Source organism: Neocloeon triangulifer, unplaced genomic scaffold (genome assembly GCF_031216515.1).
Source record: "Neocloeon triangulifer isolate White Clay Creek 2 clone unplaced genomic scaffold, ASM3121651v1 ptg000012l, whole genome shotgun sequence".
In the NCBI taxonomy this organism is placed as follows: domain Eukaryota; kingdom Metazoa; phylum Arthropoda; class Insecta; order Ephemeroptera; family Baetidae; genus Neocloeon; species Neocloeon triangulifer.
The window spans coordinates 16651235-16723323 of NW_026775554.1; the positions used below are offsets into that span (position 1 = coordinate 16651235).

Genomic DNA, 72089 nt, shown 5'->3' on the forward strand with positions numbered 1-72089 from the left:
TGTGTGCCAGCAGGGGTTTTCAAGGGGTGGGTGAGGTGTGTGTGTGTGTGCAAATGCTAGGAGGGTGCACGAGTGCGTGATATCGCAGATGAAAGCAGCAACGCGCCGAGAGAGAAAAGTTTTATCTTGATGGGGAAAAAGGACTCGCGCTAGTTTTTACTTCTCACTCGCACACTTAGAAACGCATTTATCATCGAATTGAATTTGCATTCGAGTGCACGGAGGTCAACGATCGCTGACATGAAATTCAATTTTTAAATTTCAACTACATACAAATCAAATAGCAAAATTGCTGCAACTGAATTAAAGTTAAATCCATAAAATCAAAAATTGGTTGATTGAAATAATTTTATGGAGTCCTAAAGTTAGAAAATTGTATGGAAATAAAGTTAAAAAAAAAAACTGTATTTTACAATTGAAGGCTTTCGTTATAATAATTTTTGCTCATTAGGCCATAATTTGATGAATTATCTCGAATCATCTAAGGTATGAAAATTGTTAGTAACTTTTTAATAAGTTTCCCTCAAATATTTTTTGTCTTGCATCTCGATGTTTGATAAAATTTAATTAATCTTCTGACATGCTTCTGACAAAGAAAGGAGCATCCAACATAATATGTGATTTCATTGGGAATTACAATATTGAAACCATGCATGGGTATTTATAAGAAATTTGTTTCATAACTAACTTTAATATTGTATAGCTAATCTGAATAACGAATATGAAAAAAAAACAATTTTATTGTTCTTTTTAATTAAAATATACCAGAAAAAATTAAAATACTAAACTACAAAGTAAAAATAAATATTTTTGTATTTAAAAAAAATGTTTTTATTTTCCAAATTAACTATTTTATTGTGACATCAATAGTTTAAAAATAAGAATACTTTATAACGAATTCATTTCAGCAAATAGGCGGTCTCTGGCGACAGCACTCAATGCACCCTTATCATAATGACGCCGCTCACCCACCATATGCGCGACATGGATTTTTGTTCCTGTTTGATGCACATGAATGCGCTTGTCGGTCGGTCGGCCGAGAGTACACAGCAAGCAGCGTACATACCAATTTTGCTGGCAGCAGCGGCTCCGGCACCGGCTGTTGCTAATTCTAAGGAATATTTTATGGCCGTGTGTGTTTTTTCGTGCTGCACCATGAAAAGGGTAGTGCGTGGTATTTGAATGAAAATGAAGGGCGGCGGCCGGCCGTCCATCGCCGGGGACCAAAAACAGCTGTTGCGAGCCGGGGGTTGCTGCTTTTCACAGCGCGAAGCAGCCGTGGCCATCGTAAATACTTGTTGGAGCCGTTCTTGCGAACAATGAGCGCAACTTGCCGCTGGGGTTTAATCAGCTGCCCTGCTAGCATCAAATGTCAAACCCGCTCTCTCCCGAAGCGGACCAGCGTGGAATTTAAATGTCACGCAGAAAAAGCTTTTATACTGTTTTAACGGTTTTGCCGTGATGCACACATGTGTGTGGTTCTCTGACCACGGACTAAAATTTCAGCTGAAGCCTTCAGTTAATTAACCAAAGCTATTTTTAATAAAAAAGATAGCTTTGAAATTTGTTGACTGCGGACTTTTTTGTACCAAAATGTTTGTAACAAAAACCTGAATCAATCGGCGCACATATTATGTATTCCTTTGACAATCTGATAAATTTTGCATGGAAACTAATTTAAAAGTTGCATTTTTCAGTACATTTCCTTTTAATTTTCCTTCTAAAAAAATATTTACAGTTCAGATCGGTAGCTTCCATTTATATATTTTGAAAATGGTAGGGAATGTCAAGAGGTTGTAAATTTTATATTTTTTTGTAATTTCTTCCTTTAATTTGAAAATTAAAAATTAAATTAAATTAAATCAGAATATGCGTCAAGTTAATATTAAAAAAAATGCACAAAAAGTTCAAAACTGCACACATTATTTGCAAACATGTACCGTATATTTTTTTCTGAAAAATTGCTGAGTTTCAGTGGAAATTGAGAGAGGGTGACTGTGCATGTATTGAGTAGAGTACCATTATCGATCCCAATTTTTCATCAAGTTTTATGGCACATTTCCATTTTCCATCTCGGCGAAATCATAACTCACGCTTTCTTGCCTCAGCGAAATATTAATCCATGGAAAAGCTGCAGGTACATAATAAGGTCCGTATTGATTATCACACAAAAGTTCCAGGCTTCATGTCTCGCGTTCTGCATTAACCAAGTGTGCTTTTGTAGTATTTGAATGCACCAAAGTTTCCTGATTAGAAAACTGGTCTTACAACGATTATTATTGCGATGGGAGGGAGAGGGAGGCACCCCTTTTACTGCATACAAAAAATGATTTGCTTTAATGAGGTAAAGCTTTAAGGGAAGGAGTTTGAATGAAATATGCGTATTTTACGAGAGAGACGGTGAAAGAGGAAGCTTCAGAAAATGGTCCTCGAAACTTTGGTAATTGTCTCCTCGCACTGTGTGAGGTTTGCTCAATGAATACTGTCTGCCTCAAACTTCTCAACAGGTTTTCGCGGAGGCGGCAGCCGGCGGTTTTCGCGACATTAAAAATTTTATTTCCCCCCTTTGTGCAGCGAGAGAACGTTGTAAAGTGAGAAGAGATGCGCCCTTTTATTTAGTGTTGGAATAAAATTTCTCTGGTCTCTGCTCCTGCATTTAAAATGTTTACGCTCAAAAATTCTTATTTACGCTCTGTTAAACTGGCAATAAAATCTTTTATGTATATGAAGAGAGAGAGGAGCACAAACTCTCTTGCCGTCTCCTCCTTCGCAGCCGCGACCTTTTCCCCGAGAGAGCAAAGAGCAGCTCGGCCGAATTAGCATAAAGAAATTTCTGATGCGTACGTCGAAATTGCTAATTTTTAGCATTCATTACGTCCCGCTCCCATGTATACATAAAAAGAAAGTTTCTTTTGCTACTACCATGTTTCTTCAACTCCCTCTCGTCCTGCATAAGGGCCAATAAGGAGTAGGAAGTTTTGCAAAGCAGCACAAATTTAATGTCTTAGCAGTAGGGCAATAAAATCCTTGAGTATACGAACCAAATAAGAAAAAAAGAGCAAGCAGGACCTCTTGCTCTTTGAAAGTTTATTTGCTGGTTTGTCTCCTTTATCCAGATAGCCTGGAATGCCAATAAACAGTTTAATTTTGGCAGTAATTTTTTAATTAGAAATCTATGAAATTATAATTGTTAAAACAAATAAATTCAATGTATCTGTGAATACCAAGCATTGCCATTTTCTATTTAGTAACGTTTTTTTTTAAAACTTAAATTTGGTTTTCATTTATTTTCCTATAACTTTAATATTTTATATTTACTTTTTAATTTTATATATTTCACAATAATTATTATTATCAGAATCCAGTAAAATCCTTGGTGGTTGTTGTTTTCCAACCCCTTTATCTTGGAAAACAGTTTGCAAGCTCAAAATGATTCACAGTTGGAATTGCGTCAGCACGTCTCAATTTTCATCAGCAAAGCCTCGCGCTGGATAAAAAAAGTCCTCACCGTGCCGATAGCGAGGGGTTGCTACACACTATAGCTGCTGCAATTGGCGGAAAAGTCTGCAAACTTGGCTAACAACGCCTATACAAATAATAACGGCCGTGTGCGTGAAGCGAGAGAGACCCGGCCGGTCCTCTATTTCACTTTTCCTCTCTTATTCGGTGTTGTTCGCAGAATGAAACCATTAATCAACGAGGTGTATTTGGTGGCGAGCTCCACCGAAGGGTTGTTTTGCGCGCGCCGGGTTGAGGACCACCGGCGGCGGCGTGTCGAGAAAGAAAGAGGGATTCTCGCCAGCCGCTCAACGCAGCGCGCGCCAAATTGCGGCCGAGAGAGCGAGAGTGGAAATAAAAATTGATTCCTGGTGAATTATTGGATTAAATCTCTCCATTTGCGCAATTTATGAAGGTGGGTCTGCCGAACGACCAATTAGTAAGAGGTGTGTTTCGCCCTCAAGCGCTGCAGTACTGCTGTTCATACTCGGCTTCATTGCACCCCGACAGTCGGAAAATCCAATATCTGATGGAATTATCGAAATTTCCCTTCCGCAAGCACGTTTTTCCGATTCGATTCATTTCATCATTTCGCCGTCCATCTATATATAGAAAACGTTGTGAAATTTTTATGCAAAATAGCACGTATAGTCGGCACGTGGAATTGCTTTTCACAATTGTCATAATCTACTGGGGTGGCTAAAATACATTTTTTTTTATAAAAATTCTGCGAAAAATTCAAGAGGAATCGGAAATAAAAGTAAAATTAATGTTTTTTAATGTAAACAATCGTACAAAATTAAAACATTTTTATTGAAATTTTTTTAAATTTATCATCATCATCAGAATTAAATTTGACTTTTGATTGCATTATTGCCAATAATTTTTGTTTAAAAATTGATTAAAGAAAAAGAAAACTAAAATATTAACACAATTTAATTTCTAAAACTAAAATAATTTATTTTAAGGAAATGTAAGAAAAGCCAGAAAAATAAAATTCCCAATTTACTTTTCATATAACAAATATTTCTAGGATTGATTTAATTGTGTCAGAAAAAGGAGACGTTAATTTAAAATATTCCTGCTAAATCTATAACTTGAGCTACGATATTAATTAATATATGTCCTAATTTTAGTCACTTCAAGCCACTAAAATATAAAAATTATGTTTTTTAATCACTTTTAAGACGTGATAATTCTTCTAAGGTATATCTAAATAAAGGGCATTTTTTTACAATGCCAGAAAAAAATGAGTATATAAAAAGAAAATGAAACTATTCTTTTAACGAGATATTTTACATTTATTTCAACCTACTTAAATTTGAAATCAAAATCGCCGTTAATCCCAATATACCCCAAATATTCATAAATATTGAATGCTATGATAACATAACCCGCCCTCATTTGAACCTGGTGCATTGTACGTTGGAAGTGTTGCGGAAATGGCAGCAGGTCGAACGCAATCGGGAGGCTTGTGCGAGGTCCAAATCAATAATTGATTGCAAGGGATATAAATGAGAGAGAGTGCGAGTAGTGGCGATTGGTGTGACTGAGTGAGATGATTGTCGGTCCCAACAATAAATCACACCGGGTGGACTCGGCCATGTGTGAAATGAATACGTGACGAGCGAATTAAATATCGCGCGCGAGCACTCCGCTGTGCTCATTCGATCCCTCGCGCTCCGTCTGCGCCAGCACTCTCTATGTTATTTGTCCCTGGGACGCGCTTTTTGTCACCGAGAGCGACTTGATTAAATTTTAATTAATTGCTTTTTTGTCTGCATCGCTCCCTGTAGGTGGTGCGCGAGCAAATTACACTCGCGACGAGCAAATGCACGGGATAGGTACAATTGTCAGGATCGAATTAGTAAAAATAAATTGTTTTTCAAGAAATATTTAAATTCACTTTGTCATTTACATGTCATTTAAAAATAAATCATTATATTGATTTTAAATTTTGTTTAGGATTTTGCTTGAGTTGAACTTGCACAGGCCATGCAATTTATACTGAAAAAAGTAGCTTAAAATGAGCTGACTTAAATCTTAGACCAAACAGAGGCGATTTTCCAAAAGGAGTTAAATATAATATACCTTCCATTCAAATTTATAAAATTTATTGATTACACGATGCCTGCAAGATGCTAACGTTTTGTCAAAAAATTATTTTAATAAAATGTTTTTATATATGAATTATTGTAATGTACTGTCAATTTAAAATTGTATTATATAATCTTAATTTTTTTATTGTATAACTATAAATATTTATTATTTACAATATTAACAATTATTTTGTAATTCAAATATTTTTTGTTAACATTTGTACATATTACAAATGTACCTACAAAACATGTTTATTAATGTATCACCGGGCATTCTCTGTCTAAATAAATAATTCATAAATTTAATATTATTAACACTAATTTATTGATTAATGAGCACTATGGAACTTCGTGGAAGCTGCTTTATTTAGCATTAAGTCGCTCTTTTTACATTATTCTTCCATGAAAAGCAAAGGTGCCGATCTTCAAAATTTGTCTCCTTTTCCAAATATTTTTGAACACTTCGGGAGAGCAAAAAATTGGGTATTGATATTGATTTATATTATGATAGTTTTTACATCTAAAAGGCATATTCATAAACTATGTAGCTTTTAAAATTGTGCATAGCATTTCATTTGAATTATTTATTACATTGGTGATCAAAAGCAATGACGTTTATCCAGGTAAACTATCGATCTAGGGTGCATAGTCAGGGAAAACAGCCCTTGGCGAATTTCACTGTGAGCTCCAATTAGCAAAAGCTCGTTTGGCCGGAGCACCTCTCGGCGGTAAGACAAGCACGCCGGTGCCAATCACGAGGGAGGACGCACTGATTGGTTTGTGTTGCATGCGCGGGTATTTGCATAATAATTGGGCGTTTGATCGTCGGCGAGCTGATTATTCGGCGGGAGATTTTGTTTGCTCGAGCCGGTGGTTGAGCCACGGCAAACAGGGCGGCAGAGTCAAAGCGCCACCTGCTCTCGCGGCGGCAGCCTTATTTGGCAGGCAGATATCCATCAGGTGCGTCCACCTGTTGTGACATTTAACCTGTTTGCCTCGATCCACGGCGACCTGCTCGCTCTGCCGCGCGCACGTCTGACCTGAGCCTTAATGAGTGCCGACGGCCAAATCCGCGCGTCACATTCGCACCCCGCACGTCACACACCCTCTCAAAGCAGTGGCACAACAAACTTCTTGCACCTCCGCTAATTAACCAGCCGGATTCGAAAATCCCCCTGCAGGGCTCTCGCCGAGAAAAAGTGGTGGTGCGTGCGAGAGTCCTTGTGACAGCGGCTCTGACGAGGGCCTACCCCCGACGAATGCAAATTCCAGGTCGGCCTATAACTCTCGGACTAAGGGTTCATTAGTGTGTTTCTACGTAGAGAGGAATTTTATTTTATTTTTCTAAGCAGCTTTATAATTGTTCTTATTTTTTCCCAAGTAAAAAGAATTACTATCTGGCAACTAATAATCAATTTTTTTTTGTGTATTTAATACCAATATTGTAATGACATAATATAGCGTGATAATTTCATTGTTAAGTGAAGTCTATAATAAAAAATAATATTAAATTAAATTTTATAACACTCTAGTTTAAATACAAATTTTCAATTTTTAAATAGTTTTTTACTGAATATATAAATAAAACCAATTGATACACATTTTTATTTTTGAAATAAATATAAATTTTTAATATTTATTTTATTTATTTTGCGTTGAAAACTGCTATTTTCATAGGTTACCTTTCACGTATAAGTTTATTTTGTTACCAAGGCAATCAATAAATTAAAATATATACCTCTATCAAGGTTAATTTAATTCATTGTGTGTTCTATATAGTGAAATTTCACTCTTCATTGTGTGTTTTTGTCATAAATTTATCTTTCATGATTAATTTATTTATTTTACCATATCAATACAAAATATAATTTAAATGAGGCATTTGAATGTAGAATTCTAATTATTGCAGAATAGCAGAACTAATAAAAATAATTTCAAGTTATAACAATTAGTCCATAAAAATGAAGAATTATTTGCTTAGGTAATTAATTAATGAAAGAAATATTATATAGAAAATTAAGTAGAAAAATCTCTTTTTACTAAATCTCTTTACATTATTATATCCCATAGATTTCGCTTCAAGTTTTACTTCTGTATCATGTTTCGAATTTTTTTTTCTATGTTTTAATTATAAATATTAAATATTCTCAATTAACCCAAAAGTTTGACATTTTGTACAAAAGAAAAAAATTTATTAATGTTGGAAAAAATGAAGGGGTAAACTCACAAATTCATCAGATAAAGTATATCGTTCTTTAAAAAAGAAATAAGTTCGTTCACCGCACTTTTAACTACCCGACGAAGCAGGAAAGTTAACACGCGACGTGACAATTTCCCTCGAAGTGAGCGGAAAAAACACTCGGCGCGAAAAGGTAGGTACGACATTCCTACAGCCGCCTTTTCTCTTTGCAAATTGCAAACTGGGATAAACAAGCACTTTTGTGTGCTATAATGCAATGCCGGCGCAGCACCACGTTAGCTGCACTTCACCTAGTAAATTTTTATACGAAAGAACCTTCTCTTTATTTTTTGTGCTCCGAGCAGCAGCACGAAATGCGCGTTTCTATACTCGTGCAATCAGGAAAATGCACTTGGCAGTTCGTAGAGCGCTAATGCACGCTTTTTATCATGCCTTGCCTCCGAGTGGAGCGAAGAAAAGACGCGTGTGTGTGCTGTGTTTTTATGGGCGCGCGCTGCATGCTGAAAATTGCGCACATAATATTTTATTTATTCACTCAAGTGCAAAAGCTAGAGTGAGTAAGTCGGTGGAGAGGCGCACAGATTTGAAATAGCAAGTCAGGTAGACTGCTTGCCATTTTTCAAAACGGCTCCTAGAACCCTCAGCCGTGTGAAAAAAACAAGTTTGTCTTTTTACAGAAAATCAGGATTATAAGCGGAGTTTTAAAAAGACAAATACTAGCATATTTTTTTTATTTTAAATTGCAATTTACAAATTTCTGTTAAGCGCGCATGCCCGCTTTAAAATTAGTTGCAAGCCAGTAATTTCAGCTCATATGTTTAAGAATTTATGTTTCAATGACCATATTTTAATATTATTTCCGAGCTAATAAGTACAAATTTTTTCTATTATTCATTTTGCTATTTGTAAATTATCTTTGAAGTAGCAAAAATTATGTATTTATTAGACATAGAAAGCCCGGTGATGGATAAAAAAAATTATTTCTTCTATTTATAATAATTTTTTAAGTAGTGATCTTTTGTTTGTTACAATTAAATAAACATAATAATGTAGACAAATTAAGAGGATACACGACATCAATTCAAATTATATTCCAACATTAAACATCTGAATCATAGAGATGATTTATAATAAATATTTATTATGAAAGTTTAATTTATATGGACAATTTTCTTTGTTCCTTATAAATATACTTGCAATCTTTAAAATTAAAAAATACTTATTATTAATTTTCCAATAAATAATTAAATTGCTTAAAATAACACCATAATTTAATCTTAAAATTTAATATTATTAGCTTTAAATTTTTTTGCTCTTAAATAAACAACATAATATAACAGCAATAAAATTTTGTAAATAGAATATAATTCAAAAGGCAAAAGCGCAGGAAGAAAAAAAATCAAACTGTCTTTAACTTTTTCAATTCCGTGGTGGAGCCAACTGAGGGCTCTAATGCTTTGCAAAGCACAACGCGCGCGCAGATAAATGAGCATTCCCTTCGCATAAATTGCGCACTCGGCATATGGAAAGCGCCGGGTGCTTACGACCTACATGTATTGTGTTTTAATTTTGCATTCACCTGGAGTATGAATTTTTAATGTTGCTGTCTCCCGCTCTCTCGCATGTCGGCAGAGATTTGCATTCACTATTGGATTACGTGTCGGCCAGAGTTACATTTATTTGCGGCTGTGTGCAAAAGTTTTAATTCCGAGAGCTGCTGCATATAAACTGCAGCACAAACCCAGACTCACTCAATACCAGTTGGGAGAGACACTCGACGTGGTGTTTACAATTGCAAAAATTTTATCTCCCGCTGCCAGCCGAATGCTTTATTTATTGTGTTGCGCAAACTCTCTCTGTGTGCCGTGCAGGCAAACTGCATTTCAAGTTGGCCGCCGCAACGAATACGCCTATAGCCTTTTTATTCGTCGAAAGCAGAGTGAAATATTGCATTTCTGCAATATAACTTTTGAAAGAGTGAAGAATTTCGCCATTCAGTTTTATAAATGGAAATATAAATTTATAGTTTATATATTTTATTGAGAGTCATTGGTGATATTGGTATGAAAGAAAAAAATTGACAGAGAGATTCACAAAAATTGCTAATTGGTAGATTCAACTAATTTTTATGAACAATAATTTTATGTGTCTTCTGTTTTTTAAATCCATTTAACAAATGAAGTTTAATATACTTTTACAGTTGAACGAAAAAAAAAATAACTGAATTAAACCAAATTTTTTAAGCATTTTTAAATTGTTTCGCTTATTGATATTTATAACAATCTATTATTCTTTCAACTTTGGCGTGTGATTCTGAAATGTGTTTTGTATAAAATTGCTCTCCATTTATACAGTGCAAAACGATGTATTGGCGTGTGCAGAGGCGCGCGTAATGAGAAGCAGGCGAAAATCGCAAATTTGCGATATAAATCTCTTAAGCCGGCCGCTCGCTCTCGTTCCTTTCATGTCACTTTTCGCCCAAACCCATCGCGCGCTCTCGCTAAATTTAAGCTCGAGAGAGGCCTGAGTGGGTGGTGAGCAAAATCAGGCGCACACCCGCAGCTTCCATCTTGGGCGGAGAGAAGAAGAAGAAGTGTGTGTGGCAGGCGTGCAGCGGCAGCATTCACAGGCAATTTGTTCATTCTCTCCCTTTGGTTTTTCTTGGGCTAACGACTCCGCCACCATGCACCATCATCGTGTCTTGGGGAAATGCCAAATAACAAACGCATCTTCGCTCTTTCTTCCGCGCGCGCTCAGCCGACAAAGATCTTCTTGAGTTTCCACCGCGCCGACCGAAATAGCGTGCGCCGCTGATAAAGTAAAGATGTATGATTGGTTGCCGGAAATTAGATACTTCTTTACAAATAGAGTGCGTACCAGGCAACGCTGAGAGAGAGAGAGAGCAGCGTGCCTCCGCTGTTCGTGGCACCCCAAATGATGGAAAATTCAGCGCCTTGTGTGTGCGAGTGGGCGCAGATTGTCGACACACAGAAACGCGAGCAAAAGTGGGAGAAATCAGGTGTGATAAAAAGGGCAAATTACATTTTTTTTGTTTTGATAAAATATTTAATAAACGTGGCAAGCTAAAAAATATTTAAAATTTTAAATAAATTATTTTTGTACTTAAAAGAATTTATAATATTTTTAAATCGTATCAAAACCTAGATAAAATTTAAAGTTCCTGATTGTATTTTAACATACTTAGCCATTTTTGATTATTTCTGTTCATTGTTCATCAAATAACATAAAATTTTTTTATGTATCTGCAACACTTACATATTATTTTTAAAAATCTCCATGCATTTTATTTATTTTTAAATTTATATCTTATATTAATAAATTTTAAAATTGTTATAATAATAATTTATTAATATACCGAGGGACATGGCAATGAACTAGTATTTATTTAATATCATACAAATACTTCTTTCAAATTATTAATAAATGTATGTTAATAATTTCATGAAAAAAGTGTAATAAAAGCGACAAATAATTTTATTTTAGATCATTATATAGCCACATTTAGATTGATTTAAATGCAAATTATTTGAAAAAAAAAATTTGTTTTTCATGTACAGTTAACTCCATTAATTAATTGACAGTCAAAAGTTCAATATTCAAAAGAAAAAGAATAGTAGTTAGTAGAAAATTTAACTTAATTGTAGCTAATTACCTCTGTGGATGAAATGTTTTTTTGGAACAACAGACGAAAAGAAAGAAATCAGATATAATCATCATTTCCGTTTTTGAGCTGTGATCGTGCAGGTCGTAATTCAAACTAATTAATTACTTTCAATCCCGGGAAAACCGAGCTATATTTAGATCCGATGGGTGTTGAATCGTTCAAAGAGAATGAATATAGCGCACAGCCGTTAATAAATCCCATTTCGCGTCGGCAACTCCCTTGAACCGCAACGGCGTGGAGGAGCTAATGTAGTGCATTTCACGTTCACTGTAAGAAATCTTGCCATGCTAATTAATTTCTTGAATAAGAATCCACTCGCAGCATAATACTCTAGAGGCGCATTAAAAGCAGCATAAACTCGGCTTATTTTTTTTTTACATACACAATCTCGAGGAAAGAAAATCTGCTTCTTTAAATTACACGTTTCGCTGCCCTTTAATTCGCCGCGATTGCATGCATGTAGTCTGAAAAATGATTGCAAGCCAAAGTGGCTCGAATGCACGTAGTATGTACACATAGGGCGCATACGGCATGTACCCCGTCGTCGGAGGGGAGGGTAAGTGGAAAATCGATGGGGAAGGCTCGCCGCGCCAGCCGACTGGTAACAGGTGTTGCCAACAGCTTTGCAGATCGATGTGCCGCGACGGGGCGAGTCTGAGGCCATGCGGCACCACGGCAAGGGTGGCAGCCACCCCTGCGGCGCACGCGCCCCGACCCCCACCCCCGAGAAACAACCCCTCCACGCCAACAATCCGACGCCGGCCTGGTGTGGCACGCAGACAGGCGAGTTGAGTTGCTTGCTGAAACAGGGGGTGCTTTTTCTTACAGGTTTGTATGGCCAGTGCTGATCCACCCACCCTTGGCCGCCGAAACCGCCGAATCGTGCCGAATTTTCAACGTCCGTGTTGTGCCGACGCCCGTTCGTCATTTTCGCCGCACCCGAACGGCGATTTCCACCCCCGCCGAGGGCAGATCGAAGTTGTTCCGATTTCTCCCTTCTTCTCACCCTCTTCTCTTCTCTGCTGTCGCCGGCGGTAGTAGTGGCAGTAGTTTCTCCCCCGAACTGTCCGTCGCGGTTTCAACCCCGGATCGAAAATTCGGCACTGATGTTCCCCTTCTTTTTCAACCCTGAAGAAATTTTGATTTTTAGATTTTTATTTTTATTAAAATTTTGGCCGCTTATTTGTCGACTTGGCTAATCCGACTGATTGCGTGTGTGCAGTGTGCCGATTGGTGAAGAGGATTTCGGTCGGGGCCGTGGACAACAGGTGGGCCACCCACTCAGACACATCCGCTCGCTGCACTTCGCACTCCGCCCGCCACTGCACTTGTTGCGCCCTTCATCATGCCTCGCTGTTACATGGTCAAGAAGCCCAAATACCAGGCGTCGGCCCGCGACTGTTGGACACCGCAAGAGCCCCAAGCGCCCGTCAGCCCCACCGAGGGCTGCATCGCGCCCCCAAGTCCCTCGGGGGAGAGCAGCACGCACCACTTCTACCGACCGCTCACCTCGGTCACCCCCTCGCAACACAGTGAGTACACTTTTTGATTTTATCTCGCGCGAAAATCGATACAAATAAATATACCTGCTTAACTGCGATCTTAGCAAAAGGGGAAAAAGTGTAGAATAAATCTAATAATTAAGTTATCCAAATATTTGAGCATACAAACTAAATTTTTCAAACTTGATTATAATTTTATATATTACATTCTAATTAAAAAGAAGGATGAGTACAGAAGATTAAGTTAATTAATAAATTTTATAACACTTGTAATTTATAATAAAAATTTAAAGCAACATTTTTTCATTTAATTAAATTTCATTGTTTTATTTTTTGTTTTAAGTAATTGCAATAAAATTATTAACGTTTTCTGATGATTTTCGTCTATTTTTGTTTTCTATATTATTTATAAAATTTGATTTTAGTTATCATGTTAATGAGCAAAAGTAAAATAAATATAATTCTCTCGTTTGTGATGTCACCATAAGTTTGAAGACCTTCAGATTATGTTTTTGAGCTAGGATGCTTTCCTACAGTTCTTTTTATATAGTTCATTTAATACGTTATATTAAAAAAAAATTACTGCATTCAGTTGGACACGTATTTTGGAACTCAAAACTTTCCTTATTTGCGTGCAAGCAAAGCGCGCCGTCGTTTATTGACACGAAGCTTTGGTGTGTGGGTTGATTATGAGAGAGGGGCGACAACATGCGATAAATTCACAAGACGAGAGCAGGGCCCTTTGATTTCGTGCTCTGGCAATTTGGACGTCATCGCGACGCTCGTCATTAGCGAGGGCTACACACACGGCTAAATATTATTTGAGTCGGCAAATGGGATTATAATTGCCGAGCATTAACATAAAATTTCAATCGAGCTGCGCCACTCGAGTTATGGATTGCTTTCGGCCGTTCTGAAAGAGATGCAGAGATAACGAAGCGAAAGAGCTCTTGAGGCTTTGCACCCTCGAGAGAGTGACAATAATATAAGCATATTGAAAAATGTGAGACACCTTTCATAAAATATCATTTTGGAATTCCTCTGAATTTTTTTCTTTTTGTGGCTTGAATATTAAGAAATTCTTAGGTAAGAGAACAAGAAGGCATACTATTTGAAATGCTAAAGAGCGTAGGCATTCAAGAATGCAGAGCATGTCTGCGAAACTCTGGGAGGGCCGCGCGCTGCTAAATAATTTTTTGTTCCCGGACTCGCTGCTGCCATGATGATGCATAGTTTTTGTGTGGCATGCTTAATGTATTCTCATCAGCGAGGCAGCCATAGTGTGAGCCAGCCAGCGACCCTCCACTTTGCATCAATATCTTTCACTGGCAGCGCCATACATTATAACAACCCACCGACCTTTTTATTATACATGCATGCATGCAGAGAGCGCGCGCTCGCTGCTCGAGGGCACACATCTCGTGCCGCCGTCGGCTTTTTACGGAGAGCATCGGTCGAACTTTACATCATTACCATAAAAGGTGGACATGACTCATTCAAACGGCACTGCACACTTTTGACCCGTCGCTCCACTCGCACACCTTGATCATAAATTCGCCCGTAAAACGGGCAACCCGCCCCATTCGACATACTTGTAAATTATGCAAAATCACTGAGGCGCCGCCACCAATTATTCGCTTTCAATATTTTTTTGGAATTTCCGTAGGCTTTTTGCCGCGCGTCCGTGCCCAGCAGGTTGCATACTTGATGATTCCTAAGGGCTTAGCAAAGAGTTTGGCGCCTTATAATGAGCCGTCGCGCACAACTTCTTGTCCCTCACCCTAATGGAAAAGCATTGCGAGCGCGGTTGTGTATCGGTCGAGATTCGCTTCGGGAGGGTGAAACTTTTAATTGGGGGTTAAGTACTTCAAATCTGATTATGTTCGGCGGATACTTAATGAGCAGTGCCAAAACGTGCTTTGAATCATGAACTTATGATTCATTCATGTAATACCATTTTGAATCAAACGATAATATTAATATTTTACAAATTTTAATATACATTGCCTCATAAGCATACAAAATGAAATTTATTTTACCTTTTTAATGAGATAATCAGAACATGTACGATTTAATATTTTTTTTTTTTTTTGCAATAAGATAATTTTTTTTAAATAATTTATAAAGGCGGTAGCAAAATTATTTTTAGGCACGTGGTTTTGTTTAAATGCAATACAAATAAATTGCAAACTTTGCACTAATTTTATAAATAACTTGAATTATAAATTAAATTTTTTTTTTAAAATGATTTATAATTCGAAAATATTAATAACCAAGCCGTAATAATGGTAATTTTATCTAATAAATTATTTCATTTTTTTCATTTTTGATTATTGTTCTCTTCAAACTAATTAGCACAGCTTTTGCAAGCTTTCACTGTTTAGTGAATATATATGAATCACTATTACACTACAACACATTATTTGAAAACGCTTTTATAACTCGCAGCTCACACATTCACCAAAGATCAAAGTTATCAGTTTTCATAATATTGAAAAAGCCCACACGTAACTCCGCGCATCGGCAGTCAGCTTCATGGCAACACATTAACAATAAAAACGTCAGGCGCCTGTAAACGCGAGCGGCCGATTAAAAAGCGTCAAATGACAAACAATCGAACGCAATCGCGGCGCTCCGTGCGAAACTCGTTATGCCTCCGTATCCACCCGGTGCACACTCTCATTAAAGTGTTATTTCATGCGGAGAGAGAAATCATACAGGTGTGATTAAATTTCTGTTTGCGCTGCCGCCACCAACGCTTTGCCGCTGCAGTTTTGTTTCACGAGTGTGTTTCCCCGGCGCTAATGATACACACACGAAAAACTGCCGAGCCATTCGTGCTGGAAAAGCTGCACGGAATCCGCAAGTGGTCGCATGTTGGGCCGGTATATAAATGGCTTTTTTGTCATAACTTGAGTGATCATCGCACCTAGATATGGCAGACCTGCCCAGTATAATGTTCGTAATTGCACCCGCTGCTGGCCAATGGTTAAAGAACTTGCTGTAATTGCAAAAAAAAATTACAATTGTTTTAATTCAAGGACTTTATCTCATCTGCTATAATATAAAACGTTCATAGTGATTTCAACGACGATTTCTTTTGTTATTTTGATATGAATTCCGTTGAATAAGGGTGCCATTCATTAAATTTAGTTCAAATTTTTATTATTTTTTTTTTCAACAATTTACTTAAATTGATTTGGGAAATAAATACTTCAATATTAAGACCTAGAAAAATTATAAAATCATATAAACTAAAATTTGATCAATTTCTCGGAATGGGAAAATGTTTTTAATCATTAAGTTTATTTGAATTTATTTATAAAAAAAAGTTTTCCGCCCTTACATTTCTTTGAAGTTGTGAGGTGTTGACAAAAACAGAAACCTGTTGACCTATGTAAAAGTTTGCGATTGCTTATGGAAAACTGTTCGGTTTTCATTCTTCTCAGAAGGAAACGGATCCGCGCGGTTAGTGTCGTAGGAATCCACTGCGGAGTGTTTGCCAGACGGAGAAATTCGCATTTTCCGGGCACACCTGTTAACCAAGCGTATTTTTCTCAAGCGCTTCTCTCTCTCTCTTGAGTTCGGATATATCCAGGGTCTAATCTGGTGAAAGCAGCTATCTGCATTCGAGGAGGCCGCATTCCGAGAGGGTGATTTACTACGGCCGGAAAAGCAAGCGAGCGAGCTAGTATGTGTGTGTGTGTGTTTTGCAGGCGCCATTTTGTATTAAATAGAACATGCAAGCAAGCAAGGAAAAGAGGAGCAGGGAATATATTTACTGCCGAGCAGCCAACCAACACATCTCGTCGTCTTCTTTTTTCGGCCTTCTTGTGAAATATTTAGACCATGTCACATATCAGCCTCAACTGCATGCTGTGCCGCCGCCGCTCTATAAAACATGTGAGAAAAAAGAAAGAGAGGGTCGCGCATTCGAGAAAGCGAACGGCTGAAAAAACATTTCATATATATTAAACTCGGCTGTTCTAGGTCTGCGCCGATATTTTGTTTTCGCGCACCCGAATTGCCGGCGACGCTGCGGCGGCGGCGCAACTCCATTAACACTTGATTTGATTATTAATTGATTTCCACCCTCCCACGCGCAAACGAAAGAGCGCGCCGCGTTTTTCAGGCTTAGCTTTGTTTGCCGGCGTGGAAAGTTTGGAGGGTTCCGTTTTGGGTTTATTTGTGGAGGTGTCATATAAACGGTGGCGGAGAATATCGACCCGCGCCTTTTTTCGCAGCTATAATTTTCATTCGAAGGGCTATTTCCTGCGGGTTCCAGCAAGAGGAAAACAATATAAAAATAAATCTGTAAAGTTTATTCCAAACACAACAGTTTTGATGTATATTAACGTGTCACAATTTGATTGCCTTGCCTCATTTCATATGAAATAACTTTTTTGTTTAACTTTTTGCTACTGGAGATTTGAAGAATGAAGATTGTTTAAAAACTATTTAAGATATTGAAAAAATTTCACTTGTTTTCAGTTATAAAATAAACGTTGTTTACTTCTCCAAGAAACATGAAACAAACAGCCTGTTTTTTTATTTTATAAATAAAAAATATTATTTAGCAGGTTTATTTTATTAATATATCTTTTTCTTTAAAAAGTAAATTGTTTTATTATTGCGCTTTTGATTTTTAAAATTTATTATTTTATATCATTTGTATAATTTTTTTAACCAGTTCTTTCTTTTCTTAGTATACATATAACAACATTTTTATAATTATATTGCATGGTTAATTATAAATAAATCTATATTCCGATTATCTTGGTTCTGAACGTTATTGTAAAATAAATAATTTTCCTCTAATATCACCCAAGATCAATTGACAATTACAAATCTAATTTCTCTTGTTATAAAAGTGTTCAAATAAATTGAACGCTTAAAGTGAATTATTTTTAAATTTGTTTCGCTGCCTTTGGATGAAAAATCATCAAAACTTTTTCTCTCCAGTTTTGTTTTTTGATGATTAGGTATTAGAAAAAAAATATTATTCTCTGCTTTCATATTAAAGAGATTATTTTATACCTACTTGATAATTTGAGACAACTAGAGCTAAAGTGGAGGTAAGGAAATAATTATTGCCAGTTGGTGGAGGGCAGAAAAAGCTCAGAGCGCGTACCAGGAAAAGGGCGCACCGCAATTACATAAAACAATTTCCAGAAAGACTAATCAGACGAGAGTGGAGCCTTTTGCGCACGTCCGTCCGTCCGTCCAGCGTGCAATTTACTTAATTATGGAATTATGTTGTTGGCCCTCTCGACGTGCGTGCGCTGCAGTGTGTGACGCTCGAGCCAAGATTTCACAGTGCGTGTAATAATCGCAGGCACACAATGCCTGCCCTGATGAAGACGGGTGTGAGTGTGTGCTGAATATTTGCGCTAAACATCCAGCGCCAGCCAGCACTAATGAGAATGTGCCGGATATTCAGCGCGGCACTAGTTGACTTTCCTTTTTAAATAAAAAATAATGAGCTCGGGCCGTATGCTACATTGTGTGCCGCTCCACAGTCATGGCTGGCGCCCTTTCTCTTTGTTATTCCCCATGCAAAAAGCGATGAGATAAAAATTGTAATGCAAAATAAGGCAGCCCGAATTCGCGTCACGTGACACTCGCAAATCCGCACTGGGACTAATTTGAGCGCTGCTTTCCAAGCCACACTCGCGCCTGTCTCGAGCCAATTTGAAAATTTTTTGTATATGAAAAAAACGCACACTTCTTCTTTGATAATAACGGACGGGATTCGTCAAGGGCCGCTTGCTTCAATTCTATGCATTTCTTATTCAGATTTGGAAGTGCGCTCGTAATTGGTGATGAGAGCACCGAGTTGCCCCGTTCAAAGACGAGAATCTTTTCGAGTGGCCCTTCACGATTGTGCCGCACGAGAGAAATATTTCACCCTCCTTATGCAAAGTTTGACAAGATGACTGCCGCGTATCATATTGGAGGGCCCCGAGGCGTGTTTTATTGCGTCCGCAAACAAATTAAATCGCCCTCTTCAATCATGAGAGCGACGAGCCTTCCACTATTACTCGAAGCGGAAAGAAAAAATGGGAAAAGTTTTTATCATAATTTCTATGGATGTTATTAATTTTTTGATCATAATACACAATATAATGCGCATATTTAATTAAAAACAAACAATCAAATTACAAAAGTTAGCAAATTTAAACAATGAATGAAAACAATTATTTAATTGTAATTTCTGATTTTTTTTTAACAAAACAAATACTATAATATATTTAATAAAACAATAACTTTATCTACCAAATTCATTTTGTTTGGTAGCAAATAAATAATTTTTGATTTTATAATTCTTTTTAAAAAAAAAATTCATTCAAAATTTGTGCTGGAAAGTTTCTGTCATTAGTTTAACTTTAAAACATTCTATTCAAGACAAGCAAAATTTTCAGAAAATTTAAACAAAAAATGCTTTTTTCATTAATATAATAGGAAAGTATTCAGATGCCCATTTGAACTAAAATTAAATCAAATCTGGGCAAAGAATTTTATTAGAAAAAAATCAAGCACCCCAGTGTGATATCTTGAGAGAAAAACAAGGGGAGAGAGACGTACGCACAAATTCCAAAGTTTCCAGCCGAGTTATTAAATTATTTCCGAGGCATTAAGAAAACGGCAAAAAGATACGCGCGAGCTGCTCTTCTCTTTTTCATTCTCTTTCCGTCTCGTGCTCTCTGATGATGAAATTGATGCAAAAATATTACCACTGCTGGCAAGCAGATAGGAGGATGGAAGGGAGGCTTAAATTTTTTCGCCAGATCAATAACGTATCAAGCTCTCTTCGCGGGCGGCACGTTCGCATTTTTATTTGGCGAGGGCTTTCGAAAGTTTAATCTAAAAGTTGAGCGCGCCCGAGAGAGCGAGCGTGGGCGAGAGATGGATTTCTATATATATTTTCTGCATGACTGATTGTATATTTATGATCAACAGGTTTCTTTGTGCGTCGCGCACACAAAAGTTGGGAAATCGTGGGCAAAAAACAGTGGCAGAGCCAGGGCGAAACGGACAAAGAGAGAAACCGTTTAAAATACAATCGCAGCACCACCGCCTCTCTCTTTGCTTGCTCGGAAAACAAAACGTTTTCTCTCTTTCTGCCTGACAACTAATGCACAATTTCCTCTTTCGTTCTTTTTCCAGCAATCTGTAATATCAAAAGATTGCTTTCAATAGCTCTAGGCGCCGGCACAAAAAGAGGAGGAAAGTTCAGCTCTGCGTGAAATTATTTTCAAAAGTTGCGTCTCAAAGGGCGTATCATGAAATGAATGTGTTGAAATGTACAAACAAAACCAGACTTTATTGAAATGTATCTGTTCTTGTTTTGCAACAAGTGGCTTTTATAATGAGGATTTCCAATAAATCAAAAGTTTTCATTTGAGATTATAGCAAAAAAATATCAATTAAAAAAGTATTTACAGGCATTAACAAGGACCAATAGAGAATTTTTTTCATGTTTCCAAATTGATTTTTAAAATTCAACAGTTTGCAAATTTTGATCAATAAATTTCAATAAACATTTTAATTTTCCGGCAAAATTACATAAAATAATTCCCAAGATATTATGTAAATTTTCAAAAAATTAACATAAAAAAAACTTGACCTCTCTCAGGGCTTTTTATTAAATCAGGGAAAAGGAAAACTTGTGAATTTTGTATTCATATCTAACTTTCTACGCAGGCTAATTTCTTGATGAATAATCGAATATATATTTTATTTTTGTAGGAAATATTGTTGAATATTTCTGGATAAAAATATAATGCTCGTGGAATTTTATAAAAAAAAAAAAAGTGATAAATCTTTTTTTAATAAATGAGTCCACATTGCCATCATTGTTGAGAACAGGCATATTTGAAAAGGAATTTCCTTCTTTCTTCAAACACCAATTTTGAGCAATCAGGTTATCAATTTCCGGTGGCACGAAATTAAAAATCGGAACAGCGAGGGCTTTCATTAAGCACCCACTCCGTCGCATCAATTGCGTGCACAGGAGAGCAAACAAAGAGACGGCGGGCGCGTCGGTGAGAGGGAAATTAATTGGAATTGAAATCGGGGCCCATTATGTTGAAAGAGAGAGGAGATGATATCGAACAATCAACTCTGCTGCATTTACCGGAACCATAATAAATAATGGAATGCCTTTTGGCATTCAAAATCTGACCGGTGGGGCCACGAAATTCCAATTTGGAGCTCGTTGAAAATTTATCGGCCCCTCCTGACTGACTCAGATTTTCGCGAATAAATCCTCTTTCTTTTATGAGAGCAGCCCTCTTCTTTCAGCACCGATGATAATACCTCTCGGCTGTTATTTTTTTTCACGTGCCCTCCAAGCGCATGCAATGTTAGTTTTTTTACGGCCGTGCGCGTTTCTTTGTTGCAGTATAAAAAGATCAATAAATTTTGCTCTTTTGTTTGCGCTGGTGACTGCCACTTGTCTATTATATCGAGTTCTTTTCATCTGGCAGTCGGTGCCTTCCTCGGCGCGCCATTGTTCGCGCCGGGTGCGTGTAAATACGAACACCTGACATTCGCACAGGAAGCAAAATAAAGCGTCATTTATTTATTATTCACGCTGCCCTAGCTCTGTCTCTCTCTCGCGCGCTCACGTGGAGAAAAGCGAGCGCTGCGAATTTCACTTTCGTCGGTCCTTTATTGCGCGCTGCAGGCACTCAATGCCGCCGAGGATAATTCCGCCGTTGCCGTGAAAATTCCCAAATGTTTTGCCACCTGTTTGCGGCCGAAAATTCCTTTCCGCGTGCCTGATTCTGAATCGGAACTGCCAATCACTTTGAAAAATGTTCCCTTAACAATGCACGAGGAAAGTCGATTTGAGAATTAATTTGTGTTTTCAAAAGGAACGTCCCTCAATTGAATGCTCTTGCTTCAAACCAAAATACAGGTTGGTAGAAGCAAAAGCTTTTTTAATTTTGAAAGGATGTAATTTATAATTTTAATCATTGATATTTGTTTCTTAAAATAACTCGCAACAGAGACCCATGGAATAGTAATTTCTTTGGATAATTAAGGAGCTACATCGTTTTTATTTATTTTATTGTCTCTATTTAATGCATACAGATTATATAATCCTCTGTAAGTTCTTGGTGCATTCTTCAATAATGTATCTAAATTAAGGGAAAAAAAATAAAAAAATTTAATAATACATTGAACTCATTAAAAAAAAATTAAAAGACATCAAAGTAAATAACATTATTGTACTAAAAGTTTTATTGAATAATATTAAAAATACATTTTGTCTTATTGTTTTAAAAATGTTTTTTTTTTTATTCTTTAAATATCTTAATTCTTGCTTGCACCAAAAAAAGCTGTAGTTATGTTTTATTATCAGAACTGAAACACCTTTGTCATTTGCAATGTCACATAATATTTTTAAATCAAGTGCAAAAAATTATCCTAATTTTCATCGGATCGCAGACAAGGTGTCAGTTGTTGAGCAACTAATTTAAATAAAAAACAGAATTTTATTGCATACTGAAAACACTCCTATTTATCTGAATTAAAATCATCGTTAAAAGTTCCTAGTAATTATTAACTTTTCTTGCGAAGAAAAGCTTTGCTGACGGTTCATAAAAGCAAACAGTAAAACCAAATCTCTTTTGAATAAACATTCCCCTTTTTACAAGCAAATGTATACCTTTTTGATATAATCTGTTCGCCGCATTTTACAATCCTGAAGTGGACGAACAAGGAAAATAATGAAATGTGTACGCCTGCAAGCGAAGAGGAAGAGGGAGATTAACATCAAACGGAAAAGAATATCCAGGTGGGCCGCAGCAGCCGAAATATTGACCGGTGGAATTTTTCCGCAAGACTGCGGCGGCAATTTTTTGCCGATCAAAGGGCGGCTGGCATTCAGTCAAAGACCGACAAAGCCACTTTTCCGTCGGCGTGCAAGAAGCCATGCATGCAAAATCTCCATGGTAACAATCAAAAATACGAAAATACGCCACCGGGAAGTTTTATCTGGGGGCTAATTTCATTGCTCATGCGAACCATTTTGAACGAAAACGCACAGAGCCGCGTTGATAAATGCCGTGCACGGAAAACGGATGAGAACGCAAACACGTGTCTTCTTTTGTGCGCCAGAGATACGGGAGAAAAAAATCAGCCGCTCTCATCAATAACTGCTCTCCAGAGTTAAACAAACTTAAGTTCTTCCTTTTTGCGCTGAGAAATAGGAAAAAAGTGCGAAACTGCCGCCATTGTTGCCGCTTTTCCCATCTCTGTTTGATGTTGGCGGATTTTGCTTTGAAGTCGATCTAGTTTAGTTAGTGCTTTGCAATAAAAAATTCACCTCTCTAGCGAGCGACAAGGTGGATTAATTAAACGCACACGTACATCTGCACGCTTAATTAATTCGTCAAGCAAGCTCGCGTCGCTTTCTCAGATTGATTTTGCTTACACATCTTATATACCGTGCGCGTCTGTAATCAGGAGTGAAATTCAGTCTCATATACGTGCCTTTAATTTGAAATCGCCCTCTAAATGATGCATCCTATTTCCTTTGACGTCACGAGAGAGGAGAGACGCGTTCAGCCAGATCAGATTTACGGCTTTTGCGTTATGATTTCACACATGAAGAACGCCGTTGACAAGCCAAAATAGATGAAAAAAAGTCCTTACCTTGCTACTCCAGTTGCTTGGGAGTGCTCAAGAGGCGTCGAAATGCACTTTGAAAAGAAAAAAAATGCAAATAAAAATATTATATATTGGCAAAATAATTTGAAATAAAAAAATTAAACTAAAAAAGTGAAAATTTTGTATTTTTTTGGTAGCATAATATGTACTTAGTTAAATTAAGATACTGTGTTTAAACACTAAACAATGAGGGAAATTTATAAATAAATATGTATAAGATCCTTTCACGCATTTTTTTGAACAGAGGTGGTAGGAATAGCTGAGGATAATTTTCCTATAAACTCTGAGATGCTGGTAAAACGTATTCAAAAGTTGACTAACTATAGAAGGTACGTTATTGATGCCATATTTCGTGTATCTCAAAATTTTATTTAGCAAACTTTGCAAATTTTTAAAATAATTTTTTTTAAGTATATGATTACGTTCTGCACATTTGAATGATATAAAACAAGTCCTCAAATTATTCATTACACCAAAGTTTCTATAATAGTTTCTATAAATTTAGTCCTTGTCAGCAATGCTCTATGTGGCCTTAGCAGTTTTAGTCATTAACTTTTAACGCTATGTATGACTCTCTGGCAGCGGATCCTCTAACACGACCGCACACAGCCATTTATCTGGGCGCATTAGTGTGTAGTGTTGCCAAATTTAATTAAACACAGAGGCCTCGACATCTTGCACCGGATCTCGGCGAGGTGATCAAATTTAGTGCGGACACAAACGTATTTTAATGCCTGCGCGTGGATTTGATATTATTAAGGCTGGTGGCTGCAGAATAACGACACGGCACGCGATATACAACTTTCATAAAGAGCAGCACATGGAAGTACTAACGTATACAATAATGGCAACCGCACGATAAAAAAAAATTGCACACATCTCACTGTGCGTTTCTTTGTTCATATTTTTACGACACCCGTTGGTAATTGATCCGGCCCACGTTTTTCTCCCCCGCTGCATTATTTTATTTCACACACACAACAGTGTGTTGTTCCGGTTTTACAATCTCTTTCATATCTGCGGATTCTCTCTCATGATGCGTGCGTAAAAATATAGATTTACGGACGGACGATATAATTTTTATTGCGGCAATAAATCTTAATCTCAACTTTAGTCGCTATTACGCGGCACGCGCTTTATCAAATTTAATCAATCTCCGCGCCCACCACACATCGACGGGAAGACTTGCGACGGAGATTCGCTCTCATTCATTGGCCGCCGCCGTTGTTTCCGCCTCGGCCCAATTTTCCAATGATCGTAAAACGCGCGCCACCGCCGAGCAATTTTATTATTCTAAACAGGCGTCGCGCGATATTTGTTAAGTGTATGTGCCCGGAATTCGGGATGAAAACTGTCACGTGAATTTCTGCGCCGAGCTCTTTTTCGTGTGCCGTTAAAGTTGTGCGGGGGCTTCGTTTTGCCATGCTTACATGCACGAGAATTCAACGCAAAAGAGTTTTACATGGAAAATTGGAGGCAATTTGCAAATTCGCAGAAGCTCTTTTGGAAATTAAATTGGAGTTTGCCTTTTAAAGGGCAAACTTTGTTAATATTTATAGCTTTTAATTATTCGTTTAAAAATTCATCACTTTAATTGCATGTAAATTTTAATATTTGAATTTTAAATAACACACATAAAAATAAATCTTTTTTATTTGGAGATCTTTTTAGATTAAAATGGAAAAAATGAGAATTTAGAAATAATATTATTATATTTAGTACATAACATAATTATCGATAATTTTATCACTCTAAATCTTGGAGATGAATGCTATATGAAATATAATATTGGATTGCCAAAAATATTTTCAAGACCAATCATCGATTTGCCAATTTTTTGCTAGAAATCAGAAAGCATTGTTTTTAAAACATTCTCAGCAAAATTAAAAAGAAAGAGTAAAATATATCATATATATTTCAATTGAATTGCCAATTTATAAAATTTTTGCAAACTTTCCTTTTCAAAACTTTTTTAAATTCAATTCAATCTGGGGCAAAAGTGTATTTTGAGTTCTTAATTTTGCTTGTACATTTCTAATTGTGGTGCAGTCTAGAATAAAAATTACTCTATGATGAATTTAGATTCTAAGGAAAATAGATCATTTATGTTAGAGCTTCCCATTTTAGTGAAAATAAATCGACAGCAAGGACATTATTTCCATTCCGGGCAGCTCTCCGCTGTCAGACGAAAGCATCTCTCGCGCCGAAATAGCGCCAGCAGCAGTGGCGGGGATGAGCATAATAGCCTGTAAAAGTATCGAGCGAACTGCAGCAGGCAACAACTCACATCGGCGCGCAAATCCAGAGCATACACAGAGTATACCTCAAGGCCTGCAGTTTCAAAGTCACTGCAGATGAGCGCCAGACGTGCATGCAATGTCGTTATGCTCGCAAATATTATGCACATGGCGTGCACAATACGTCTGGCCCAGATAGCAGCGAAACAAACAATGCTCGTTACGCGAGTAACGGACGAAAAAGTAGCTAGTTGGTATGCACCACTCGTCTTGCCGCGCGGATGAATCATTTGGCCGGATCGGGGCCAATGGCGTTTGGTCCCGCACCAAATTACGCCATTATCGCCGCCATAAAAGTGGACCAATTCCAAGCCGGCCGTAAATCGTCGGCTTGATTTCCAGCCAAAAGGGTCAATGCAATTATATTCTGTATATATACCTCCATGTTCCGCTCTGCAAATATAAAATAATAATAATAATAATAATAATATTCGTTATATGAAATTAATCTCAGAAGCGGAACTGTAATAAAGTTTGCAAGAGAGAGAGAGCGCAACTTGAGAGATAAGAAAGGAAGAGTAGCAACATCAAAGGAAGCGCGGCCAACGAGTGGATGGATATTATATCAGCTAATAATACAGCGCAGCTCCTTTTTGTAATAAAAGTGTATTATTTGCTCCTTTCTGGCTTATACTCTTTCGCGAGTACGACGCATTACTATGGATATGTATTTTATATGTGAACGTCCTCAAGCAAGTAAGCCTACTGAGAGGAAATTTAATAATCATGGATTGCTTTCATATTGAGTTCTTGACAATTCTAAGACGAAATTATATTAATATATCTTGTTTTGAAATAATACGAAACCCGCTCAGTACAACAAAAAATTAAATAAGTCAGGATTTACGTTTTAACCTTGTTTAAAATCTAGAACGGCTGTATTCAGGTTTAATTTAACTTCCATTTTACTTTAATTAGATAAAAAAACGATAGTTTTTTTTTTGTACTCTGGAGTGGAAATCTTATTTAAATCCATCCTGTTTTTAGAAGTAAAAAATTATTAGGGAAGAAGTTAAAATTTGTTAAAAAAAAAGATTTTTATATAACAATTTATAAACATAAATAAGTAATAAATTAATATTTTATTAACCACGCTATTTTTTTTTGTATTTTAACTATTTAAGAAAATATTGACATAATTTTACGGTTATTATAATTAATTGAATTTAAAATATGTAATTTGTATATAAACTTTATTATATTTTTATAACATTAAAATTTTATATCCATTCTTCATACCATTAGGTTATCTTCACATTGTGAAAACAGCTTTTAAGGCTCCAAAACGTCTCTGATTAAGTTGACCAGAAAAATGATTAAGTATTATATGTCAATCAAAATGAAATAAATATATTCAAAGTGTTCAAACACAAAAAAAAAGATAAATTACACGCAACCAATTGTGGTAAAAATAAAAATATGAATGATTTAGCAAGATAAGTTAACTGAAATTTTACACATAGGAAAATAACGGACTAAAAATTTTGTCTTTGAAGTATGGTCAACGCTGATAATCAAAGGGTTGCAATAAACGCGTCAATGGAGAAACCAGAGGTGGCGGTAAAAAATTAAATAGGAAGAAACAAAACCTGGCTTGCCGCTTACGTTTTTGCTTGCACGTGTATATTCAAAAGGGGCGCATCTTTCTCACTCAGTAAGCTACTTGGGTCACCGCTGGTGCTGCTGGGAGCTTATTTCAACATCGCCAGGTTAATTTAGCACGGAACTGCGCGCGGTGGCAACGGCGGCAGTATAAGTTGAAAGGGTGGAAGTAAGCAGCTAGATAGCGGGCGGCAATAAAAATGTTGACGTGGCCGCTTTTTCCAGCAGAGGGTGACGTTGGAGGCGCGACGGGCAAGGGCGTTAGCTGCCGAGAGCCAACGAGAAGCCGCAGGGCCGGCGGTGCTTCTCGCACCAGGGTGGTCGCCCCACAAAGGGACCAAGACCCAAATGAGCTTTGTTTGCCTACCTGTTTAATTAGTAGTGTCCTCTTCTCCGCAAGCCGGCCCCCCGAGGCGCCAGATTCGTGCTCATTAGTGCGGGATTTGCAAAGGGATTACTTGATTTTATCGTCGGATATTGCGCGCACATAAAAATTGCCAGGCATGAAATCTTTATCGTTTGTCAAGTCGTTATCACCAATAAACTTCAATCTTCAAGGAAAAATAAACAAAAGGTTGGGAGATATAATACTTTAAATTTTGAATTATTTGAAGTGCTTCCTGTTGATATAAAAGATCAATAAACTTATTTATTTAGGGAATAGATTCTTTTATTAATTGCAGGCACGTTCAATTTTATTAATAAAACTATTGGTATTAAACTAATAATATTCTTTACAGATATCTAAATTAGTAAATTAAAATCTAATTTATAATTTATTTAGGAAAATTACATTTCAGATCATTATTTATATTTATTTAAATTTTTTATTTCTGCGTAAGTCAAATTTTATTTAATGAAAATATTTTAACTTATTACAGTTAATAATAACAGTTTTTTTTTATTTCGCACTTGTAACAAATAAATATAAACAGTTGATGTACTCGTTTAACCATACTTTCCTTAAATAAGATATTTTCAAGAAGCTTGGCTTTTTATTTGAAAGAATAAAACAATTTTGATTCTTCTTGATATATTGATTATCAAAATATCAATGCGCTTTATGTATTAACCAAAAATAATTATTTTACTCCTTTTTATAAAAAGAAGCTAATTTACTGTTAGTATTGGAGTCAATAATTATTAAGAGTGAATTCAGAAGAACTAGCATTTCGATCAGCTTCTTTTTGCATCCCTTCACTTATTAATTTAATATTGATTGATTTGGTTCCTTTTTTCTTTTATAGAAACCTCGACCGTGCTTTTTTCAAACATCTTCATGGTCAATTTTTTACTCTCCACCTCCACATTTCACTGCGCGCACTCGGCGGGCGCGAAGAATGAATGCTATCCGGTGAAAAATGTCCTCTCACGGACCTCTGCCTTCCCTTCTTAATTTAAAAACTCGCGTGCGTGTGACGGCGATTAGTTTCTCGCACGCCGCTGACAAGCGTGGCCGAAAGAGAGAGAGGACGAAATGGCCGCTCTGTGCGTACAGACGATTCTCGCCAATTTTTTTTCTTGCACCAGGGCCAGCCGGTGCCGCTCTCTAACCGAGAGTGCGAGAGAGAAAACGTGTGTCCATTAATATTCGCAACAGTCAGAATTTGTCACTCTTGAGAGTGTGTCAGGCGGCCATTAAATAAATCATCTGCTAATGAAAGGGTGCTTGCTTTTTGTTCGTGCGTCAAAAGCAAAACAGTTTCCGCCGGGGCGGGAGCTGAAATCTAAAGTGCCGGGGCTCTTATTCAGCGTCTCTAACTGCGGCCATTACAGCAATCTGCGGGCACGTCTCTCTCCAACTTTTGCAATTCTTCCTCGGAATCGAATAAAGCATATAAGAAACCCAGCCTGGAGCTGTGTAATGATATTATTTAGTTTTTTTCCTCCTTCTCGCACGTGAGGTACCAACTTTTGAAGAAAGTAGTCGTATATAATTAGGACGCACTTTTGCCTGAGTGTTTTTGCCCTAATTAACCTCGATCCTGACGCTCATTACCGCCGCCGACTCGCGTGCTGCTCTTTTGTGGAGAGCCCAACTTTTTAGCACCCGCCGTTTTTCACACCCTCTCCTCTTTTTCCACGCAAAAACTTTAATATTTTATAATAAAGCGTGCCACTTTTATAGTACGTCATAATGTAGTAATTATCTCTCGCGCGTCACAACGGACTAACTTCCTCGCGCACGGAACAAATAAAAGGCTCGACTCACATGAGCATAGTTTCCCGTCAGCGTTGTTCAACTTTTTATCAAGCAATTAAATCAACGTTTTCAAAGCGAGCTCGGGGAACGCGTTCATCAGCGCGTAGTTATTAATTTTCTACAATGACGAATATTCGTTGATTATTTTTGCACCTACATTGGGAACATGAAGGGTCTAAAATTAAATTAATTTAATTTTTATATATGACAAAAAAAAGAAAGAAAAAAATGGCACTAACATTTAGTTCCTTTACAATCTCATAAAAATTAAAAGATAATTGCTTTACAAATTATGTTGTATTCTTCTTAAATCTTAAATCAAATGTATTTCTTTAGTCTTTATGTTATTTAATATATGTAATAAACATTATAATGCAATACAGTATTAATTTACATCTGACCGGAAACCAATCAAAGTTTCATGTTCAATTTTTAAAAATGTAATCTCAGGTACCGTGCTGCTTGCAGGCAATTTAAAAATTGTATTTAATTATAATTTTTTATTTGTAATATTAAAATTAAACATTTTATTAAAATAAAAAAAAATAACATTTAATTTAACTTTTTTTTATTAATCGTATAAAATAAATAAACTCCTTAAAAATATATAATGCTAAGCACATTTTATTTCGCATTATAAATTTTTAATAGTATTAATATATAATAAACTATTTCCTTTTTTTAAATCATTAGATAAATTAAATATCGCGGTTCTATCCCATCCAGTAAATTATTTATCAAGACGTCAATGACGAGAAAAGTACCGTGTATAATATTCCATACAAGATTAAAGCATTGCACTTTTTCTCGTGAGAAAAGATATAACGACGTCACCTCCATGCACACACTGAGGCGAATTGAAAACCGCATAATATTGTTAACCGGAGGGTTTAAAGTGAGATGCACGAGGTGCATGATGCGCTGAGTCTGCAACCCGCCGGTTACATCTCACGGGCAGGTTGCATAATTTAAAGAAATAAGGCGCTCTCCCAAGACACTACAAAGGCCCCAAGATGCTCGTTACACAACACGGCTGCTTCTCTCTTTCTTTTTTCTTGCACACACAACTTACAGCTTGTGCAAATTTCTCTCTCGTTGCCATTCCTCTCACTCAGGGGGCGAAAAAAAAGGAAATAAATCCATACATACAAATCATTATGGCGCATTCATAAATTCCCCAAGATCTCTGTAAAGTTTGAAAGATCTTTTGTGCGGCGCGTGTATTGGGAATAACAATTTTGCCAAGTTTGAAGGAAGAAGAAGAAGAAGAAGAAAAGTTGGAGGAGAAATTGGCAGAGTTGCTGCATGCAGGACGGCGGCGGCGGAGAGAAAGATCTCGCTTGAAAAACAGCGTGCCGATCGTCTCCCGCCGCTTTCTCTGCCGAGTTTGGAAATTTTGCGCAGTACAGTACTAAAATGCGGAAGAGGCGGCAGCAGTGCCAATACGACGAGGGTTAAAGTTTGGTGGTGTATATTCCAAGGTGGGTCGCAACAGGACTGCTCTCGGGGGTAGCACCTGTGGAGTGGGGGCGAAAATAAAAACAGGTTGGACCCAAATGAACTTCTGCACGACAGCGAACAAAATTCATGGTCTTTTTAAGACGGAATTTATGTTGATAGAGAAGACGGAGATGTAATTTGTGTAAAATTTACGTCACTCTCCGGAGGGGTCTTGTGTAATTGTTTTAAAGCATTTGTGCGCGTCTCTCTTTTCTAATTTTGAGCATAATTACGGCGTGTAGTCGGACTAGTAATGGCGGAGATAAAACTCAGAAATGGGCCTTTCGAAGTTCTGCGGAAAATCGCCGGCAGTACGCGGAATATATATACGGGCTGTAAAAAGTTTGGCTGCGTGTCTTGCCGGCAAAAGAAGGGGAAAATCCCACTCTTATCCATAAAACTTGAGCGCTATCAGAATGGCTGCGAGATCAAGCCTTGGGCCAAAGTATCCGCACGAGAGCCCCCTGTCCGAGGAGAGAAACGTCGCATTGAAGCAGCAGTAGTTGTAAAGGGGGTGCCACCACCGCTTCTTCTTCGCTTCCCCAACGCAAGGGGGATTTATACACGCCGCGATGTTTCCCGCGTGACGTCATGCATAGTTTGCTGACTTGGCGTGTGTTGTTTCTAGACCCGCGCCGTTTTTAATTAAAATTAACCAATTAAAACTTCGAAAAATTAATTAAATGCGCCGCGAGCCTGAAAATTGAATTTAACATAGTGGAACGGTTGTCGCTTCTCGAAGTGACACGCAGCTTTTCGCAACGTCGGTTTCACCCACCAAATCTCATTAAACGCGGCATCATACCCGAATAATTCGCACAGTACATACGCAACCATTAGTCGTCGTGATAATTGCCAGCTGAAAAAAAATTAGTTGACTGACACGCCGGCGTCAAAGAGTTTGTTATAAATGTTAAAGGTCGACCGTTTGCGCGAGCGTAAATTATTTACCAGACGCAAATTAAAAAAAATAATCAGAGTGTGGGAGGACTGTGATCTTTTCGCCCGACAAAGAGCTCGTTACAGAATCTGCTCCGTTTTAGGCTTTTAATTAGCAATTTTAATTACATCTCCGCCACACGGCGCTAATAAAAAAGATCAAAGGCGGGTGCAATTATATTTTTCCGATCCGGAAAGTTGAGCGCGGAAATAATTTGAAAGAGTAGTGCGATGACATGTGAATAACGTGGTGTGCTGCGTTTGTTTGCCTTTGAACTGCGACAGGTTGTGCCATTCCACGTGTTAGAACACACCACCACCAGCAGTGTCAAGGGGGGTGGAATTCGCAGCAAAGCGGGGGGTACGTCTCTGGCTGCTGAAAACGCTTTGGCTGCGCCGCTTTTATACTTCTCTACGGCTTCCTTTTGGCTCGCAACGTTTTCCTCTCTTTTCATTTATTCCTTTTTTGCGTCGACTCTACTCTCGTCATAAAGAAAAAAAGGAAGTTAAGTTCCACAAGAGAAATTTTAATGTATGCAAGCGCACCTTTTTCTACAGAATTTTTTTTTTAGTGAGAGAGCTACTGTAATTGAATTCTCCGTATAAGAGTTAAGAGCACTCTGACATTGACAATTTCCTTTTTTACAAATCACGTTTCTGTCGAGATTATTTTCAGATTTTCACAAAGGCTTTCCTTTAAAACGTTGAGATTAATGAGGAGGAAGCTTTTGAGGCTCTTGTTTGTCAGTTTGGAAAAAAATTATTAGGTTAAAGCACTCCATTATTGAAAAGTTTCCCTTCATTTTGTTTCTTTGACATTTTAGAAAATTATTCAGACATTAATTTTATAACCTTGATTTGAAGAACTCACAATACACCGTAATATACACAATATTAGGAAAAATGTATAATCTAAATTTGAAAAGTATAATTTAAAATTAATTATAATTCATTAATTTTTTTTTTTTTTTATTAATAAAAAAGTGAAGGTTTCAAGTGTGTCATGTGTAGAAAACATTGTCGCTGTAATTTTCAACCGAATTCGTCAGAGTTTGGCTGAATTTTGGCCCCAATCCGTCCTTAATCCTAGTGCTTACAGCGCGCGCCTACACACACGCCGAGTTATTATTACACACGCGGATGAATTTGCATTGCGGGGCTTCAAAACGTCTCTCACTCAAATATGACACTTTGCGAAACTCGACTACTACGGCAGCGACGCGTCGCGGCTGCTTGCTACCTCGGCTGTCATTCCTCAGGTGTTTCCACCAAATCCGCTTAAATTCTTAAGGATTTTGTTACGTAACTTTGAAACGCTTAATATATGGCAGCTATAGAGGCGGAGGAAGGCGTTGGATTTCAAAAAAGCAACGTGCAAGTTGAGAAGTCTGCACGTGAGACGACAACGCTCTGATTCGACAGTTGTCAGAGTGAAAATTATTTTTAAAAGTAAGAGGGGCATGCCTTTAAATCATAAACTGTATTCGCGTTGTAACATAAATAAATGAATAAATTTTTTTAATTTTTAATTTGATTGAATTAGACAAATTCAGAGCATAAAAGTGTAATTTTAGTTAAATATTGATTTTCATACCAAGTTCACATCAGTGGGGGCCCAATGCAACAATGAAATCAATTTTCATTGTTTGAGGGCCAATCAGAAGCGGTACTTTAAAACTGGTACCGCTTCTGATTGGCTAATAACACGTTTCATTGTTGCATCGAGCCCCCGTTGGTTCACATTACGGCTTCGGGATTCAGAAGAATAAATTTTCATACATACACTAAACAACAAAAATAAATGCAGTAATTTTTTATTTTTTAAATTATTTAGTTAAACAACAAAAACAAAAGGGTGAAATAATCTGGCGTAATAATTGATTTGTTTGCGCAATATTACAATTTTGTCAACGGTATTATTTAATAATAAAATTACGCGTTTAAGACAAATAAAATTCAATAAATTTTGAATTGACAAAATGTTGTTTATTTTTTAGCATTATTATACACAATTAAATAATTTTTAATTTATTAAACCTATTTAATTTTAAAAAAACTAAAATTTTTATAGCATTGTTGAAATATCAACCCAGGCTCACTAATATCGTAATGTCATTCTAGTGCCCAAACCATGTCGAGCAACTCTCATATTTGTGCAAACTCAACAAGTTATGCGGCAGTGCCGAAGTATATTTGAAATTCCGCTTCAGGAGGGTGGACTGACACGAGTTAATTGCGGATGGGGTGGCTGCGAAGATGAGCAGAGGGGAGCTCCTTGTCTGTTTTTGCAGACACTGCTGTTTGCCGCCACCGCTCTGCATCGTGTGCGCTAGTTTTGTTGCCCGTCTCGGGAGATTTGACAGCGGCAACCAATGCACTGCATATACTATACGTGGCAGCCATCTTTTGAGGCTTCCCTCAACCCCCGCGGCGGACGGCGTTGCATAATGCCATTATTTTATTATACGACGAGATCGTTGCTCTGCTGACGTCTCGACATTATGCGGAGTTTTAAAGTTGTCGTCAGATATGCACATATTAAAGTTTTTACTGCTTTATTTTCTATCTGCACTCTTTCTCTAAAGCGACAAAAATTGAGCTTTTTGTCAGAACAAAACCTAATTTAAATAAATTGTCTAACGAAGATCAATCCGATTTCTTTGAGAAGATTGGAATAATATAAATTTAAAAGATTTGTGTCGATTAAAAAAAAAATTCACAGTGGGATGTATCGTGTGAAATAATTTAAATAAATACCAATTTTCTTTTTCAAATTATAAAAATGCAACTTTGACGTTTCTATAAACATATGCCTTTTTAAAGTTATGCAATTCGGAGGATAATTTTTTCTTTATCATTATATTCTTAAAAAATTTATAAGCAATCTTAATTTGATATTTTTTGATTTAAAAAATAATGTCCCTCAAAATTAAGATATTTAGAGACCCTGGAAACTTGCCTACCCAACTCATATCCCTGTTTATCGCTCGGGTAATTTGCTACGCTCCTGCCTTTTGGCTGGAATGATATGAGTTACGATTATTCACCAAGTTTTGCACTAATTTATGGCTTTGTGGCCCACGCAGTTGCCTCTCGCGCTTCTTTTGTTATAATTTACAATAAAATTGTCGCCGGGAATAATAATTCAGCAGATTCGCGTCGCCCAGGGAAAAAATTAATTAAAACACGGAGTGTGCCGGCGCAGCAACTTGGGTGTGTGCGACGTTTCTCTCGCTTCTTTTGTGCCAATGCAAATTCAGTGCCGGCTGAAATTTTGTTTTAATGAGTTCTTTTTGTCTCGTGGATTTATTATTCGCGGGCGAAAAATTCGGCATTCTTATACGCGGATGTTTTAATTACGAAATAATGAGCAAACAGTGGAAATAATTAAGGCGCATTTTGTTGTCGCTGCTAATCTAATTTTCATGTCGTCGTGGATGAAATTTTCTCTTTGGAAATGGGGGAAGCCGATATTGCCCACTTGACGAGCTGAAATTACGCGTTGACTCTCTCGAGAAACTGCTGACTGGATTTTAAGCTCAAGTGCTGAATGCATGGCGTGATCGGGTCGCGCCGCATTTCACTTTTGGAGCCGAATCGATAATTATCCGGCAAGCAGGCCTCGTTCCTATAAACGCGCGCGTGGTTGTTATTTTAGGCTCAATATTTCATGCTCGAACAACATTCAAGTGTTTGCACTACAAACTTTTATTGCACGGCCGAATACGCGTCCCCATCCCGTGCCTGCCCGTCCAACTTTTGATTACTCCCGACAACTTTTTCCCAACCGAATGTAATTAGTGAAACTTGTTAAATATTTACCTTATCCATACTAACACGCACATTCCGCCGCCCAACGACGTCGCTCCGACGCAAAAAGCCGCCGCTGTATCGAACTCCTACAGGTTGCCCCGTGGCCCTCGCCAAAGCCACTTCCAAATTTTCCTTCGGCTGCGTCCTCATTAATTTATTGGACGTTAAATTTGCCTTGATTTTACCGTGCAATTAAATATTTTTAACTCCTGTGCCTCAATCTCTGGAAATATCTCTAAATACTATATTAGCAATAAACATTGTCTAAAAATATTAACAAATTTATGTATCAGAACCCATGTGTACAAATTTAATGTAATATACCATACCAACACATAAATTGTGATTTTATTGACAAAAAAATTAAGCCATAGATTATTTATAATATTTAATTCTCCTTTAAAAAAAAGTGATCAAATAGATTTGACTGTATCCATTTATGTATTGTTATAATAATCTTATAGCTCATTATATTATGAAATAATTTTCAGGGCATCTTAAAAAATTCTTATTTTTTGCACAAAGTTTTAATAACTTCATATGTGAGTTGAAATATTGTATGCAAGATATATCAAAATTTTAAAAACAGATTTAATTGAACAGGGAAAAGCCTCTTATTTTTGCTACTAATATGAGGCCGTACCAATTTTGCAAAGTTTGAAAGCAGATCGATGTCGGGCTTATTATTCTCTTCGCTGATTACCAAGAACGGGAAAGCGGTGGAGCCGCTGGAATGCAAACAGCAAAAACAAGCAATTTTCCGAGTCGAAATTAATGCTGCTCGCAAGACCGGAACGGCGAAATGAGAGTTCTTCTTTTCTCTTCTCCGATTCTCCCTTTTTTAATATCACCCAGTCAATATCGCGCGCGAGGGCGCCGCTCCTTCATTACGCCAAAAGCTGATATCGTCTTTATTCTTTTGTACTTTTGGCTGAAACAACCCTCTTTCAGGCGCAACAAGTCCCAAACTTCTGCCGTCGGGGGTCGGGCGGTTTGACTCTAAAGCTGTTGCGGATGATGATTCTTGATGCTTTTGTTGCGAATTTATATATGCCGGCCGGCCGCGCCACTTGGCGAATTCAAGCTGCTCTCGAGAAAAGCTCAAATATGGAATGAAAAAATATACGAGTATGAAACTTTCGCAAAATTTATTTCTTTTGTTTACCCTTTTCTCTCTTCCTTTTGAAGAAAAAAAAGGAAAAGTTCCTTTATGCCTCGGTGCCATTCTTCAACATCCAGTGTTTTAATGAAAGAAGCCGCGCGCCTCTGAAAAAGCCGCCTTAATTATGTAAAAGGCGCGTCCTTGTAGCGCAGCAGGTTAATTAGTTAATTAACACGCGGGCGTTTTTACGCACCAACTATGATAATAATAGAGCCAAGTTGCTCGGAGAAGTTTCTTGTGTTATTGTTTCATCACCTGCCCTCCTCTCGCAATAATGATAATACACACCTTGCGTGAAATTAACAGGCACACTATGTACTCTTGCATTCGACTCGGCTGGAATAAGGAGCTGTTGACTTTAGTGACTGTTCCTGCGCCCTCTCTCACTCGCTCTGCAATAGTGCAAACACAATTATAAACGAAACTGGAAACCCAATTCAGCCGGTGTAATTAAGTGCTGCATAATTTATTGAGCCTCGCGAGTGCCGTGTGTGTGTCTCAGAAGCTTTTCTCTCAAATTGTTGCACGTGTAGTGCATTTTAATTGGGGACACATTCATCAAAAGCTTATTAAATAATTTGAAAACCTCTGCTGTCGACATTAATTAAAGAGGATAAAAAGCGTTTTCCGCTTTTCGAGACTGATGCGGTTTCGCTCCCCCTGAAAACCACCTGGAGCGTGGATTTGCCTGAATTAGGGTCGTGGTCTCGCCCCCGGAGAGAACGCGAGCACGTCAAATTTCATTTTAAAATTTATTTCCTTTGCGACGACGCGGCGCCACCGCGCGCGCCACAGATTTATTGCAACCTGTTTGAATAATTCATCAGGCAGAAACACACACGCGCGAGCGTAAGATCGAAATTGCCGAGTGAGCGTAATTAAACATTAAGTTTGATATTTCCCATTCATCAAGATTAAACTTTAATTTCAGTGAGGTTTGGCTTAATTTAGTTGCAAATAATAATTTTTTTAAATTTTCAATAGTTAATAGAACCTGATACTGACTGAATAGAAGACAATTAAAAAAGATTTTTTCCATTTTACGCATTTTATAAGTAAAATAAAATTCGTGATAGTAAAACTCTGTTGTTATCATATTTTCATATTATCTTAAATTTGAATTCTTACTCTACCAAGGTATACAAGAATAAGGAGACAAAAAAATGCATTAAAAATTTTTTTTTGCGAAAATTATATTATTGCTAAAACGTAACTAAAGAAAGCTAAATTATGAATAATTTTAAATTATGACAAAAAGCTTGTAATTTTCAAACTTGCTATTATTTTAAACTAGCAATTTTATTGTTTTGCACTTTTGAAAATTAATTAAATTACCTCACCTTGAACTCCGGGCTCCGGCGATAGCATATAAATTTCTAGCCTCATTTGCAAGGTGATTTATTTCTACGTGTTTTTCCTCCATAAACTTGGCATTTGAGTCACTTTATCTGATGAGTGTCTGGATCATTTAGCAAGTCGCTTTTTATCTCTATTTTGCACGGCGGTGTTTCTCTGCGCAAATTACTTTGTTTGACGGCACGAAACATGCTATTGCAGAGGCAAATTGATGCTGATGTGAAATATTGCTGCGTGGATGGGGCCGTGACTCGAGATTAATTTGCTATTTTTCATGTAAATGCGCAGACAAGGTGCGGCTGCCGACTAGATAAAGCCGTCGACGCCGCGAGCGAAAATGCAAATTTCGCCTTCAGCCCGCATTACTCGGGCCATTAATCAAAATTTGTCAATCACAATTTGCGCACTATTCAATATCGCCGCGTGCAAGCGAGCTCTAATCAAATCCTCTCTCTCACCTGCGTGCTCGAATTACACCCCCCGCACAGAACACGTACGCATTTTAAAGCGTCAAGTGGAAGATCCGCGGTTTTGGTGTGTAATTTATCGAGCACCTCCAACCGCGCGCCTCACTGCATGCGAGTTGACGCGCCCGCCATTCGCTCCAATGAATTTCATTGATCAGATCGCACGCATATTAATAGGGATGGTGCTCGACTCGCGCCTGTAGCGTGTAAATTCATGTGGCGTGTGACAATTTTGGCCGTTTTGCATACATTGCTTGATTAATGCTTGACGTCAGCACTTCAGAGAGAAAAAGGAATTTCGAGTTTTATCAAATATCACATTTACTAAATAACTGGGTTATTTTGAAGGAATATCTTTACCTAACGTGAAAACTTCAAAATATATCCAAGTTATAAAACAGCCATTACAAATTTGGAAAAAAAACATGTGACATAGTTTAATGAGTTGTATCACAAATATAGCAATTGTATTTTTTTTTCATTTTCATCACTTTTGCAGCAAAACCATATTCATGTAAGCTTCATTAATATAATTAACTTCATCTTAACGATTAAAAATTTAAAGTGCTCAGAAAACAATTGCAATTTTTTATAATACAATTTAGTCATTTATAATATAAAAAATATTCATAAGGTTTGAAAATATTTGAAGGTATTTTTACAAAAAAATTGTATTTGTAAATTAATTTATTGATTTATAATTTTTTTTTTAAATTTAGAGTAGTTAAATTGTAATTATACTTTTAATTTGACATTAATTTTCAAATTTATGAACTATAATATAAAATAATTAAAACAAACATATTTATATAAAAAATTGTATGACACATCAAAATTATTTCAATGTATTGGTTAAGCAACAAATGAAAGATAGTGACCAATGGATAATAGACGTTAATGAATTTAATTCTAAGAGATATAAGATTGGAATAAATGAGTACACACAATAATGTTCAATTGGAGGATATTAAGCGTAACTACACTGTTTCATTTTCATTGCAAACTAAGAAAAGAAAAAAGGAACGAAATTTATCATCTCTGCAATGCCCTCATTCAATCTGGTCCAATTTGCCACAACGTGTGTATGTTTTATGGTACACTTCCATAAACCAGCAACTCTCATCAGTTATTCAGCGTGCACGTTGTCCGACTCGCTAGAATTTAAGAAGCTTAACGAAATTAATTGCCCATCTAATGGAGATTAAAGGCGGAGCGCGGCCCTAAATCCAAATTAATTTTGTATTATCTTTTATCGCCCGCCAAAGCCAATAGCGTTTGACATAAACCGATTTTTAGTGCGCAAGGAAGGCCTTGGCGGCGGCGGTGGCGCGCACCACCACTTTAATCTAGTCATCTATTACGGGGTGTAATGTCCGAAGCGTGGTTGGTGTGTTGCAGCGCAGCGCCTGCATCATTTACAAAGGCCATTGGGGCGGCAGTTAGTAGGTAAAGTGAGGGCCATTTGTTACTGTAATTACCGCGCCGGTGACCCCACCGTCATACGCCGCCTGATGAACTGCAACACCCAAACCAATATGGCGCCTCACGAAAATTGGCCTGAATTGTCTCAAATGTAGTCCATCATTCTCTCTATACACTGGAGCTATCAAGCGGCTACTGGGATTTCGACTTTAGATTTAACGATAGTCTCTGCGCCACACGGAATGGCCGTTTCTCGTTTGCTCTCTGGTGCTGATTCGTTTAACGACACATGAGACCCTGCCTTTGTTGGCCTCAGGAAAGCCGAAAATAATTGCTTTTATTTGATGTAGGCGCAGAAATGAAGACAAGTTATTTAATTTACCAAATTTTCTTAGAACATTAAACTTAATTTAAATTATTAATAATAATTTCCTGACTTTTCAAATATTTTAGCAAAATGAATATTACTGCCATTGAGAGTAAAGAAAGCCAAGATGTTATGCTTTTGAATTGCTCTCACTCAGTTTTTATTGCATAAAAAATATTTCAATTATGAAAAAAGTCAATAGGGTAAATTAAAATATATTTTAATAAAAAGCTTTTTTTCACCAACAATTAAAAAAAGCAGTGTCCAGCGTATAAATTGCTTTAAACTTTTTTTCTCATATTTCTATCTGTTTAAGTTTTGCAGTGAATCTTAAAGTTTATATTAATATGTATTTGGTTGATAATCCAAACTTTCATTTATTTTTATAAACGTGTAAATTTCTAATTAATCCCACTGGCAAATTTCCCAGGCCGACCATTTGAGATACGATGCAAGTATGAAATTGTCCCATAAAAAGAGCAAACTTTTCGCTTGCAAAGACCAAAATAACTCAGAGAGAGCATGTGTTATTCACCAATACATGCAAACACGAGAGGGTGTGTAATTTTTCCGTGCTGCATCCCGCCCGTGTATTAGAAAACATATACCCTAGAGTTATTAAAGTATGTATTAGCTTTTTGCGCTGCATTAAAGGGTAAATAAATTCCGCGCAATCTGACGGTTTATTTTGCCGCTGTGTATAATAAACAAGTGTCTGGCATTGTGTGTGTCCTGCTTTTTTGTTGCCTGGTTATTTAATGCTGAAGATATGCGAGCGCTCTGTGGAAATGGCTCTCCGGAGCTGGGCTTGTTTGGGCACACGAGAGGACGCCGCCGGCCGGCTTTATTTATGAATGCGCCTGCGGAAACTTAATAATAACACAACCGAAAAAAAATAAAGGAAAAAAGCCAGTGCAAAATCTCATTTCGAGTGTGAAAACGTGTCCAGGCGAATTCGCCAAATGTAATTTGCCGCGGGAGTTTTTACCACCGCTTTTTAATAAATTTATTCTCAAAGGGGCGGCGAGTAATAAAATATTATATACGAACATACAAATTCATCTCCACCGCTTTTTATTGCTATCACTCTCTGCAAAACATATTTCGCTTTGAAACTCGAAGATATTAATCAAATGTAATAGCAATTTCATGTCGGCGCTTTGATTGCAGTGCATTAATTAAGCTTCAATCAATGGGCTAGTTGGACACAAAGCAATAAAGCCAACTACACACATACATACATGTCGAATACAATTTGTATTAATCGATCCTTGGCGTGCTCATTAATGAGTAAACGTGTTTTGTTCAAACGCGTCGAGCTCTCTCTGGAAGGCCCAATTATCCTCGAAGAGAAAGAGGCTGATGGATGAAAATCGTGCATGCAGAGAGAGGAATTAGAATTAAAGAGTCAAACGTATGCGCGCGTGTCATAATCGAAAAACGGTGCCGCCTCTCTTGTTGTGAATTATAAATTGGCTGCAGGCGAATGAGTGCTAATGAGGAAACCGGGCGGGCATATCGATTAGATGTGAATGGAAACAAGCTTGTTTCTGACTGAGGGTGTTGCTGCCATGTTTTAAATTTGCAAAGAGGAGCTAGAGAATGAAAGTGAAATGCTGCCGATTTTATAAATTATTAAAAAGTAATAAATAATAATATTGAAAGTATAATATGCATCTGTATTTTATAATTTATATAATATTATTTTTTTAAATTATTTACAACTTTTAATAACAATACATTATGGACTTAAATTCAAGCGAAATATACACACATCTGATAACCTCATGTCAAGTAATTACTCTGATCGTAGAATGGCCTCTATTGAAATTATAAATTTAATTTATCATTACCTTAGTTGAATTTTTCTCAACACTACATTATTATTAAAACTCTAATTACTATCAATAAATATTTTTTTTATCAACATTATTTTTATATTGAAAATATTTAATTAAAATATATTAAAACTAATTGGAAAAAAAATATATATAAATGCATACAAATAAATTATTTTTCTATAATTATTACTTTATTATTTTATTACTAAACAATTTAATTTTCGTTTTCTTAAATAGAATTTTTTGTACGTATATTTTTCCTATCATTCTCTGGAAAAAAAACTATAGAAATAAAATGACTTGTTTTTGTATACATTTCATTTTTTGGAATACTAATTAATAATTTAAGTCCACATGATTGATAATTATTTATTTGCAATTCATTTTATAGTGACCAATTACTTATTTTTTATCAATACAGATCCGTCTGGTCCTTGCAAGAGAAACTTGTTGCCTGCCGTATATATTTGCAATCACAAAAGCATAATTCAAATTTTCCGAACAATTCCGATTCGCTTCTGGCAATTTTCCCGCCACAATCCCCGACACGCACAATAATATTTCATTTCGCTCTCGCACTCGACAATGGCGCGTCGGTGCAAGTTTTGTCTATTCAAATGCAGACATTAATCAAAACGGAGAGAGCGGCGGCGGGTCTAGGCGCGCTTAAAAGCCAATTTGGAAAACCATCTTGGAGAATTTGCGAGCGCGCGGCCTATTCATCAGACGCGTTTCATTTCAGCAGGGCACACGAGTGTCGGTTGATTAATTAGAGTGCTCGACGCCGCTCGTGCGTACTTTACCGGCAGAGAGAATTCCTCTCCCCGCCAGATATTATTTACACTGAACGCGCGTGTAATCCTTTTATAGATGTGATAATTTATCACTTATATTTCAAGTCGGGCTTAAGAGAAGCCAGTCGCGCATCAAGATTAATTTCCCCGGCTGGCGAAGACATAGGGATGATATTCTTCGGGGGTGCACGCACCATTGTAAGCCGCTTTCGCCACTTCTGCCCGAGTTGGAAAAGGCGGCAAAATCCACTTGGTACACACCCGGACTCATATTAAAAATCGCGATTCTATGAGAGAGAAGCGGCGTCCATTGTGGAAGAAACGGAAATTTGACCGCTCGGATAATCTCCAGCTGAGAAATGGTTTCGCCCGAGATATTGTTGCAGCCTTTTTTCATATAATCATTCCTCTCTTGCCCTGATCCCACGTGTCACATTCGTTTCGCATTTTTCTGGCCCCTTATTTCAACCCGGGATTACCGGGCTGCTGAAATTCACTCTAATCCTGCGGATCTTCTAATTTAATTTGCGGCCGGCTAACAAGCTTTCTTTTTTCGACTCGGCGTTTGTTTCAACTTTTTCCTCTGAATTGGTATGAAAAGCAGCTGGCTTTAGCGAAAAAATTATTCAAAAGCGGAAGAGTGTGTAATTATTTTTGGTCCGCTCTGTAAATGAGAAAATAACCATATTATAAAGGATCCCTGACTCAAAGAACTCATCCGTTTTAAAATTTAGTAAAAAAGGAAAGGATAATTGAGATGGTTAAAATAATACCGCAGAGTGAAAAAATAGATTTTTGTCCAGAATTTTTTCATGTAATTAATTTCATAATTCAGGAAAGCGCCGTGTTTTTGTGCTGCTGCTTGTTTTAATACACTTTTTCATAACTTTCTCACTTTGCAGAAGTTCCAACTTTCATCAACTTTTTGCTCCTGTGTGCCGTCATTAGAGTGGGGTGCGTTTTTCGCTCTCTCTCGGCACAGAAATTAAAAGCGCATTAGGAGATAATTTGCATTCTTCCTGCATTCGCAAACTTTATTACGTTATAATTAGCGCTGGCCCGAGCAGAGAAGATAACATATATATACGTCAGCGGGAAATGAACACCACGCAGAAGCCAGCCAACTTGTGATTGGAATTATTATAAAATGCCGTCGTTGCGCAAGCAGCGATATATTCCTCAAGGCACTTGTGAAACTTCTCATTCCGCGAAAGTGCACAAAACTGATTAAGCAGCCAGCTTCCCTGCCGGCTATCTTTCTCTCTGCCAAGAAAAATTATTATGTTCAGTTGCCTCTCAGGGTTTCCCGGTGAGTTTCAATTCAATCAAGTAGTACCACTCAACAAAATACTTCTTCGTTTCTTAACAAGAAAAATAATAAAAAATAAAATATTTTTTATTTAGTGTTGGAGAATAGCATAAATTATTTGAGCTTTACTTTTGCTTCAATTTCTACTTAAAATTTTACTTATCAAAAAGTTTTGCCATTTTAATACCAGTTAATTTTTCATTTGCATTATATAATTTGATTTTTTTGCTGATTTTTTTACGGACAGTGTCAGATGAGTCTTGGGAAGGGATTTTCTTATGGTGTAAATTCTGAATCTTCAATGTTCGATTTTGCCATTTTAATCGAAGTCACTAGATAATATAACTTAAATTAAATCATCTAATAAGGCAATTTCATTATGAAAATTTTCCATACATCTAATTGTAGGCTACAAGCTACAGTAACAAATAAAATTCTTGTTTTTATAATTCAAATTATTCAAATGCTGTCCAGATTAATATAATTATTAACGTTTTACACTCTAGCCGATAATCTAATAGACGGAAATTAATCTGATCAGGAAAATATCGTTAAATGTAATTGTGAATTATAATACCACAGAGCGTTATGAAATATTTTTCACATATTTTTATCTTACATTTATTGCTTAAATTTGCACAGTATTTTTTTTAATGGAACATAATTATATTAAGAGCATTTAAATAGCATAAAAAAATTAAAAATATTGAAGCTCGTAAATATTATAAAACACGGGACTAAACTATGTTTTTAATATTGATTAAGCAATAACTCCTTTATAATAATTTTTAACATGTTCAAAATATTCACAAACACTATTGACAATTCTATATTATGTTCTTAGTTAGTGGCTTGTTTAAAATTAAAAGTTTAGTGAAATTAATTATCGACGATAGAACAACTTGACGTTTGACTAACTGCCTCTGGCGATCGATATCGCCGTTTTGATCGTGCAAATTGGCGAAGATTGGCCGTCAGGTAATTATGCAGGAGTGCCTGCATGGAAGTCGAATGTGCCTATCTACACAGAGAGGACTAAACCAACTCGCTCGCTCGCTCTCTCTGACTGCAATTACCGCCCCGTGCAGTAGCACACACACACATGTAACGTGTATGGCACACAATTTGCACCGTGCCGGCATATATTGAGCGTCGTTTTATTTATTACCTCGCACGTATAGAGGAGGAGCAGTGGCACACAAAGCCACTATCTTCCAAGCAGCCACCTAGTGTAATTTGTAATAATAATAATAATGACGATGATACTGCCATTATCAAAGCATATTGCATTAAAATGGAGCTCCGAGCCATGGAAATTACGCTAGTTGGTGCGGGAGAGAGAAAAAAGTGGCAGCGAGAATTTCTCTTGGCTCTCTCGGTGCTAACTTTGCAAGCCCCGTAATGACTCATTTCAATGCACATTTACAATTCTCAACACACACTCGAAAAACTCCCGAGGTGGAATGAAATTACCATATAAAATTGCGGGGATCAAAAAGGTTCCGGTTAATACTGTAGGATAAAAAAATTGTAAATAATTTTTTGTGAGCTCTGTGTGTGCATACTGCATAGGGTACTTATAATGCATGTTAATTTTGGAAACCAATATGTACAGGAATGCGAAATTTTTCTTTTATTTTCCTTCAAACTTAAGGTAAAGCACATCAATAGATCAAATTTTCAACTGAATTACCAAATTTAAAAGCGTGTGGCAATGGCATTTGGAGATATTTTAAATTTAATATTTAAAACAATAGCAAAGGCTTATTTCATAATCATTAGTGGAATTGATCATAGTTTAAATTTCAATTTTTTTGTGTCTTACATTGTTATCGGCACTACAGATTTAATAAAAATCATTCTGCAGCTCAATATAAATTGAGATATTCTGTGGATTCATTGTGCTATTAAAACGAATTTTATAATGCAATAAAACATATTGGAGAAATATAAAGAGAAGTTTAAGAAAAAAATCGATTAAGTATATTAATGAATATTAAATAAAAACAGAAAAGAACATAGAACGTGATTTTAAAATGAATATGATAATGAATTTATTTTATATACTCTAAACTTTAAATTCTATTTCGTATTTCATTTTCATAATTTAATTACATGTTTATGCTACACAAACAGCGTAATTTGGTCATTTTCGTCGCATTGACTTTGTTTGTTTGATTGATTGCTTAGTAGGACGTCTGGAAAAACCAGACTTCTAATTAATAGCGAGCGAACATGCAAATTTCGTTGTTTTGTGTACCGAGTGCCGAAGGGAAAAGCTCCTTCTCCTTACAGACGCCTGCATGTGTATATAGACAACCTGTTGAGATTGAAAACTTTCTCTCCCTTTCCTCAGCAGCGAGCAGAGTGAGAAGGCGGGCCGGCGCGACTAAAATCATAATTACATGCTTTTTGGTACTTGAACCCTTCCATTAGTGTTAATTACATCACAATAAGTTAGGCGGAAGGCGTTGAAACTTATCGATTTTGCGCCGTCGAGAGTGCGCCCCGAGGCAGCGCGCCCAAAGCACACATTACCCCTCGCACGAAAACTCTCAGGCGCTTTTTATTCGCCGGCTCCTCTCTCTCGTGAATGAAAAATCGTCTTTCGTGGGAAAAAGAAGCAGATTTTTTATGAAACACGCCATGAGAAATTCGCTGCAAAAATTGAAAAATGACTCGCGTGGGTTTTGCGAATAAAGAGAAAGTTCGAAGCCAGTTATACATAAGCCAAGTTTCATCTTTCGTTCTCTTTTATTTTGCAAGAGGACAACATGTTTTTGTCTCCTGGGGTGGCGCCGCGCCGCGTCCTATCGATCAGTCCAAGACAAAACTGATGATGATGACGACGACTGGCAATCGATGCACACCAGCAGGCTCTGCGCTCCTCTCGTCGCACACAGATGATGACGCAAACAAAAACACAATAAAAAAGAAAAAAGCGAGCGCAGAGGCCCGCCGCACCAAATGATTAATATATACGGACGACAGCCGCGTGTCACCGCGCTGCTTGCTCTCCCGTGTTTATTCATTTAGCCAATCTAACTGCTTTCCAACAAATTATCCATCTGACACTTACACGGCTGGCTAAATACTCAAGGAGTCGTAATAAATAATCATACATTTGCAATAGAACAAAGAATTTTTGCGAATTTTGCATACAGTTAAAAGGCATAAAAAGTATTAAAAAAAAATTATATAAAAACTGATGTATTTACGAGTTAATGAGTTAATATACATATTATATTCTATCAGCGTAAATACCACATGCGTTCGTGTGAGGTATGCATAATTAACATGAATTTTATTTCTTACATCACCAATCTAGATAATTAATCATTATTATGAGTTATAAAATATATAATGCATGTATGTGAAAAATAAGAAAGGCCAAAATGTATCCAAGGTTCTACAACTGAATTATGTACTAACAACAAATTTAGGAAATGCATGTATGAATGATGAATTATGAACTTAAATTGGCTGCAAACAAAATAATTACTAACGAAGCATTATGAACAGAATGTGTAAAAAAAATTATTTTATTTTAGAAAAAAACTAGTTAAATATTATATTAAATGGTTAAAACGTAAAACAATTTTATAATGTAATAGTTTTTCTTTAAAACGATTACATACTTAGATGAAAGATAAATGTTTAGTAAAAGTAAAATTATTTTTCAGGTTTTAAGTGATGAGTGATGTAACATGAAATTTCCTCACACATAGAAATACTTTATTTGCAAGTTAAATAATTTTTATTGTGATCACCTTTTTGAAATGCAACTTTTTTTGTACAAGGCATTTTCATAATAGTGATAAATTTGCAGATTTTATTTCGCTTTAAGCGGCATTCATTAAAATTTTTTATGAAATAGATCAAAAGCAGGGGGGACGAGTGACGTTGTATCATATATTTCCTGCCAAATTTTGCACAGTCCCTCCGGTGCAGTTGGCGATCAAAAACGTTCGCACTCGCGATAAAAGCCGCTTTCTGCCGGCAGCCAAGCGGCGCTCGCTTTTTTATTGTTCCATGTTCATTTTTAAAGGCCATTTTTGCTTTGGCATGCTGCAAAGTCATAAATTATCGGCCCTGAAGGCAATTGAAGCGTGTATATGGTGCAAAAGACAACACACAGAGAGCAGTACGTCACATCACACGCTCAAACGCCTGCTCGTCATCCGTCGGGCTTTTGCTCTATTCTGATAAACAACAATCAGCAGCTCTCTCTCTTTGAAGGCAAATTGCCGTCGCCTGCAACTCTCTCCGAGAGTTATTGTTGAAACTTTCGCTTTTGATGTCTGCAAGTGTATGGGGCGTAATTATTTGGCAAATAAAAAGCGATGCAAAATGAAAATTCGGAGAAGACAATTTTCGGGAGAAAAAAAGTAACGGCGTGGGACAAAATCGATTTCCCCTTTTGTGTATACAAGATTTTACCATCTCAGACCTCATAAAACTAAATACTAAATTTAGCCCAAAGGATGCAAAATGTTTATGTTCATTTCCATTGGAAATAAAACATTATAATTTTTTTTTCAATATCTTCAAATTTTTTAATTTTTTAAGTATGAAATATTCAATGAAAACAAAAATCAGCCCAGTTTCATTCAATTTTTGAATTAATGAAGCTTAATATTTTTGGAAATTAAGAACAAAAAAATTAATATCATTATTTTTTCAAATAAATTCAGCCTATTTTACAAACAACACTTGCAAAAAATGCAGTTTTTGAAATTTTCCGTGGATTTGCTTTTACATTATATTTATTTGATAGCAATGAATAGAAAAATCATACTATTGTCTAGATGAAATTAAAAATTTGCAATTAATTCAATATTTTAAAATCGACAATCAACTGTTGTTAAAAGAAATAAAAGAACAAAGTACATTCCCAGCCCCATACATGGAGAAAATCAAATTTCTTGCCGGTGCTGCAACGTATGGGAGCTTTCACAATTGGGCTTAATGCGTATAACGTGTTAGAAGAAGAAGAAGCTTCTTCTTTCGATGTGTGTTTCCATTACGGCCCTAAGTCATTGCTCTGCTTTCAGCCATCTTCTAGCTTTTTGCTTCTTCGCCCATTAGACCCGTACACTCTCTCAAGTGGCATAACACACCAGAAATGTGCGCTGCTGGAGATCCAGCACTACTTTCTGCTTCGTCTTTTATTGTTCCTCTTGAAACAATTTCCAAATGCACGCGAGCTGTGTGTATAAAAGAGCAAAAGAAATAACGCCGTGCACTCGGCGGGTGGAAATCCGGTCGCTGCTGCACACCAGATTCAAAGAACTCGCTCGCTCGCTCTCGCCCCCGCGGCTCTCTATCGATTTTCGGCTCTCGGTTTTTTATTTGAATCACGCAGAAGGAAGGCTATTTATTTGGCCCGAGCACTTTTTTAATATTCATCATGGCATAAGCAAATTACAGCCTCGGGGAGCTTAAAAATTATGTATCACGGCAGCGGCATAAACTTTTATATTTTCTGTTATTTTCAGTTATATCGCCAATTTTTTATCTTGAAAGACCCCTTTTTTAAGAGGTACAGACCGTACAAAACTAGAACTGTAAGGAAATTTAAAAGAATTGTTTTTCAGCTATTTTAATCAATAAACTAATGCTTTAGAAATTTAAAAATTTTACAGAACAATAGAAAAAGATATTATTGATTTTAAAAATTAAATTTCCGCTGTAAACGTTACTATTATTAAAGCCATTAGATTTTTTTAAACATTTAATAATTTTTACATAAAAAAATAATAATAAATGACAAATGTAAATTAATTTTTAACTGTTTAATATTCACCGTCAATAATTTGGAATGAGATTAAAAATCAATAGTATAGTATTGATTTATTGTAATGGTATTAAAAAAAATTGCACATCTTACAATCTACAGAAAAAAATTATGAAAATTATGAGTATTTATTAGAGAATTAATTTTTAACGTTTACTCTAATCAATTCAATAAAAAAAGGATTGCTATAGAAAGAAATTAGCAGAAAGGGTTTCACATTTAGCAGAGGTCTGCTGAAACGCCTATCATCAAAAAAGGAAACGGCTGCCGCGATTAACCCACACTATATTTAAAAAAAAAAATTAGAATCGTGCCTGTAATTATAATCATTCAATATTCAAATCTAGTGCACAGAGATGAAAACGTCAGAGGCCGGGGAGTGAAATAAAAAATTAATGCTGACAAGAAAATAATTATGCAGCGCACACCGACGAGGCACGCGCCGGCCGAACGCTTTTACTTTCATAAATCACGCGGCGGCGGCGCGGGCGAGCAGCAAGTGTGTTGTGCACCATAAATTAAGCGCCCCGCGAATCTTCTTTCGCATGAAATTGGGGCGGAATTGTTTATCCGCCGCTGGCAGGGCTCGCTGGCGCACAATGAGAGCAAGAGAACTTGGCAGCGTGCGAGATTTACGACTTGTTTTTGTGCTCGGCGCAGCCATTAACGTTTGCATTTGAATGGCCAAAAATCACACTTTTGTGATTTATTTTGCACTCGTCGCTCTGCTCTTTCCGGCCATTGCGTGCGTGTGTGTGTATTTGTGCACGGGTTCACTCGTTCGGCTAATAAGCGTTTCGCTTTGCTTTTGTTTGCAGATAACTACAACATTCACGAGTTCATCCCCAACAACATTTCGCAGCATGATCGGCCCGCAAACTCGTCGAGCAACGAGGAGATCCTCGGGCATGACGGTGGCATCCCTATTTTCAGGATGCGCAGCGCCGAGGAGACCGAGGTGGCGCACGACCTGCTCGAACTGTCCAGGTCGCTACCGCCGCTGCCACCTCCGGGACAAGTGTCCGCTGTGCCCCTTAGTTCCATACACGAGCACCAAGTGGAGAGCAACGATGATTCGCAACAACAACATTTAGACGTAAGTTTTTTTTTTAATTTTTTTTTTTTTTAGAAAAAATGTCCAGAAATTGGGTGAACTTATTGTTAGGGGTTACTGGGGGTAATTAATAAAAAACATTTGTTTGGATTGGATACAGTTAGTTTGCATAATCTAAAATGGTTCACAAATAAATAATTAATAAATAAGTTTACAGAAATATTTTATAATATTAATTCTTCTTCAGATAAAATTGTATGTTAAAAAATTATACTTTATATTATAATTTAATTTCTTTTTATGTATTACTTTACTTCAATTTTAAGATTTAATTATTGTATAGAGATTTTTTTTTAATTTAGACGATTACTTCTAAAATGTAATAAAATAACATTGGTTTTCTGTATTTATTAATAAATATTGATTAAATTTGTTCGGGTGCATATATAATATCACAATTTCAAAGTAACTTATCTGTTTTTACCAAGATTCGTTTTTATTATGTGATTAATAATTTCAGATTCAATTGGCATCATAATGTGAAGTATATATTCCAGAGCTTTTAAAATAGTATTAAGAAAATAATCATCACCGATGCTAACATCGCTAAAATATCAACATATTGGCAATCAGTACCAATTTGATATTGCCTTTTTTGATAAAACGTTGTCGTGATATCAAACAGGGTAACATAATATTATTCTGTAAAGTATCAATATTGCTAGGTTAAGATACAAATCGATTCAATCGTCAATTTAAAGATGCAAGCAACCCGCTCGCTCGTTGAGAGCAGCAGGTTGCCTATCTGAATCCAAACAGTTTGTTACTTGGGTTCAAAATAAATAGCTGCATAAATTTTTTATCGATTTTATTTACTTCTAAATCTATGCGAAAGATCAAAACATAAGAGACAGAAAATTAAAAAAATTGCATCATTATTATTTGTAAAATTATGGGTTAGATTTTTATTTTCTAAATTATTTATATATGTATTATGATCTTATTTAACTTTTAATTGTCTTTTTCAATGAGCCATAATTATTTATGTTTATTTTTCTTGGAATAAATTAGAAATGAGCGTCTTTTTAACTCTAAAAAAATAAATCAACCAACATTAAAATTATTTTTAGAATTTCACCAGGAAATAATTTATTGTTGACAGGGTCACCACGAGCCGATGCTGCACGAGAACATGGAAACGCCTTGTTACCGGGAACCGGCCGAGCCGAGCAGACACCACGGAGGACCACCATTGACGCCGCCCACGTCCGAGTACTCGTCGGACGCCGAGAACAACAGCCCGAACCTGCAGATGGAGCACAAGTCAACGTCGACGTACCCGTACGAGGGCGTCATCATGTCAGACGGCCGCTCGAAACGCAAAAGCATCGCCAGCGTGTCCACCATGACGAGCACCGAGGCTTCCGAGGAGGTTGAGGACGAGGACGGCGAACTGCCGCCCAGCTCGCCGGGAAACTCGTCAGGTAAGACGCGGTACACGTGTCCGGAGTGCGGCAAGCAGTACGCAACGTCGTCCAACCTGTCCAGACACAAACAGACGCACCGGAGTCTGGACTCGCAGTCGGCCAAAAAGTGCCCGACCTGCGGCAAGGCGTACGTCAGCATGCCCGCCCTGGCCATGCACATCCTCACCCACAACCTCAGCCACAAGTGCAACGTGTGCGGCAAGGCCTTCTCGCGACCCTGGCTGCTCCAAGGTCACCTCAGGTCGCACACCGGCGAGAAGCCGTACGTGTGCGTGCAGTGCGGCAAGGCCTTCGCAGACCGGTCCAACCTCAGGGCCCACATGCAGACGCACTCGGCGGCCAAGAACTTCCGCTGCAAGCGATGTGATAAGTCGTTCGCCCTCAAGTCCTACCTGAACAAGCACTACGAGTCGGCCTGCTTCAAGGAAGGCGAGAGTCCCTGCGGTTCGGACGCCAACTCCATGGACGGCAGTGACGACGTCATGGACTAATCACCGGCCACGTGTGTAGTAGTAACAAAAGCGACTCTCTATCTTACACTATGAACGTCTCTTGAAGAAAGAAAGGTTATAAATATAATGCTCAAAAAGTAATTAGCCACTGTAATAACAGCAGATGAACAACTAATTTTGTATTTATCTAGTCGGTAGAGATTAGGGGGCAGGTGTGTATTTTAGGAAACACGAGATATAGCGAAGCGTGCAAGTTTCTGCCGTTCTTTCGTCTTTTCGACTACTCTTTCTAAAAAAAAATCGTACTTATAAATATATATATTTAACTACGTCAAGTATAATTCGTCGCGCTGGGGTGCTGACTATGGACTGCCAATCTGTGAGGAGACTTTAGAAAGCGTGAAAGCCAAAGGATAAAAATATTAGAGAAAATACTAACTGCGAACATGCCTCTATTTCATAACTTCTTCTTCCTCTCTCACACACTTTAATTCTTTATGTAAATTAGATTTTCTCCTGGCGCGACACTCATCCATTCTCTCTCTAACTGTCTCTCCCTTCTATATCACTCAGGTCCCTTTCAATTTCTTCAATAATTGCTTCACTAATGGACGGGAAAATTATCTTCCTTTAAAGAGCTTCTGCAGTAATTATTTCTATTCTTGAATTTAATTGTAGAGAAAAATTTGCAATGAATATCAAATAATTATTAATTTATTGATCGCTATTGCAATTTAATCTTTCCTACATTCAAACTCAAGAATTCAAAAAATTTATTGTGGAGGGTCTTTAAATCGAATTAATGCCGGTTTTTGTGACACTTACTTAATAGCAACACTGCCGCGAATTGAGAATATAAATATCGCAAGGGGTAAATCAGGTGTGGGTGCGACTACTATTTTCTCTCTCATAAACTCTTCACGTACGGATAAAAACAGCATCCTTCTGCATGCTTGCGACTTTATGAGCGGAATAATATTAAACTCACAGAAATCGGTTTGGTCTACATTTAGTATTCAGTTGCGATACTTCTAGTATTCACTTGCTCTTCATCACGTCTTGCGCTTAAAAACACCTTTTTTTCGGTCACCCACGCATACATCTGTGCTTCACTAGGTATTCTTTTGACAGCTCGCCTGCTGCGCGACCCTTGCCGGCCGCGCTCTAAAATACATGCGTCCGCATCCCTCCCCCTCCTTTCTTTACAAAACACAATAGTTTGACGAGCAGGTATAAAAACCCTCCCTCATAAGGCCTGTGTTAAACAGGTATACAGTTTTTAAAAAGTAAAGCAAGTGAATAGCAAAAGTATAGCTGAAGTATCGCAAAAGTAAACACGATGCGTATCTAAATTTTTTCTGTGAGAAGCGAAGAATTCCTCCCTGCATTGCTTGCATTATACAGTCAGGTGCGACTAACTTGTTCTTCTTCTCCACTTCCACTATTAAACTTCGTGAAGGAGGAAATAATAATAAATTTCAGTACCCGCCGGCTTGAAGTGGGTGGCTGATGTTGCACGTGTAGTGTATAATTGCAGTCGAACAAATTGATGCAATTCGAAGCAATTATCCGTGCATTAGTGCCAACATCATGCTGAGCACTTAGCACACGCGTCGATTTGCAAACTGGAGGGTGAGACATGCAATCAGCCGCCCATTTCAAGCTACCCGTCGGGCTCCCGCAGAGCGAACTCGCACTAAAAATTTCGATAAATGAGAATTATTCTATTAGTTTTTCAACCCCTATCAACAAAATTTGACGAATTCAATACAACGAACACGGTGGTACCAAAACAAAAATTTAAAACTCTCATTGAATTTAACGACCCTAGCATATATAACCATATCCACGAAACCAGAATCGAGCTCATGAAATACAAAATAATTACACACCCTGAAGCAATACTGCAGACAAAAATTTGAGATTCGTATTTATATCGAAACGCAACAATACGGTTAATACATAAATTATCCCCTTATCAATTTAAAAATTAGAAAGCATACGGAACAAAAAATCGAAAAAGCAATCGATCGAGATATTTCAACACTTACACACAGCTGATACGCTAATGAATTCCCCCTTGATTGACTGAAGGAATTTTTTAACTTCACACCATATTTATTATATAGAAATATATAGAATAAAAATAAATATAGGAATTTCACAAAAACCCGGGTATGAAAACGAAAAACCAAAACTTCAGCAATACACATCACTACACAAAATTCCCTTCATTTCGATCGTAAACGAGTTATAGTAAGGAGAAAAATGTTGAAGCAACGAAGCATGTTTTACTCTAATTGTCACGCTCGCTGGACTCGCGAGCACTCAGACAATTCGATTAGAACACAGTGATACGGGATAATGGAGCCGTGCACGTATTATCGCACAGCCTCCACCGTCCTAGCCTAAGTGCTGAAACCCTAGTCACATATTTATGATTAAATTATACTTTTTGCGAGATCATTGACGCCATCCGGGGCTAAACACTTCGCGACTCGAGAACCAAACGAACAAAACGCATCTAGGGAATATAACCAAAAGTTTAAGAAGAAGTGTTGTAATCTAATTTTGTACACAACTTGCAAAATAATAACCAACACAAAACAATACCTTTGGCTGATACAAACAAACAGTTTTATAGCGTAAAAAACAGACACCAATGTACTTCTTGAAAACAGCATAGTTCTCAAAATTGTAAAAAGAAAAAAAACTCATCAAAACAAAAATTGTGTAAATTTAATTGAACAAAAAGCATGTGAACGAATTTTCTGATCTCTAGTCGAATGTGATTTATTTATGAATTATTTAATTTATTATATAATTTACTAGCTTGTCAAAATTTTCATGTATGAGTTAAAGGACGACTGACGTCATTAATTGACCAGCAACAGGTGCAATTAAAAAATTTCACATTCTCAACGCGGCTGGAAAGGCGGCGGCTGCGGGATTAATCCCCGCTGAACAGTTCGATTATGACACATCGCTCACTTTCTCCCCCATTATTATTCCAGGCGAAAATTATCTCTGGAAGGAAGGTGGGTCTTCGTATCTGCCACCGTCCCACGGGCCTCATCTTATGACGCCGATGGGGGCCATCCATAAATTAGTTTTCTCGGAATGCGGGATGAATATTTCCAGCGGTCCCAGAAGATTTCTCCTCGCTCGGATTTGGTATTCATCCCGGATTTCGTTTGTCGTCAATTTCCTCCTCTCTCTATCTCGACCGCGAGAGACGTGAATTATAAATCGGGTCACCGAAAAAGGGAAGAGGAGGCTCACACTTATGAACTTTGTGCCCGAGATATTCCGGTTTAATACTCCCCGGGGAAACCCTCGCAGCCTTAGTTGTTGTTTTTAGTTGTTTTTTCCACGCCCTGCCATTCCGGCTCTCTCTGATTTGGGCCTGTCGTTTTAAAGGCCTGTAAATTTTTCAACGCCGACCTCCTCTCTTCTTTTCCTTTTAATTATTCCACGCCTCCGGATCGATATGAACCGGTTTTTCCTCCAACGTTTGCCTTCTGATTGATTTGGCGGGCCAGTCAATTAAATGGGCTATTCGGGCGTCAATCAGTCAGACGAACGAACGAACGCACGCGTGTCACACGCACTCCCTTACTTTATTTCTTTCCTGGCTGCTTTTTTATTCCAGTGCGTGCTTCTCTCGAGCCTGCTTCTTTTCTCTCGGCTAAAAATGAAACACTCGAGTTCCCTCCCTTTGTGAAATGTGTCACGTCACCTGACTGATAAGCGCCTCATGCATGAGCCGCCGCCTGTATATATGCATATAAATTCCAGCCAGCGTTTATGCAGAAGAAAATTCTAGTCAGGTGCCAGAGGTCAAATAACGACAGCAGTCCTCCATTTTCGTCACATCTTATGTACGCAAAAGGCTATAAAAAAAGTATATATAAAATCAGAGCGACTTAAAGACGCGGACAGTTTCAAGAGTTTCCGAATTGCAGAGTCAATAAAAAACTGAACATACAAACAAACAAACAAACTTCCTCCAGAGAAGAACAATGAAGAAATTGAAGTGTATTATAAAAAGAAAGCAATAATTAAAATTGAATTTTTGATGTTTCAGAGGCTAGAAGTATACAAGCAATGTTTGTTACGTAATTATTTATCGCGAAAACTGATGTGCTGTATAAAAATTGCAACGAGATTACTGTGTATCGTACTTTAAAGGGTGAAGAAGAAAAGAAACCGACGGGCAAAATAAAAATTGCATTACACTCTGTAGATATGTCAATCGATCCGTATATATCCAGGTTGGGAAAAGCGTGCAATAAACAAGCGAGACATTTTTGAAGAAACCAAAATGCGAGAGATTAAGAAACACGTGTCTATATTTTGTGACTTTTATGTCGTGTACGATGTGTAACGAATACATAAAATTCAATTTTCGCTGTACGTGGATTAAGTGGTTTACGAAAGAAAGAGATCGCGTCATTATATTGCGAGAAAATGTATTCAAAGTTTAAAATTAAAAAACTGACTCGGGCACCAAATTAAAATCGGCTTCTATATTGTAAAACCTGTAGGACGAATTAATTAAGTAACTTAAGCGAGAATTAGGGAGTGCATACTTGACAAGCTGATGAGAGACGGATAATTATGCTGTACTTATAAACATTACAATGTAAAACATGATGTATAGACTTATTACGATGGATTATGTACTATTTGCAATACTCATTCATGAATTACTAATATGGAGATTCTATGTAGTCACGAGTAATAGCGTTCGTCATTAACAACTATTATTATGATTATTCAAAAATTTGAAAAAGAAGAAAATTAAAACACATACACACACATTAAAATACATTACACTTATTCCACGGAAGAACATAAAATACACAAACACATTCTCACACTTATATACAACCACCGCAGACATGTATAGTGGAAAATAAATTTTACCTTTTGACATGAAAATGAACATGACGAAATATTTTGTATCGCTACTTGTAGATTGCATAGCATTATTTACCGCTGCATCATGGCGAGAGCGCGTTTTTCCGCGAGATTCATTCACTCATTTGTTGTAAAATGTAAAAAAAATTATTTGGCAGATGCTTGGTCGTTAGTTGCAAAACTGCGAAAGACTTCTTGTTTCTTTCTGTGGAAAATTATTGCATGTTTTTGTGTGGAGCGCGATTCGCGCTCCATTTTGCGATCATTGTATTTGATAATGTGTCGCCGCTGAAATCGTGCTGTTTTGATTTGCGGGCGCCGACTGAGCGCTGATAAGCTGACTTGGATAATTATATTGCTGCATGACACTGTGTTTAGACACATAATGTGACATATATTCTCACAACACGTTGATTTACTCCTGCTACGCCAGCAAATTGCTAGTCTCGTTTGATTACGCTGTTTATCCAGAGCATTCCGATTACCATGATTGTGTTTGGATTTATTATTATACTCACATTAGCTCATGACAAGCAATAAAAACTTAATATTTTTAATCTGGAATTGCTCGGCTAATTTTATTTCATGCGAAACCCGCCACCCCTCATTGTTTAGCGCTGGGCCAGTTGGAATTGACAAATTGGCGCAGTAATCAAATGAAATACCGCTTCGTTGGACGACCAATCGCAGTTGGAGCCCTTCATTTAAATGCAAATGGTCACACTTCAAATTGATTCCAGTCCGTTTTTCAATAATGGGCCTAGCATGATGAGCAGCCATGAAAAATCAGCTAGAATTGGTTTTTATTTGCAGTGTATTTTTTTTGTGTAAGTGGAAAATTAAAAAAAAAAGCCATGATATATTCCATGCTTGGCAATTTGGCAAATAATTTTTGTCAAACTAATATTTTTAAAAATTTATCATCATAACGTAAGATGTACCATTTTAATAATTATTGAGATATTGTGTTACAATTACGATTTTGAATAGTAAATATTTTTCCTAGAAAAAGCAGACTTTGTTTAATTGCAAATTTCAATTTAAAAATTAAAGAGATTGAAATATTCATGCCTCAAATTACACATCTTACACATACATTTCAGTGTAGAGCATTTTTTCAAAACTAATTATTATGTAAACCTAACAGCCTATTAAGAGTTGATTAAGTTAACTTTTATATTTCCCCTCATCATTCATTCAGACTAGGTTTCACATGAGTTTTATAATAATTATTACATAATGAGTTTAGTTTCCACTGCATCTTTTTCAAATTCTATATATTTATCAAGTAGTCACCCCGAAAAAAGGAATTTTATTAATCTTCTATTGTAAATATGCTATACTTTCGTATTAATCAATATAAAATTTTTTATATTCCGTGAGATTGAAAATTTTCTTATATACTATTTAAACATTTAAAGAACACTAATAACTTAAAAGTAAAAAATATTTCAAATAAATTAACAAAATTAACTTTTTATTTTGCTACAATTAGTATTAAAATATATTTTCATAGAAAAATTAATTATTTATAACTATGTATAATATGTTTAATTGTGTTTTTTCTAATTAAGAAAAGATTATCTGAGGAGCAGCAGCGGCGTTTCAAGTAAGGAGGAAAATATTCATATATCCACTCATGTAAATTTTGATCAAACTAGGCAGAAACTTTTGACGCGTTTGTATAATTACGGGCAATTTCTGCACATGGGGAGAGAGCAAACAAAAGGAGGCTGGTGAAAATTTAATTCCCGGGGAGAGATGGAAAAAAAAGACGATTCTGATTTACATGGGCGAGTGTCCGAGACGGAAAATAACCGAAGCGCGCCTCTTGTGTTTATTCTCGCCGGAGTCGTAAAAGTTGGCTCGTGGTGCATTCTGCATTTCTCGGACCGACACGCTACTCTCGTTCCAATTGCGGGCCGCACATTCCCTTGACTGCTCAGCCCCAGGGGACGGAATTGCTGCCGCTCGGTCTGATGATTTGTGTTGCCTATACTGCGAGCAGCGGCCAACAAAGCTCTACACATCAAACGCGTTCTAAGCCGGCACCAATTGAACCTGTTCCTCGCAGGGTCGTCGGCTTGATGAGATCCTTCCTGTTTCTCTCCTCGCACCCAAATGCATCAAAGTTTCATCAACACAGGTCCTGCGGCTCTGACACTTCACTTAAATTTTGACAAGAATGGATTCGCCTCCAAGAAGCCCGCCTTGAGCTAGTCGATAAAACTGCCTAGGCTACAAACTGTGTAACTTTGTCTTTGAGGGAACTATCTGGAAGGAAGGTCATGTAAATGAGTTCCGGTGAAATATAAACAGAGATTTTTGCTAAACTCAAATTTAGCAAGATATAAAAAATAGTTGCAGATTGAGTGAGAATAAATTAATTTTGTGACTAAAAACCTAAAAAGTAATTTTTAACAAAGAGGTGCTAATTCACAAGTTATATTTATAATTTGAAAAATAAAAAGCTCTTGTTTTATTTCTGGCTATTTATAGGAATAAGCGTAAAATCAAATATTTTTTTGCGAAGACCTCAATTTTTTATCCTTAACCTATGGACTGCGATAATTAGTTTTGGAAATTCTCGCCTTAAAGAATACAAAATTTAACCTACAAAATAAATCCTTACTCTACTTTACTTTTAAGCAATTGCAGGACTAAAAGAAATAAAACATTTCAAATAATTTCTTATGAAGGCCTCAATTTTTTATTTTGTTAATCCTGAACTTTTCGGCTAAAAGAATTTAAGGAAGAAATCATTTTTTTTATCCTGAACTTGTGGACTCAAAAAAATTGTGGTCTGCGATTTATAGTTGTGCAAATAATAGCCGATTAAATTTTTTTACCATTTTTTTCAATTTTTTTTATGCTAATATTTTACTGTGAATTCCTTGTATTTTAATATTTTTTCTAAAATTACTGCCTTTCAAAGTAATTTATTGTTAATTAGGAGATAAATGCATTTATTACAATACGAAATTCCATCTTATATCCGCTCATTACCATTAATTTGCATTTCACTGCTGATTTATACAATGCTTTCACGCGCAAAAGGGAAAATAAACAGTTTGTTTAAGCTTTGGAAATCGCTGAATCTCTCTCTCTCTCCATTTATAATATTTGAGTGATACACAAATGTAATTAAATTCAAAGCCAATCAATGTGATTAGTTTGCGCAGCATTTGGAAAATCTCCTTTCATTAGATAATTAGTTGAAATAAAACGGGCCATGCATAAATATTCAGCTCTTGTTTGTCAATCAGAAGAGAGGCCGGTTAAACTCTTTCGCGCGCAGTTGGGCTGCACTGGACATATTTACAGTGACGAAAGAATAATGCTGGCCGGGCAGTGCCGCCACGATGAAAGCGAGCGTGTCAGCCACGTTGATGTATGAGCGGCGAATAACGACATTGGCTGTCCATTACGTGACATAAAAATCCGCAGAATGATATCTCCGGAAAAAAAACAGGCAGCGAGGTGGAGCGTGTAAAATGATGTGCAACATTAAATCCTCATTATCGAGCGGTTGTCGTAAATATCGAGCCGGCAAGGCGACGAAAACGCAGGCCGGGTCAAAAACAAGCGGGGCCCTTTTTAGTCAGGCCCTTAACTGCCTGTCGATTGTGATCGATTAAAGAGCACTTTTTGGAGATGAATGGCGAAGAAAGAGCAGCAGTGATAGATGACCGAAAACGAGCCGTTCGCTCTCTCACACTCACTGCTCTCATTCCCGGCCTCCGATAAAAAGCGGGCAGTTTAAATCTATCTCATCAAGGGAATCATCCACCATAAAGAATACGACCGAAGAAAGGCCTGCTGCAAATGCATGCTGGAAATGCGCACAATGGAGGCAGGCAGGCGCACGTCCAACTTTTGCTAAGCCGAAAAAATTTATGTGCCGTCATTATGTGAGCCGCGCAGAGTTCATCAGCAGAAAGAAGAATCGATAAGCTGCGAATTTACCACCTCGTTTTGGCCAATTTCCTCCGAAGCAGCGGAGTTCCTTAGGAAATATAATAAATCCTCGCAGAGGGAGAAGTAGAGGAACATGCCGGGCTCTTCATTAATGTGCTGACACTGCTGGTTTAAAAACTTTGATTCATTTCTCTCCGAGTCAGTCATGGTAGGGGAAAAATTGTAATCTCCGCGAGCTTGAAATTTAAGTTAATTTCAGGAAAATCATGTTCTTCTTTTCTTTCTTTCAACTTAGTCATTTCAGTCAGCTTTATAATTTAGAAATTTCATTAAAAAATTTTTTTTTATTTATTTGCTGTATTTAAAAAATAAAAAATGTACTGAAGGAAAATACAGAAATAAATAACGTTTTCACAGTAATTTTTTTTATTACATACAATTTTTAACACTCATAAAAATATATAATATATCTTATTGCGAAGTAAATTTATTTAAAAGTTTTTTTTGTCAATTCTTAATTTCCATAATTATTTATACATAATCATTTTTGTGGTCTTAAATAGGCAAAATAAATGCACTTCTATGTTTGTTTTTTACATACGTATTTTTGCATTTAAAAATCAGTTAATAAAATTTAATTACACATATAAATTGAGTTAACCAGGTGATCGTAATGTAATATTTTGTGTAAAACATAAATTGTTTCCATAATTATCATCCCGGTTATTTAAATTTAAGTATCTAATTCAAGCATTTCATATAAATGGGTAACATATATATTGCTAACTTTTCCTTCTGTTATAGTAAATTTTAATGATGCCTCATTTACACAGTAAAATCACTGAATTGCAGTTTTTTTTTTTTTTTTTTGTTAATGCAAACACAACAATATTTACCATTTTCATTGCTTTAGTTTTTCTTTCGTAGATTTTTACGAGAATTATTTATACTGTACAAATATTATCAAAATTGTTTTATTGTTTCACAAGGAAATAAGTAATTAAAAGTAATAAAAACTTATTCTGTATTCTTTAACTGACAGCTTCAAATGGTCAGTTTTCAAACATCTTGAAAACCCGTGCTTACTAGAATTCACCGATTTTCCACACCACTCCCTCTCCCTTGACTGCATGATTAAGGTTGATGGGCAGCGTTTAAAGCAGTCTTAATACTCTGCAGCAAAGTTAGTGCAGTTGACCTGCATTTGCATAAACTTTACATCCTCCCCATGCAAGATTGACCGCCGCGTATAATGAGCTTCGCCGGCAAGTAGTGCATCTTCGGAGCGCCGCTTCGTCTAAAGTAAAAATCTGCCACTTTAGAGAGACCGCACCGAGGCAGCAACTCTTGAGGGACACACTTGCAAACTCTTGTAAAACCGCACGTTTCCAATTAAATATGTGCATCTTGAAGAGGTGCAGTGCAAAAAAAGTGCATATCAACTATTCATCGCGGTGAGGCGGGGGCATTACAAATTCACAAGTAGCTGGATAAATTGCTGAGGATGGAGAAAAGTAGCTGAAAGGGAATGAGTTTGCCAGAGGAAAAGCACTCAATATTCAAAGGACGTGCAAAAAATCTGCGATTTGAATCACGGCACGGCGACTCGCAATAAAGATAATCGGATTAAATAAATTGGATTCAATTTATTACAGCTAGTGAACAGGAAAAAGGTGTAACAATGGCAGAGTGGTAGTTTAATATTTACACTAAGTTGCCAGCCGTAAAATCCAACTGTAAAAAGAAGTTTCTTGCCATCCTCAACAGAGAAAAGGTGTGATTGAAAAATACCCACCTCTTCGCAAGCTGTGTGTGGAGATGATTGGTTTAACTTTTTCCATATCCGCAAGCAGTAGCCATAAAGACAGCACGTATAGGTATAACAAAAGTAGTTCTCTATATGGAAATTGGATTGTGCCCAAGTCAAATTATTTCACGTGTAACCCAGGTTTGACGTGTGGAATAAACGCGCAGAGATCAGAGTCGAGGGAGGAACGAATCCGTGTGTGCGTTCTCTTTTCTCTCTCTTTCGCCTCGTCGCACTCGGAGCCGCTGAAAGGAGGAAAATTGAAGTTGGCGCGCCGCAGCCACATTCATTTTTGTCACGTCCAAATGAAATTGACATGGAATTGTTTTGAATTTGCCCAGATTCCCGAGTCAAAGGGTTGCGGACAAGGACACATATGTGCACCAAATCGCAAGTTAGGGATTTGAACATGTTGAGATAATCTGACACAGTTTTTAGAGGGAAATGAAATTCATCCCAATAACAACATTGTTAACAAGTTGATAATTAATTAGGTTTTTTATTCAATCAATTTAATTTCTTTTATATGTAATGAAATGAATTTCTGAAAAAGATATTCTTCATCATTTTCAGGATACTGGAATTACCATGTCCTAAGCTCAACAAAAGGAAAGCAACTAGGATCAATTTACAGTATTATACTTCTTTAAAGTTAATTGACTTTGATATTGTTTTATTTATTTTTATTATAGAAACTAAAATCAAGAATAAAAAAAAGAAGGTAAAGATAATTAACGTTAAAAACCATCATCAATTGGAAATAATTTAAAAAATATATAAAATAAAAATAAATAATTTAAAAATATAAGTTGAAATTGTTTATAAATAAAATAATCCTTACATTTAAAGATAAAAATTATTAATAAAAATTCTTAACTATTACTAGCAATTTATTTTTTCTGACTCAAATAAGACTATTTTGGTCATGGAAGTTTTAACAAAATTTTTCTAGTTGTGGTGCGTATTAGTCCAAAACTATTTTGATTTCCTCACGAAATTCCCATTTTTTGTTGTTGCTGGGACAGGAAGGTAACAATAATAAGATTAATTATTCTGCTTTTCAGCATCTTGCATGTATAGCAAAATGGTGTGCAATAATTCACAGTTGTTTTCTAAATTGCTCAAAAGATAAATATCGATTGTGGAAAGCGCGGTTCGTTAGCGAGCGAAACACATTTCCTTGGTTGCGGCTGGGCCAATTTGTTCTGCACGAAGATGGAACAAACGGAAGCGAAATTCTCGTCTTGAAAAAGCAGCAGCAGAACGCGCCGGTGTCGTTTCTGTTCTGTTTTCCAATCAAGTCATTTTGATTCCGGAGATGGAGGAAGCGCGAGAATTTCTCGACGAAATCTGCACGACAGATTTCGCTCATTACTTTCCTTTCTTTGAAGCCTTTGTATGGCGCAAAACTTTCGCTGACGAGTTCCTTTTGAGCGCAAAGTGCCTTTTTACCCCTTTACTCTCTCTTATAATATATCCAGCAGGATGAATGTGGATTCCAATTTGGAATTTATGTTCGCCAAGGGATCTGCAAAACAATTCAAAAACTATTTTCAAAAGCGAGAGAATTCAATTCTCTTTCACTTGAAAGCGTGTGTGACTTCAGGCAAACGTAATTTCTGGATTTTCCTGCCTCTAGATTTTTCATCCGTCATTTTCATTATCTAGACTGGTTAGAAAGTTCGTTTTTTTATTAACATCTCAAAAGAAATTTATGATAATGTTTTTTTTTTAAATTGCGTAAATTTTTGTGTTAATACAGAGTTTTAAAATTTTAATTTTTTATGTGTAAAAAAATTATAATAAAATTATCCGAATAAAATGATGTCATTTTGAAGTCTTGTTGGGGATCAGAAGAAATAAAATAATTAACTTTTGGAATGTGATATTGTTTTTTTTTTAAATATTCAAACGGAAAAATAAGTTCAAAATTTTCTCTAAAACTTATTTTCGGAATATGAAACCCAAGCCAACAAATTTAGTCATTTCGGGACTTTGTTTCGGTATATAAAAGGCCTTCCAGTGAGGCCATTTCAAATTCAAATCTAGCTTTTAAAGTCACCTATTTGGAAAGAAAGACACTAATTTCACCGGTCCTTTCATAACAATAAAATCCTCCCCTGCGTCAGTCGAATTAGAGACTCGCTGTGCCGGTGCGTCAAAAAACACACACACGGTCTCTTTAATCTCCATCACTGCAAATGAGTCCGAGCATTATCATTGCCGGCGCCGAATTGCGATAATTACAGTAAATTTTTATTCGGCCAGCACGGCAGCTCAATAACAATAAACGAGGGTCGTCATGGCAACGCACGGTGGCGTGTGATCTCTCGTCTTTCCACATGAGTGTGAAAATGCGTATGTGTGCGGGGTATTGTCCCCGAGCGCTCCTGCTTGGTATGCAACCGGAAGGGCGCGCCTGTCATTCGCAAGATATTACACTTACACCGGCGAAATTGGCGCCGACAGTCAGACGGGTGCAGTAATCATCAGCCTGTGAGCGACTCTTGGGTGTCGTCAAATTTTTAATGTATCGCCAGATATGCGGAAAGGAGCGTGTTTGTTGTGTGTGGTGCTACGTCGCACTTTCGGTGTCATAAATAAAATTGTGAAAAAAAATGCTGCAGAATAAGGATAGGAAAGGTAACTTTACAAGAATTTAATTTAAGTTCAAAAAAAAGTGTATCTTAATCTATTGTTAAGTAAAAAATATGTAGCCAATAATTATTTTAAATTAAATATTTTAAAATTAGGATCAAATTAATTTATTCTTATATTTTAATTGATATTCATGTTTAATTATAGTTCAATTTAACACGTTAAGACATTTTTGACTGAATCTTGAAAAAATACAATTAGTTATTTTTTTACAAAAAACAAACAAAAATAAATAAATACAGTTAAATCTGTAATAGTGTAGCATATAAATGTAAATTTTTTTGGAAAATTTGAATGGAGTTGATAAATTGTTAGTATATTTACCATTATAAAATAATTCTACATAATATATTTGCTTCTCAATAAAATTAATTAAATATGTATGACAAGAACTGATATTGAAATAAGTGTATGTTGCTTATCCCATGAATGATAATGTTTTCTTCCCAAGAAAGGCAAAGTTTCAACAAACATCATAACACAATTTAGTATTTTATTATCTATTTATTTATTTTTTTATTTTTTTAAAACTTTCTTGAATTTTTCCTCATTTGGTTATTTTCAAATGTAAACGTAATTGGTAATTAGCTAAAATGAATATGACAGAATGGGAAATTATTTAATTTTAGGTTTAAGAAAATTACAATCATTCTAGCTGAAGAACGTGCAGAGTGTGCTCTTTTTATTATGGCGCGTGGAAAATATCTCGCTTTACGGTAATATCGCTCTTCACTTTTTGCTGACTGACTGCCTTTTTTTCCTGGCGGGAAAAATCGTAAATATACACTTCTTTGTGCGCGAGCTGGAGCAGGAATATCACGGGGATGGGTAATAAAATATCTAATATTTTACTTGCGCACAATCATAAAACGCATTCTGCCTCAAAGGAGGAAAAGAATGGCAGCGGACTAATAACATTTTAGCTGCCGGGTAATAAACGGAGCGAATTGCATTTAGAAATATCAACCAATATGGTGATAAAAGTTTATTACGCCAAAGGTCAATAAAAAGTAATTCAATTGTAATAAAGGGTATGCGTGAAGAGGCGCGAGAGTCATCACTGCCGAAAATTTTCAGGAGACATTAGTTTTATCGGCGTTTGAATTCAAATTGGTCTCGCGATCCGATGCAGTAAAAAAAGTTTTCCCAATAAAAAATAAGAAGTTCCGTAACAAATTTCTCTGTGAACGAATTAAAGAATTAAACGTCTGGATCCGCTCCATTTATCTGGTTGAATGACGTCTTAATCAAGAGGAAAGAAAGAAAGAAATAGTCGAGGCAAAAAAGTACTTCTTCCTCACTCTCGTCGTGCACTGGGTGCAATCAAGAATGAAAAATAATGGCGCTCGCCTGCCCGCCGCCACCGTCTACTCGGTGCCCAATATGATTAAGTTTGCACACACCCTTTTCTCGCGAGCGCTCGGGTAATCATAATAAATTTAATTAACATCTCCTCCATGCACGTGAAGAATTAAATAAGATAAGAGTGGAGAGCAAAGCGTCGCCACTGCTGCTAAAGCTACTCGCTCGCTCGCTCTCTGCTCACAGTTTTTACATACAAGTTACATCGGCTCGCCTTAACTGTATTAAAAATCTTCTTCTAAAACGGCAGCGCCAGCACCGCTGCTTGCGACGTTTCATTTTATAAATTCACTGCAGCAGCGGCGTTCTCAACCGGAAATTGGGTCAATCTAATAGCAATGTGGCGTGAAATCTGCCGACAAATGTGTATTTAATAAAATATCTGGAAAGTAAGCAGACGTCTCAAGAGGATGAAAGTTAGAAGTAGAAGAAAAATTTTATTCTTTATTCAAAGGTTAACAATTACATATAAAATTTAATAATAATTTACGTGTATTGTTGTTTTTTTTTCAAGCTGTTATAAAGAGAATAAAATAAATAAAAAAATTTGAAAAGTTTATCAGAGGATATTAAAATAAATTACTACTTTATATGATAAGCTCCTCATTTTAAAATTGATAAATTAAATGCTCATAAACCAGATAAAGTTTTACAAATAGGTTGAAATAAGAAAAAAATATTTCCTATTCTGAAAGCGGCAATACTGCATTGGTACTCTAGATTTAAATGTTAAGTTTGACCTTTTAAATCTATTCAAATGTACCCTTCCCCTAACCGCAATTAACTTGGAAAGGTAGACACAGGTTCACAGTTTCTGCATTGCAAAATCGTCCGTAACCATCGGCGCCACCACAGAGGAACTGTAGATTTATCTACAAACCAGAAAGTCTGAGACATAAATTTAAATCTTTTGTTGCTTATAACGATTTTGATGTATTTTTAACTTGATTCAGAAAGGTTGAAAAATTAAAAATATATTAAATGTTCGTCCCCCTCATAGTTTAATGCAATATTAATTAGCTATTAAATAATGTAATTATAGCAAGTTATGAAGTTATGAACATTTTTAATAAGTTTCATTACCCTATGTTCAAATATTGAAAGCAACCTTACAACTAGTTTTCTAGTTTTTCTACTGTTGCTAGAAAGAGCAATGGCTGACCTCGATTTTTTTGTGCCTCATTTTCCTCGTATCTCCTTTAGAAAACCGTCATGCGGCACCTGAAAATGAGTGTGAATGCGGTAGGCAAATAATCTTTTTGAAACCTGTTTTGAGCAAGCGACTCCATCTTCATTATTTTCCCAGGCGTCATTATAATAATTCCGGAGCAACAGCAGTGCCACCAGCAAACACAAATCTCCGAGCCTTCTCGGCGAACGTGCCGAAAAGCAACAACAACTCTGTGCAGCGGCAGTGTTGCGTACGAACACGGTTTTTGCACTTATTTAGCCCGAGTTACAGCGTCACGTAATGTATTCACAACTTGTTTATACTTGGCTGAAGCGATTCTGCTCTCTCTCGTTTTTATTTTCCGCCGGCTCAAAAGTCCTCTGCGGCAAACTTGCAGCCAGAGGCGCGGCGAGAAACTTTGCCGAAGAAGCCGCCTTGAGAGCGGCGTGGCTTTTTGTAATGACATTCAGGCCGGACTGGGTAACCTGTTTATAAGTAGGATGCGCCGTCGACGCTGCTGCTTTTTTGATGTTTTTCACCCAAGCCGCTCTTTTTGATGTGCCAAAGGCCGCCGTCGCTTTTTATTTAAAAGATTTATCTGGCCGTGATGAGCGGCGCTAGGTGTTTGTGTATTCGTATACTCACTTTGTAGACTTTTTCCTCCGTTTCTCTTTCCTGCTCGGCGAAATTACTTGCTTGCATCCTTTCCGGGAAATATTTTATATGCATGAACGTTTGCTCAGGAGTGCGTCAAAGGTCGGAAAGAGAGGAGCAGTGCAGGCCGGCAGAAACTCTAGTGGATTAAAACTGGAGGCGTTTTATTTTTTAACAAATATTTACGGAAAAGAAAATATTTGTAACTATAAAAGATTTGCTGAAACCTCAATTTAATCTCATTCCTAGTCGAAATTCTGATTAAAGAAAACTCTTTCGCTTATTTTGTCAATTGGTTTGCATTCTAGTTTTGGCCAAATTTAAATTTGTATTACATAATAATTAAAATGAGTTTAGGCGACTGAATGTGTTCAGAAAAATGTATAATATTTTTAATTATTTAAATTCTTATTAAATCTAAATTAGATGTTCAATTTGTGGCGCCCTGTGTTGTAAAATCTCTCAGGTTGGCACAAATTAATCTGAATTCTAATAATTTTAAAAAAAAACATAGCATTGGTTGGATATAAAAAAAATACACTTTTCTTATAAGATTATGGTACTAACGAGGGTTTGAAATAAATGCCAGCTTTAAAAATAATTGCAAAAATAAGTGACAAAAAATTATTTTCTGTGTTGAGCGGGTTGCGTTCAACTCGAGTTTAAAAAAAAAATAATAACGAAAAAATAAGCGACTTCATGAAAATGGAAACATTTATTCACTACAGATGTGTGCCATTTAATTAAATAAACAATTAGGCCAGCGGGGCCAGCGGACAAAGTTTCATTATTTTATTTGTTTCGCACTGTATGTTAAAAACGTTATCTCTTTTTGGCCCACCACTTTTTAAAGCTCTCGTTTAAAACACACTCACTTTTGAGAGGTTTATTTTATTTCAGTTTATATTACATAACTGACGGAAAAGGAACGAAAGTTGCAGCCGCTTTTGAGAAAAAGAGCCCACCCAGCGCGTTCGGAGTGCAGCTCCCTCTTTCCGTTCTGAAAAAAGCGGATTTAATGAATTTTAGCAAAAGCAGGCGTGTGCAGGCCGGAGCCGGAAAATGATTGTGTGCATATAAAACCACAAAGGCAGCACCTCCACACACACACAGCAGGCTGCGGTTTGCCCATTAGAACTTGCAATTCCCCCGGCTCGGCAGCACACCACAGAGCGCAGCCTGATTACGAGACCCGAATAACAATGGCGCGCGGCGGCCGCCATAAAAAATGGGGAGCTTCTCTCCGGCTGCAATACCTGCATGGCACCGCCAATTGCCGCGCGCTCGAAAAACAAATAAGTTTGCGCCACACGATCCCACCCTCTGAACTTTGCAGCCTCTTTGTTTTCTTGTTCGGCAGCCACTCCTCGCAAGCAAGCAAACTCGCTTTTTATTTGGAAACTTTGGTATGGACGTGCGTTGCTGACAAGTGGCAAGTTTAACGGCGGCGCTTCCTTCCGACCCGAGAGAGTAAATGAACGTTTTATGCACGAGACCTGGCGAAACAAAGCAACTTTCTTGGGAAAACACACCTAGGAGGAATCGTTTGTATTCGTACTTATTTTACTCTGACTTTGGGAATACAAATTCACATGATGTGTTGATTGGTATTTTTCTGTCACATCCACATAGTGATTTTAAATTATGAAATACTATTTCATAGTCAGAGAACTCTGATTTCTAGAATTATAGACATATCTGAAATAATAAGAAATAACCCAAAGCCATCATACTGCAGAGGTAATTTAAGATAACTAAAATTATTGGAAAATTCAATACATTTTTAACTCGAATTTTAAATTCGTTTGTATAATTTCTTAATACGATCTATTTTTTCTTTCCAATTGCAATTCCTTCGAAGTATGAAAAATTTTCGCCTATTATATTATGCAACTGTCCAAAAAATTTAAATGATTATGATTACATAACTGTATTTCGGCGACTTTGGCATGCAGAATAAATTAATAAAAAAAAAGCTTTACGCATATACTATGGTGGTTTTGTGTATAGTTTTTTTCAGAGGGAAAAATGTTGCATCTCTACCAACTATTTCAAGGAACGTGAATTAAT

At 36.8% G+C, this 72089-nt stretch overlaps 1 protein-coding gene across 1 annotated transcript; it reads left to right on the forward strand.

Annotated features, from left to right (window-relative positions):
* The first annotated feature begins 12266 nt into the window (after nt 1-12266).
* Nucleotides 12267-58998, forward strand: LOC132197637 (transcriptional repressor scratch 2-like). The gene is made up of 4 exons (XM_059621037.1): nt 12267-12310; nt 12705-13014; nt 51352-51629; nt 52750-58998. Exons 2-4 carry the CDS (start codon nt 12828-12830, stop codon nt 53563-53565), a joined length of 1281 nt encoding a protein of 426 aa, XP_059477020.1. The 5' UTR covers nt 12267-12310; nt 12705-12827; the 3' UTR covers nt 53566-58998.
* The last annotated feature ends 13091 nt before the right edge of the window (nt 58999-72089 follow it).

Excerpts from the sequence above, each read along its gene's own strand:
- LOC132197637 (XM_059621037.1), top strand. The coding sequence starts at position 12,828 with ATGCCTCGCTGTTACATGGTCAAGAAGCCCAAATACCAGGCGTCGGCC. Across the intron at positions 13,015-51,351 it reads GGTCACCCCCTCGCAACACA|ATAACTACAACATTCACGAG; the intron begins GTGAGTACACTT and ends TTTTGTTTGCAG. Across the intron at positions 51,630-52,749 it reads CGCAACAACAACATTTAGAC|GGTCACCACGAGCCGATGCT; the intron begins GTAAGTTTTTTT and ends TATTGTTGACAG.